The sequence below is a fragment of the Euphorbia lathyris genome, chromosome 3, assembly GCF_963576675.1.
Source record: "Euphorbia lathyris chromosome 3, ddEupLath1.1, whole genome shotgun sequence".
Taxonomy (NCBI): Eukaryota; Viridiplantae; Streptophyta; class Magnoliopsida; order Malpighiales; family Euphorbiaceae; genus Euphorbia; species Euphorbia lathyris.
The window spans coordinates 95,219,644-95,291,732 of record NC_088912.1 but is presented as its reverse complement, the minus strand read 5'-3'; the positions used below and the strand labels follow the sequence as shown (position 1 = coordinate 95,291,732).

The following is a 72,089-nucleotide window of genomic DNA, read 5'->3' as shown; positions in this document are numbered from 1 at the left end:
GCGACCTTTTCCTCATGCTTGTCCAAGTATTTCTCTCTCTGTTTACATTTTGAACTAGTGTAAAAATGAAAACTAATGTTAGGATAATTTGCATTAATTTAAATATTATTTATATGATTTAAAATCAGTAACTTACGTACAATATGTATGTACAATTACGTACCAATTATATGTAGACTTCACGTTGTGATCTTCATTTTAATTAAAAAAATAACTTTCATTTTAATTAATTTTGTTGTTGAAAGTTAATTATTTTACTATTATTAGTGTTTACGAAATACACTTTGCTTGTACAACCAAATTAATTAGCTACAAGTAGTAATTTATGTTTAATTATATAAATAAAATCCACGATATTTTAGATAATGAGGGAGTATTTGTTTCAACTTTTCGGATGATTGTTTAGCGTTGCATGCCAAACAATAGGAAATATAGCGTTTGGTTAGATTTATACAACAACAGCGTTTAACATTTTTTTATGAAAATTGCAGCGTTTTGGAGTTTTTTCACGAACATCTCTAAATATGATTTTTTTTTTTGTGTGTGGAAAATTGTTTGTATATATTTGTTCTCGTGAGTTAGCCATGTTGCGTCTAAGCTTCTCTAAAGCTTCTCATGTTGCAATGATTCACGGAGTCGCTTGAATAGGGTATTGATATGCATATATTATACCTATTTTTACCCCTTAATTGTCATGATTTAACTGAATAATTATAGCTATTAATGAGAAATTTAAGTAATTTTTCTATAGATTGGAGAAAAAAAACCTTGGTAGATCACTTGTGCTTAATTGGAGTGAAATTGGTATTTTGGATGAACAAAAAAACAAAAATGGAGATCAGGGATCAAAGAGGAATTTGGAGAAAACATATTATGCTCGTTCAAGGGTCATTGCATGCTCGGTGGAAGAGTTCACGCTATGCGCAAAAGGAAAGGAGCGCTTAAAGGAGAAGAACAACCAGGAATGAGTGAGAACAACTGATTGTTCTCAGCAAAGAATCAGATCGTTCTCCCTGGAAATCGGATTGTTCTCTGTAACAGCCTGCTCGTTCTCTGGCAGAAATATCCTAGGAAGAAAATGAATAAAGATGAAGGCTGGAAATTACAAGTGGTGCGAAAAGAATGGACCCAAGTTGCATTTATCCAATCTAAAAGGTTTGTATTTGCTGTTTTTAAAGAGGTTGTCACTTTGTATGACTAAGCATGCATGGGCTATTTTGTTTCTTCCTCGAGACTGTTCTGTCTCTTCTGCAATCTGCTCCCTGCACTGTCAGAACAATCAAGACAGACCGCAAATCTTATCTTTTCCACCTATCAAGAAAAACTGCACAACCACCATTCCACATTTCAAGACAATATTTTACATTATCTTTGTACTATTAATAGACCTATCACAGGGGTCGAAATGAGGCAGCTTTTAAAAGGTGAAAACCCAACTTTGTTTTCTTTCTGCTTGTTCTTATCAATGGCAGCAACCTGTTCTTCATTACTGTTTGTATTTTTCTTCTTGGAGATGAGTGAGTAGTTCACTTTTCATGCTAAAACTAGCCATGAGCTGGTAGTTGTAAGTCATATTCCTCTTTATTATGAATGAAAACATATTTGAAGGTTGTTTAATGGTTTATTAATGAATTATAGGAGTAGCTAACCTATATTTTAGTTGAATAATCATGAGGAGACTCTGATTAAGAGATGGAAACACCATTAGACACATGTAATTAGGATTGGAGACATGAGTAATTGCATACAAGGGGTTTTTAGCAACTTATGTTAAAATGCTTTTCAAATCTTAATGCTTGGAAATTAAGTGGACATGAGGAGACTTAGTTTACTTATTTCTAAAGAATGTTGGGAACATGGGACACCTGACTCAATTGATTATAATAAAAGATACCCTAGACCTATGATATTAATATCATTCATAAGGAGAAATATGCTTGCTTACTGCTTGTTCTGGTTGTGCTTTCTGCCGGTTCTCTATCATTTATAAGCAAAATCTATTAATTTTGTGTACCATTTGTTACCACAATTGCATATTCATTTATTTCAATTAAATTTATCGCCTTTCAGAATTAAACCACAAATCTCAACTATAATAGAAGGTTACTTATTAAGGAATCTGACTGTTCTGGAACATTTAATTACAATATCAGATTGTTCTATCCCTATGGAGACGATAGTATACTTATTATTTTATTACTTATACCTAGTTGCACTTGCTAGTATTCACTTTTTAGGACAACAAGTTTTTGACGCCGTTGTCAGGGATAGAAAAGAAAGATATTTGTTGCTTTTTGATAAAACAGTCGGTTCTAACTTGTTTGTTAAGTATGTACAAGGTTGTAAAAAAATGCTAGGCGCTAGTCGGGCGGACAGGGGCCCTCGATGATTAATCGGGGATTAATCGGTTTTGATTTTTATATTTTTTATTTATTAATCGACAAATTATTGTATAAATTCAATTAAACTATCTATTATACTACCTAAAAATAATAATATAAAAATATTTAATATAGAAAAACATGTAGATTTGTAACATATATCATTAAAATTGTGCAAACATCAATATTTCAACAACAATATCATTGAAATAACTTAAAAGTGAATTATAATAGAGCAAAAAAATAAATTCACAATTAAAAATGCTTTTTGTTCATTATCGTTTAGACGGTACCTAGGTGGTGTCGAGGAGGTCTAGGTGGAGCCCAAGTGGATGAAAATCTCATAGGAGTCAATAAAACGCCTAGAGGGACTAAATGTAGAAAATCGGGACAGATTCTCGATTTCGAGCGCCTAGCCTTTGTTTCGAACAGTGAGTATGTAGTGCTCTATTCGCTTGTTCTATCCACCTACTCATATAGAACAAGTGCCTTGAGTTGAAAGACAACTAGAGGAACAACCAGAGAACATAGAGGAACTATTCTTGTAAGCAGAAAATGGCCTCAAATTTCCAATTGTTGGTAGGATGCTTACATGGAAGCTACCAATCTTAATGATCTTGCAATGGAAGGTTTCTTAAATCCATCCCATTCCAATTCATGGAAGCCAAGCCTTGAGGAACAATGCAAAAGTTCTATCCCATTGAAAGAAGATAATTCTCATATGGAGCAATTGTTATTGGACTTTATGTCAACCACAAGGGATCAATTTCAATCATTGGAGAATAGAATAAAAGAGCTTGTCATTATTTTCATGAATCAAGAGCAAGATGAAGAGGAGAACGAGCTTCTTGAACAACCAAGTGAACAAGTGAAATCTTCTAGTGAAGAAGAAATTGAGCCTAAAATGGAGGAGTTGCCACTTGAACTTGTAGAATTTGAGCTTGATTCGACTCAATGGGGTTTAGTTGAAAGTCACATGTCATCATCATCAATTGAGGACCTCCTTACTTTTAGTTTTAAACCTCTTCTTTTTTCTTTTGATTTCCTAGTTTTTGCCCATCCACCATCCTTATGGACATTTATGCTTAAATCTTTGATAGGTTCGGGGGAGGAAGTCTCCATAATGTTAAGCTTCAATAAGAAATTGATGAAGCTGAGCAAAGTGTTTAAAAATCGCCGACACCTTCATCTCTACCTCATTTGGAGAATTTGTGCATCATTTGAATTAAACATTCATGGAGAGGTAATTAGTCCAATTATGGACTGCAAGTTGAGAACTTGTTAGGTAAAGTAGTTTAGGTTAATTTTTAGTTTGAGAATAAACGTTAATAATTAGTTTATAAAAGTAGTTTATTTATGTTGTGCTTTATTTTTAGATTACATTTCAGATGTTAGCAAACACAGTTGTTCAGGTTCTGTTGTGTTTTGTTATACTGATGTGTTTGCTAGCTTTGTTTTGTTTATTCTCCTTATTCTTCTATTGTTTCGCCAAACATTCGCGAGAAAGTGTAATTTATGGCGTGCCTCATTATTCAGGAAGTCTTTCTCACCCCTCTTCTTATGCTTTTACTGTTATATATTGGTCCATTGAGGACAATGTCATGCTTAAGTGTGGAGGAGAAGAAAAATTTAGAAAAATTATGATCTTTAAGAATTATTTGCTTAATTTTTGGGGAAAGTACAAAAATAAACCTTGTGGTTTTGGTCATTTTCAAACATAGACTATGTGGTTTAAAAGTTGGCAAATAGGTACCATGAGGTTCATTCTGTTAGTAAACACATGCCAAATTGACTAACGGTGTTAAAAAGGTCAAAGGGAAAAGAGTTAATTTTGTCCTTATATTTATTTATTTTATAAATTAACCCTATTATTATTTAATTATCACAAACAAACCCCAAAATAAAAAATAAAAATCAAATACACTATCTTCTCCATCTTTTTTTAATTTCTTATTTTCTTCTTCTTTCTCTCTATTCTCTCTCCTCTTTGTTAATTTTTCTTCCTCACTATTAGCTTCTACTGCCAATCCCTTCACAAATCATGCAAAAGGAGGTTCTAATAGATGGAAGACGGAGCTAAAGGGCTATGATACCAATGAAGGCTCTAATAGCCGTAATGGATTTCTCTAACCTCAAGAGGACGGATAATGAACTCAGAACTATCAATAAATAAATCAACAGATTTAGACTTACCTCTTGTAGTGCAGATCCGTTGAACAATAACAGAAGTAATCAATATTCGTTTTGTATCACCGATCTAGGATGTTACTACACTAGAGGAGCAATCTCTATTGTTCCACGATTTAAAACACTCGAGAAAATGATGAGATTAGTTGTAATCTCCAAATTGATTATAAACCAGAAATCCTTAACGCATTTGGATTATGGAGATTTAGTTAGACATTAGGTTAGGCAAGGAGGTATTTTGATCTTTAACAAAATACCTTAAATTTTACTGGATCCATATTTCGGTCTTAACCTAATTACTTTTAGTTTCTTATCTATTTCATTTTAGTTACATGGGATACCAATTCTAACCCGGGCATAAATTCCAACAATTGACAAAATATATTACAGCTGAACAAACAATACGTATATAGAGGCTCTGTAATAATCACTACCTGCTAATAATTCTATGTAGTTTAGAGAATTGAATAAAAAGAGTTTGATTTTTAATTAAACTAATAAAGCAAAAAATTAAATAATAATATTTAATAAATCAATAATAAAGGTACTATCAATTTGGGTTTGATGTCTAACTTCGTTTATACAATGAAACATATAACTGAAGGCTACCAGAAATCTAACTAACTATTTGTTAATGAACAGAGATAACATATTAACTAAATAACAATACTTTTTTATGATTGTCATTCATTAGCTATTCTATTACCGTCAGAACAAAGAAATTTGTTGCATATAAAACCTTATATATAAATACGTGAACCCATAAAACTAAAAATCACCATCATATTCATTAAGCTTTTAAGTCTGCAAATTAACCCTTAATATGGGGACAAGACTGAGCGTAATAATAATGGTAATAATATGCATGGTTCTGATTTTGGGATCATTTGGAGAAGCGTGGGATTGGCCATGGAAAACATATAAACCGACATTGGATCAAGATTGTTATAATGCTTGTTATAAATCTTGTATGGAAGTTCCAATTTTGCGGTCTGCTAATGATTGTTCAAGCAATTGCGATAATAATTGCATCAAATATTAAACTCAATCATGTGATTCATGGTGTATCATGACTTGACATGAAGGCTACTTGTGTTTTTTACAAGTTACATGATCGAGATATATGGTTCATACTTAATTATATATGTATTCGATAAGAAAAAAAAAAGAAAGTGTGAAATAAATAATATTTATAATTGAGTGGCTTGTATATTATTAAGATGAAATATTTTTTTGAATTCAAATATTAAAGTGGATATGAATTAGTATGTAAAATTTAGTTTGCATTGTTAGTCTTTGTGTCAGCGTCGTCGTTTACTTAGCCTCTCGAGCTGACAAACTCGATCAGCGGGGGTATTTGTCGTATTTTGAAGAACTAAGAAAATCCTTGCATGATACCTTGGTTAATAAGGAAGTTTTACGTTATATCTTGGCGCTTTGTAATAGTTGGATTATGGCCGATTTGATCTCAAAATTATTCGCTGTTATCGTAGGTTTAAGATAGTGAGCTAATGAATTGAAAACAACTAATCAAGTAAAGAAGGCAATAAGTTTACACTTCTTATGATGGAAATCACCAAAGCAATGCATCACCTAACCTAATATATAATCCACTGAACAATCATATTCATCAAGTTCTTCGGTTTTAGTCCAGAGACGATGATAATTTCCAAAGATAATTAACCTAGCTTTGAGTCTGTCAGGATTAATCTTATTCTGTATACAATTACCCTAGCTTTGGTCCAATTAAAAGTAAAGGTATAAGGAAAGGATTAGGTTTCTTGAAATAACCCCGAAGTCAAATCGTTAATCTTAACTTCAAAAAACCGCACCTCATACACACATGTCTAAACTACATAATTCTATAATTATATTAGTGTCGATCAACCAAAAAAACTAACTATAACTACCTAAATATTAATCACTTATTCAACTGGCAATTTAAGCTTCATCGTTTGGTTCTATAATTAATTACTATGAACTTGAAATTCAATGTAAGCAAATTGTATACTTCGATTAGGATCCGCCATAGCTCTAGCTATGAAGGAGTTAGTGTATGGTATATGGAAAGAAAACATGGAAGTAAGAAGAAATCATACTATCAAATATTATGACACTAAAATTAGTAAATAGATAATAGAGAGGAATAGAAAATAAACTTGAAATCAATAATGAAAATATAAAGTAAATAGAGCACTTTTACAAACGTATATTCGAGCTCTAATCCTTATCACATGAATAACTAGCTTGTTCTTGGGAATTACAAGTAAACGAACTAAAACTTCTAAACTAAACTAAACTTGTGGCTGGCCTTAGTATGCAGTCACTGACCCCAATAAGTTCCTCCTTGTTGCTCAATTCTTCAATTCTTAGTCCCAAAAAAACCATGTTAACTCAAAAAACAATAAAATCATGGGAAAATACAAATTACCTAAAAAAATGGAAAACTAATATGAAAAAGGCACCAAATGATTAAAGCTAAACTAAAAATGCATGATTAATCAACTAAAACATCCTAAAAATACTATAAAAGTACCTACTAACATTATGCTGCGGAAGAAATCGAACAGCGGTCATGTATTATTGGTCACACAACTCCCACACTAAAACGACTGTATGAAAAAGATGCAATAAATCCACGGACTAAATGCAATTGCATTGTTTCTTGATGAGTGTTATGATGAGATTAGGTGTAATCTCCTAAATGATTATACACCACAAATTTAGTTAAACATTGAGTTAGGTAAGAGGTATTTTTATCTTTAACAAAATAGCTTGAATTTTACTTAGATTTATATTTTGATTTTAATCTAATTACTTTCAGTTACTGGAGATACCAATTTTAACCCAATCATAAACTCCAACAATTGTCAATTATATTACCATTGAACCAAAAAAAAAAAATGTTTCCTATTAAACCTTATATATAAATAGTTGAACTCATAATAGTGGCATTTATAAAAAAAAAAAAAATCTCCAATATTTATCTGAATTTTAATGTTAAAGTAGAGCTAAACCTTTAATTTTAATTCTATATCCAAAGATGCTTTAATGCTATTTATTTATGTTAAATCCTTGCTAGTCAAAATAATGTCATCTATATAAACCATTTTATTTTTATTGTTGAGAAACGGAGAGTGATCAGATTCACATTTCGTATAATTATGCTTAAACAAAAACATTGATAATCGATAAAAAAAAATTGTTTACTTGTCTATTTTAGACCATATAAAGATTTAACCACCAAACAAAGAGAGAATGCACGCCCCCGAAGACATTCAATCAACCAAAAAAAGGAGAGAATGCTCGCTGCCGAAGTCATTCAATCAACCAAAAAGAGTGAATAATTCCCACTGTTGAAGAAATTCAATCAACCTAAAAAGTATTAAGAATGCTTGCTGCCAAACGTAGTCAAATCAACCCAGAAAGTGGAGAATGCATGCTACCAAAGACATTCAATCAATAAAAAAGAGGAGAATTAATGCACATTGCCGGAGACATTCAATCAACCTAAAAGAGTGAAAATGCCTGCTGCTAAAAATATCCAACCAATCGAGAAGAGCATGAAAGCCCACTGCCAAAAACATTCACTGAATAAAGATTCTAATGGGCTTATGGTCGCTTCCATCGAACTACTTCACTTGTAGCACGAACGCTAGAGTTTTTGTGGATCGGTTGTAAACCTACATTGGGCTATGCTCCGTGATTCTAATGATCACTTTGTTGCATGAATTATGGAGTTTCTGCAAGGGATGCCACTGGTCAAAGAATATGAGGCTCAAGCCATCCTTCATGTGATTCAGTGGGTAGTTAACCAAGGAATCGTTTGCGTGACTTTTGAATTTGATGCACAAGTTGTTGTGAGTGCTATTAATTTCACCTCAGTGGATTAGTCCGAGTTTGATGACTTAATTCAACGGTGTCGAGCTCTTCTTCATCAAAACTACTCTTACTCAGTCAAATATGTTAGGAGATAAGCTAATGTTTTTACTTATGCTTTTGCACAATCTTCTTATTTTTTTTTTATCTTGTATTATGATTACTACTCATTCAAGTTTTGTTACTCTTATAATGTTACATTATTGCCCGCTTGAGGTTTATTAATGGAATTTCCTTAAAAAAAAATGAAATGTATAATATCATGTCAAATGGATTATATTTATAGAGCTCTTATTATCATGTCTAACATAAATTTTTCTAATCATGAGCTCATCCTCGTTTGATAATGAGATTGGTTTATTGAAAGTAATAAAATGTAAATTATAAATAAAAAAAGGATTAATGCTTTAGGGAGGTTTGTAATTTTATGGATAGTTTGTAACATTTCATGTATGGATAGATCAAAATGATATGACTTTGATGTAAACTAAGAAAAACAATATTAATTTTTGTCAATTGCCCTATAATTAAATTGACTTGATATTTTTATTACTTTATGGATGAAATTGTACTAAATATACTAGGGTTGTTTCTAAACTTGGTTCAAAACATTGACTAGCTCCCTGAATTTACTTAAAGTGCCATATTGATCCATTAAACTTAATTAAAGTGATTTATTGGTCATCTCAACCTGCTTAAAATAACTTATTAACCCTCTCAACTATGTTTAAGTGATACACGCTTTAAGTTGCCAAAATTTCCTTTTACTCTTACAGGTTGTAGTAGGGGGTTATCATTCACATTAAGTTCGTTGTTATCCTTCATGAGAGCTTGTTAGCGTAAATTTACCGTATCAAACTTGGGATGTTTTGTTGCTATTCACGATCATCTTCGCTCTTAGTGAACACATTGACTCCAGCCAAATCCAAGGAGTTCTGTTGGCGCACACATGTTCAGTTTGAATCCTGGTGCAAGGTGTTGCACACATATGTTCATTTCCATTTAGTTTAGTTTAGTTTAGAAGTTTTAGTTTGTTTAGTTGCAATTCTCAAGAACAAACTAGTTATTCCTTTGTTAAAGATTAGAGCTCAAATCTACCTTTGTAGATGAAGTTTAATTACTTTATCTTTTCATTATTAATTTCAAGTTTATTATCTTTTTACTATTTTTAATTTCATCATATTTCATAGAATGCTTTCTTCTTACTTTGTTGTTTTCTTTCAATCTAGCATGAACTAACTCCTCCATAGCTAGAGTTATAGCGGATTCTAATCAAAGTATATAATTTTCTTGCATTCAATTTCAAGTTTATAGTAATTAATTAGAGAACTGGAGGATGAAGCATAAATTTCTAGTTGAATAAGTGATCAATATGTATGTAGTTATAGTTAGTTTTTTTGGTTTATCGATACTAAGATAATTAACTGAATTACATAGTTTAGACATGTGTCTATATATTGCGGTTTCGGGGTTAACTTTCACTACTTGATTTCGAGGTAATTTCGAGAAAACTAATCCTTTTCTTATACCTTTATTCTTTATTGGGCCGAAGCTAAGGTAATTATATATGAAATAAGATTAATCCTAACTGACCCAAAGCTAGACTAATTATATTTGGAAATAATCACCACTCTAGTCTAAAACTTCAAAACTTATATTTGATTATTGAGTGAATTATATATTAGGTTAGCTAAAGCCTTGCTCCAGAGGTTTCCATCATAAGAAATTTAAACTCATTGGCTTTTTTACTTTATTTGCTTGTTTTCAATTCATTAGTTTACTATCTCAACCCATTCAATTTTTTATTAGTTAGATAACATATATGAATAAAAATTACAATCCTAATGGGAATAATATCTACTTACACAATATTACTTATACATGATAGAGTACACTTGCCCTTAGTTGGCATTATACGCTTTTCGTGCATAAAGTTTTTGACATCGTTACTGGAATTTTTTTTTTTTTGTTCTTTTTATACTTTTAATTAAATTAAAGTTCTATTAATTTAAGCGTTATTTCATTTTATTATTTCTGCTTTATGCTTTCAAGGAGTAATAATTAGCCTCATATATTATTTTTTTATCCTAGAATTTAACGTTCTTATGATAGGAATCGAAATATAAAAAAGAGGAAGAAAAAAAAGGAAGAAGTCAGAATCAGTCAACCACAGACTATGCAAGTGGTTCTCATGCCTCATTGGACCAAAAATAACCCAAGCATCGTGGATCCTATGATAACAGCAAATAATTTCGAGATCAAAGTGACATTAATCCAAGTATTACAAAGCACTAAGGTATCATATAGAACTTCCTTAATGTATCACACCAGGATTTTCTTAGTTATTCAAGATCCGACAATGCTCCTGCTAATCAGGTTTGTCGGGAGGAACATAAGGTTGCAAACGGTCAGGTCTAGGGTAAGCAAACGATCCCAAGGCCATTCCCATGCTTCTCCAAATGATCCCAAAATCAGAAACATGCATATTACCATAATTATTATGCTCACTCTTTTCCCCATCTTAAGGATTAAAGTTTTAGACTTAAAAGCTTAATGATTATGATGATGATTTTTAATTTTATGGGTTGACCTATTTATATGTAATTTCCAATGAATGACAATCATAAAAAATGTTGTTACTTAGTTTATATGTTACCTTTTTTTTCATTAACAATTAGTTAGTTAGCTTTCTAGTAGCCTTCAGTTATGGTTTCAGTTTTATGTTTCATTGTATAAACAGAGTTAGAGATTCAACCCATATTCCTAATACCTTTATTATTGATTTATTAAAAATTATTATTTAATTTTTTGTTTTATTAGTTTAATTAAAAATCAAACTCATTTTATCCGATTGTCTAAATCACATAGAATTATTAGCAACTAGTAATTATTACAGAGCCTCTATGGGATCAATATCCTTACTTAGTACATTGTATTACTTGCATTAAATATAGAATCACATATAAATTTTATACGCATCACATCTACTAGGCGAGTGTGTTGTTCTAAAACGTGAACACTAGCAAGTGCATTAGGTACAAGTAATATAATGATAAGTAAGATATTGTCTCCACAAGGATAGAACAAGTTGAATATGATTACTTAACAAGTTGAACTGAGTCAAGTTTAAAGAGTAACTGATCACTTAAGTTGAGTTGGTGTTGATATGAGAAAATAAAAAGGTAAAGCAAGTTAAAAGAATGTTGTCTTTCAAATTTGGGAAGAACAGACATACAACATGAACATAAATGATAGTGAACAGACACTTCGCTCCTTGTTCATTAAGTAGAAATAGCTTTGACTTAATGTATCTTTCACGAAAATTGATTGAGTCAGGTGTCCCGTGTTCCCAATGTTCTTTAAAAATAATTAAAATAAGTCTCTTTGAGATTAATATATCTCCAAGCATTAAGAATATGAAATCATTTAATTTAAACAATTAAAACCCTTAACATATAATCAATTACATCTCCGTTTCATAATTATATGTGTTAAGTGAAAGTTCAATTTCACAAATAGTGTCTCCACGTAATTGTTCCACTAAGAAATAGGTTAGTTACTCCTATTTAACGCCAATTACTCACTGAACAACCAAGCTAATTGTACTTAACGAAATTAGAGCATTCGATTACTTTCAGTCCAGGCATTATCCAACCCAATCAATAAACCTAGAGCTCTACTATTATAGTCGTATAAATACCGATGTTAAATAGAAAAACCACCAACTCACTCACTTCCATCATTCTAAACCACTCACCCAGCATATGTGATGCGTATAAAATTTATGCATGATTCTAGAGCTAATGCACCCTACTGTATCAAGTAATACAATGTATATGGATATTGATCCCATAGAGGCTCTATAATAATCATTAGTTGCTAATATTCTATGTTATTTAGTCAATTGAATAAAAAAATGCTCGGTTTTTAATTAAACTAATAAAGCAAATAATTAAATAATAATGTTTAATAAATCAATAATAAAGGTACTAGGAATCTAGGTTGAATCTCTAACTCTGTTTATACAATAAAACACAAAACTGAAACCATAAATGAAGGCTACCAGAAAGCTAACTAACCAATTGTTAATGAAAAAAGTAACATATAAACTAAGTAACAATATTTTTTATGATTGTCATTCATTGGAAATTACATATAAATAGGTGAACCCATAAAATTAGAAATCATTATCGTAATCATTAAGCTTTTAAGTTTGAAAATTTAATTCTTAAGATGGGGAAAAAAGTGAGCATTGTAATTATGATAATATGCATGGTCCTGATTTTGGGATCATTTGGAGAAGCATGAGACTGGCCATGGAAAACATATAAACCGACATTGAATCAAGATTGTTATCGTGATTGCTATAATTCTTGTAAGGCAGCAAAAATTAAGCACTCTGCTAAATTCTGTTCAAGTAATTGTCGTGATGATTGCATGAATTTGTAATTAAACTTTATCATGTTATTCATGGTGTATCATGACTTGTATGATCTAGATATATAGTTCATACTTAATTATATATTTATTCGAGTATTTCGATTCCTACGACAAGAATGTTAAATTCTAAGATCAAAAAGCAATATATGAGGCCAAGTATTACTCCGAGTAAGCATAAAATAGAAATAATAAAATGAAATAATGGCTAAATGAATAGAACTTTAATTTAATTAAAAGTATAAAAAACAAAAACAATTCTCAGTAACGAGGCCAAAAACTTATGCACGAAAAGCGTATAATGCAAACTATGGGGAAGTGTACTCTATCATGTACAAATAATATTATGTAAACAAAGATTGTTGCCACGAGGATTGTGCCTATACTTATTGATTTTTATGAATTTATATTATCTAGATAATGAAAACTTGAATTGGTTGAGATAGTAAACTGCTGAATTGAAAACAAGTAAATAAAGTAAAGAAGCTAATGAGTTTAAGTTTCTTATAAATGAAATCATTAGAGCATGGCTTCACCTAACCTAATATATAATCCACTCAACAATCAAATCTAAGTTATGAAGTTATAGTCTAGTCGTGAAACTTAACCCCGAAAAACACACTGCATAGACATAGGTCTAAACTATGTAATTCTGTTAATTATCTTAGTGTCGATCAACCAAAAAAATGAACTATAACTACTTAAATGTTGTTCACTTATTCAACTGGAAATTTAAGCTTCGTCGTTTAGTTCTCTAATGCTAAGAACTTGAAATTGAATGTAAGCAAGTTATATACTTCAATTATGATTCGTTATAACTCTAGCTATGGAAGAGCTAGTCCATGGTATTAATAATGAAAAGATAAAGTAAATAAACCCGATTTACAAAGGTTGATTCGTGCTCCAATCTTTAGTAAATAAACGACTAGCTTGTTCTTGAGAATTACAAATAAAGAAAAGAATGTAAACTTAAAGAAAGCATAAAAGTCTAGAGAAAAGAGCTAAACGTAGGTAAATAAGTAGTCTAATTCGTGCTCCAGTTGGTCTCTATATATAGTGTTGAAATCCTTCCTTCAAGTCTTCCTTTTTAGGTGAAATTCTTGCATAATTATGATTCAAACTAAATAGAAAACGTAGTTTTCATCAAATGAAGTAACTCCTTTGTGCACTTCTAAATAGTTTTTTAGAGTCCTAATGAGATTGGAGAAGAATTTTGAAAAAATCTCGAATCAAACGTGGCTGAATAGTAAAAACCAAACTTCCAAAATTGCATAATTGAGCTTTAGGTCCCCGACCCAGTATAGAAATCGCTGACTCCAAGCCAAAAATCGTAGTCTAGTTTCTAATCTCGGTATGTAGTCATCGACCGGAAAGGAGAAATCATAGACATGTCATTGATTTTAGTATGCACTCGCTGACCCTAATAACTTTTGTCCCTATTGGTCAATTCCTCAGTCCTTGGTCCAAAAAAAAATCATTTAACTCGGAAAACGACTTTTAGAGGAGTTGCGATAAATCTATTAACTAAATGAAATTGCATTATTTCATAATGAATATTATAATATGGGTATGGAATTGCCTTTGAGGTATAGAAGACTCGAGAAAATGATGAGATTATGTGTAATCTTCTAAATGATTATAAACCAGAAATCCTTAATCCATTTGGATTGTGGAGATTTAGTTAGACATTAGGTTAGGTAAGAGGTATTTTGATCTATAACAAAATACCCTAATTTTAATCCTTTCATATTTCGGTCTTAACCCAATTATTTTTAGTTTCTTATGTGATTTGTTTCAGTTATGGGGAATACAAATTCTAACCCAGCTATAATGTCATCTAAACTTTACATTTGCATCATTCTATCGCTCATAAATAAAACAACAATATAAATAGATGTGAATTTTCAAAAAGAAAATTAAAAATTATATTGTATTTTGTACAGTATGAATAAAAAATACAAATATTTCATCAAATTTAAAAATATTAATCTCAATTTTTTTTTACTAAATCACCAAAAATATAGTTTTTTTAAACCAATTGGTATGCAACTGTTGCAGAATAAAGATCGAAATATCTGTATTTTATAATTATATCTTAAATTGACCTAACTTGCCAACATTAGGATAAATTTACTCTTTGTTGCAAGCGTTAGGAGTAAAATTGTGTCATTTTAGATGTTAGGGATAAATTGCTCCTGACTGTCAACATTAAAAGTATTTTTGCACCTTATCAAAAAAAAAAAAAAAAAACTACACCGCATGAATTGTGTTTAAAGTCCTTGTATACATCTAAGGGTATTGAGCATCAAACTTCATACCCATACACACAATAACAGAACAATGTTGTGGAGCGTAAGTATCAACATTTATTGAATGTTGCAAGGGCCTTACATATAGGCTAAGTTACCAATGCAATTTTGGAATGAATGTATTTTGCATGTAGTGTTTAAAATAGGTTACCAACTCACGTTCTTTCCGATAAGACGCGGTTTGAATTTTATGATAAGGATATTTGGGTGTCTAGCATATGCAACTGTTCGTGTTTTTATGGGTTATTAGATGGCTTTCGTTTGTTTGAGAGTCATATAATGTGTTGATTGATATTGTGGATTTCTGTGCAAGGTTAATATAACGAGTATTGGCTTGAGTATAATGAGATTTTGAGTTGAATTGTTTATATAATCCTCGGTAAAAAAAAAAATGTTTTGGGTTATTGTTATAGCCATATTTATACAATTGCTTCTGAGTCTTCTTTTAATACAAAAGGTATAACGATAACAAGTGCTCGAAGCTCATTAAAGGTTAAAACAATTCAAGAAATTGTGTGTTTAAAAGTTCGACTTAAACGTCAAATTAAATCTATAAGTTTTTTTTATGTTTTATATCAATATTAGCAGGGCCGTCTTAAACATTTTTGGAGCCATGTGCTAAATGAAAAAAAATTGGGTCATATTTATTAAAAAATTAATACTTTCATATAATAATAATGTTTCTACAAAATGAAACAGCAAAATACTTTTAACTTGATTTTTAGCATTATAAATATAATTAAATAATTAAATTAGATATTGTATAATAACAATAAAAAAATTGAGCCTTTTAAGACTCTTAGAGCGTTAATTTTCTGGATAAATTAATATTCACTTAATTTTTCACATAATAATTAATAACAATAATTTATATAGATTTGTATAATAAAAAAAATTGGGCCCCCTTAAATTTGGGGCCCTGTGCGGGAGAGCTCCTTGTACACCCTTCTCCTACTCCCCTGAATATTAGTATAGTCTTTATTTTATGATGAAGGAATTGGTGTTGATTCAAAAAATGATGGTATCCCTATGTATTTATTTTGTTTAGTATTTCGATTTTGTATTTACTTCTTATTTATTATTTTATCATTAAAATTGTTAAGTATTGTTATATTTACCAATTGAGAGATGAGATATAGTACTCAATAATAAAATGTTACTAAAAAGTAAAATGAGTAAACTATAAGTAGAGAGTTCTCAATAATAGAGATGATGAGGAAGCTCTTAGTGGTTTGTGGAGTCATTAAAAAGTTGTTCTGAGTTGGTTTTAACTCTCTCTTTAAATTTTAACTTAATTTAAGAGCGCTCTTATAATTAGATTTTTTTTCCAGCAACGTTGATTAGGTATTTTATTTTTGTAGTACACTATTTATTAGTTATTTTGTTTAGTTTTTATAGTAGATTGATGCTCTCAAGTTTATATAAGTGTATTGCCCACCACTTTATAAAATAAATGTTATGAAGTTGGTATGGATTGACCAAAACTTTTAGATAGTGGACTGATGTAAAGAATTTAGAGTATTGTTGATTTGGGAAAAAAAAAAAAAATAGAGTGAACTGATGTAAAGAGAAGGAATTGTAAACTGAAGATAAAGTTTTAGCAAATTATTTCAGATTATGCAATTATCTGTTTCGTATTTATTGTCTTTATGTTATTTACATCTATTTTTAACATTAAACTTAGTTTTTTTATTAAATAATATAATTTTATTTTTGGAGTTGGACTTGAAATTTAATTTTTAAAGGGAAATTTACATAGAAATTCAGATTTAAAAAATTATATAAAACTATGTCAAATACTAATTTAAATAATGTCTAACTAAGAAAATCATTATTTTTTATATATTTTAAGAACTATGTTGTATGAATTGGAGGTCTAAGATATATTTTTTACGGTTTAGGATTTATAAATTGAGATCTAAAATATATAAATTATTAGGGCATGAAATCGTACTTTATTTGTGATAAATAAAAAATAATGGCATATTATGAATTAAGTTTTATAATACGATTTTATTGTAATTTTATAATGAGATATGATTTTCATGTAAAAAACCCATTTTTAAATCCGAATTCATAGAGAATTGAATTAGGCTTGAATTGAGTTATTTCAAGTGTAAGCCTGCTAGCCCGATCCATCCTGTCTAAGAATAACAAAATCACACTTGTCCATAGTTTCCCTAAACATTTGACAAGCACTTCTGTTTAAACAAAACTCTACAGTGAATCGGGAAGTAATATCAATAATTGTTGGAAACTTGAACCATTTTCGTTTTATACTTTATGCCCAAAACGTTTCCGAAAAGTGCAAATATAATCGGTTTCCATTCATAAACATCTTACTAACGTTTGCAGTATAATACAATATACCCAAGTCAAGAAAAAGAATCGTATATGAAAATATTGCAAGCATAAGCCATGTGAAACTTTACAAAGTTATAGGTGAATGGCTTCTTTTTCAGCTTCCATTCAATAGGAACAAACCTTCCTTTTTCTTTTTCAAGAGATACCAAGTTTACTTGAATGAATTCAATCTACACCGCAATAAACAGACACATTCTTGCAGCAAACAACCAATCCAAGTGCTAATAGGTCCAAAAATGTACGTCACAAAGACATACCCCGTATGGAAAGCAATTTCTCTTAGTCAAAAAAATGTCCGAGTTCTAAATCCTGGATTTAGAGCTCCATCATACAGCTTCAACACTTAGCCTGGATTTTAAATCCTGAGATTCCAATGTGTCCATCCATGTTTGCATGGGGCGGTCTCAATTGCTGTTCTAATGTCTCCTCTGCATATAGCCAAAAGGACAAATCTCTCGTATAAACAGGCAAAAAACAAACAAAAAAAAAAACAGATCATGCATCTAGAACCTGAAATATCCATACTTTCTTCAGCACTAGGCACCTTATGTCAAAAAATGAAGGCTTAAGGTGATATTGAGCCCCTGGCCTATTCAAAATTTTGTCATTTGGCCCATGACCTATTATTCAGTCACATTTGGCCACTGAACTATCTCAATTGGTGAAATTTCACCCAATTTAGATGGAGCCTTGACAAAACCGTTATCTCCCCTCATATGTAATGATATATTTTGACACAATAGTGTTCACATGGATCCTGATGACCAAATGAATTGGGGTCATCCACCGTTAGATCTAGGCTGATCAAAAACATGGGATGGAGTATTTTGACATATGAGCTTGACATGTCACACGTCTTGAAGTTTATTTTCCACATAAACTCTCTTCTGTGAAAATAATTAATTAGATTAAAAAAGAAAAACGAATTTCTGAACTCAAATTTAAGTGTCAAAATATCGTCACATGCTAATATAATAACAATTATGTTAATTCTCTATTTAAATTGGGTCAAATTAAACCAATTGGGATAGGTCAGGGGTCAAATAACAAAATTTTGGATAGGTCAAGGGCCAAATAGTGGTTTAAGCCAAAAATGAAAAGCCAGCATAAGGTAAAATCGACACACTTATTCTTTCAGATGAAAGCAATAACAGTTCCGATTTTGCAGTTTTTAAATGTCCATGAAGAGAGTTTATGTAATTATTACCAATACAGCAGAAGAGTTACTTTAAAATGGGAACATAATTTTATTATTAAAAAAGATATACCTTCTGTCTTTTCAATTTTCCAACTGCTCTGTGTTCATTATTGAAGTTTGTTGTTAAGTCACTATTATCATCTTCCATGGGCAAGCCTCTGATCTCATCGTAGAAATCATCAGTCAAAGCACGCAACCTGGAAAAAACCAATGACAGATATATAAATGAATTTACAGACTTTTTTTAGGATATAAAAGTAAAACAGAGTTATTAATTCTGAAACATGCGTACCCGTTTCTCGACTTCAACAAGTGTTTCTCCTTCTTCTTCTCCATTTTTGTAATAGGAGCTCGTGTAAAAAGATCCTCTTCTTGTCGTGCACGTTCTTCCCATTGTTGCTTATATCTAGTGAATTCCCTAGTCTCATTTCCAACATTTTCTTTGACCTGTAGTTTATGAATGAGAGACAATCAACCAAACCAGCACATGAAATCCTCAAGCCTAAACAAGGACGAAAACATAGAGCTTGACTAACCTCTTCAGGTCTTTCCTCCATATCATCAATGAGGTATTTCATAAAACCCTCCTTAGCATTCCGTTGAGTATGTTTGTCCCTTCTCAAGGCATTTCTTTCCTGTTTTGACAGCTTATCCTCCTCCATAACTGTGGGGGCAATTTTTGGCGGTCGATAGACATCACCATCCTAAAGCACAACAGGCACATGCCAAATACAGTTTCAGGTTCTGTTTCCAATAACCATTGATTTGCATAATAATCAAGACTCACCTTGGGTACCAAATCAGATTTGTCAACCAACATTTCTGGGTTTGGTCGATAATTCAACAAATCCTCTGATTTTTCATGTGCCTTCGATTCATTTCCCTCCAGACTTGGTTGCTCCATTGCATGACCACTATCTTTGGTTAGTTTTTTTATTTGGTAATCCATTTTTTTGTCAATTGGCCTTATCTGTTAGGAAACGTTTAGTTAAACAACTTAATCAAGCAGACAGAACAGGCATTAGCAGACAGAAAGATTGCTCAAACCTTCTCCAAAAACAACCGAATCTCTACAAGGCTCCGAACTACAGGATGTTTTTCAATTGACAAGCCTTTTGCTTTTCGGAGCAAATAATATACAAGTGATTGACAATAGTTTAGAAGCAGCAAATGCTTAGCCTCAAGATAGCTTATCCCATCCGCTGTCGGGAAATTATTTGCTTTCACCTATGGTAAACAAAGGAGAACAAGATTCAAGAAATGATTTTTCTGATCCAATAACAATGAAGTCCATGGAAGACAAAAAAAAAAATAGATGTTATTTCTCATTTGGAACAGCCTTCCAAAGATTTGCAATAATCAACAGTATAGACTCTCTTTGTGAAATTCTAATATGTTTCTCATATACTTTAACAGTCAATTGAGAAAAGAGAGGGTAAGTTATTTTCCAACATCCAATTGAACCAAAAAAATACAATGAGCTTTAAAGTATTTTTCAACCTTTGAATTAAAAAAATATCATGTTTGGGACAAACAGAAGAATTATTTTCCCAGAAAATGTTTTTCAATTATGTTCTGTATGAGAAGCAACATATTCATCTCAATATAGAACAACTATGCTCAAAGATTCTATATTATTATTAAGCAATGCTTCTTTACCTTAGCTGTTAAACCTTCTACTTTACTCCTGACTATGTCCAGTCCATCTTTCATCTCTTTAAGCAACGCAACTAGTTGAAGAGAATCCCTGATGAAAACATGGACACAAGCAATTGAACTGGCTAAACTTGGATAACGAACAATGAACAAGAATTAAAATCCTAAAGAGGTAAAAAATTCAAACTTACTTCTTTAAGATTTGATCAAACTCTGAACTACTCTTATCCTCCATCATTTTCCTGATCAATGAACAACGAAAATACTTGTATCAAGCCAGGAAACCAACACCAAACAAATTTCAGATAACAATCAAATAAATTATGATATGCAGCTTAAGAAAATAGAAAATTTCTAGCAGCACTCAGCTCACCACAATCAGAAGTTAAGAATGAAGAGAGAAGAATCATAGTTGGAGTTTATGAGTTCATCCCCTTTTATACAACAGCAGTGTGTAGCTGGAGTCAACTGGAATGTGTATTATCCATATAGGGGATCCTCCAATTGAGAAGCGGCTGCCTGCGATTTGAGACTTGAGGGAGAAAGTTTGGGGTTTGTGAAGTAATTGGTCAACCGACTTCAATGGACTGGTGTATAGTTAATATTTTCTAAAAACCGAAAAAGTGGTTAGAAATTTATTTTAATGGACTGGTTAACCGGCCATGTCCACCCATAGGATTTGGGACGAGACAGGTACCTTACTTATTAAATAGGTTTGTGAATCGCCAGGGCACTTTCCATAGGCTGCTCTCTCTTCTCTTTATCATTACCCAAAGACAATCACTCTGAATTCTTAAACCCTAGCTCTTGCCCTCTCATAAACTCCAATTATGATTGTTCTCTGTTCATTCTCAAGTTATATAATTGAGGTGAGTTTAGTGCTGCTGGAAACTTTCTATAACTTGTATGTAAATAAATATCAATGACTCATATGAGTCATTGATATTAAGCAATGCAATAAGAATATGATTCTTTGAGAGAAAATTTGATTGAATATGCATGTAAATCCAGAAACCGTAGTATAATTTACCCAAAGTTTAGACTAAACTATGTAAAATCCAATCACAGCCCTTTTATTCAAACTTTTGGGCCTTTAACTATTTCCTCATCTTTTAATCCAATGGTATAATTTGTCACGAAAATACATTGCTCTTCAGATTAATTAAACTGTACCGATGACCACGAAGGTCAGTACATCCTCCGAAATAGATCCCATCATAGGAAAACCACACAATGTAAATTAAAGAAACAGGAACAAGTCTACATATGATTAATTAACTTATTTAGAAGTAGAACATACTAAAACATAAATATTGAAACCAATAGACACATAAAATTTGATCAATAAAAAAAATTAGAAGTGAAAGCGGTAGAACATGTACCTGCTGTTAACGGTGATGAACTTCGACTCGAGGTTCAAAACTGGAGCAGAGAAAGAATGGATGTAGAAGACGAAGTGAAATCGTAAGTGGGATTATGTGAGGGAGTCGTCAGCTGCTGCTGTTGTGCAAAGGGGATGAACTGATGCCTGCGATTTGGGGTTTGTGATTTAGATTTAGGGTTTTTTTTTTTTCTCAATTTAGGGTTTAGGGTTTAGTTGCTTTAAAAAAAAAATGGGCTTTAATTTTTTTTGAAGTTAAATGGGCTTTAGTTTTTTTTTTTTTTTTTATAAAAAAAATGGGCTTTAGTTTGAAGTCAACTATTTTATACTTTTTTACAAAGAGAAAATTACAAAACTAGGTCAAATGGGAAGCCCATTTACATATTAAACTCATTTACTCAACTTACTACATATCTAGACTGATTTTGTGTAACTTTCCCATAATACCTCCAATATTTACGCGCGATTATCTTCCTCCCGTCTGACTTCGCAGAGGTTAGCATATGCGAACCTTGCGAAGCCTGCGAACCCTGCGAAGCTAATGTTTGGTTTAGTTGATGATTTTAGTTAGCATATGCGAACCCTGCGAAGCTAAATATGCGAAGTCTGCGAAGCTAATGTTTGGTTTAGTTTATGATTTTAGTTAGCATATGCGAAGCCTGCGAAGCGATTGTTTGGTTTAGTTGATGATTTTAGTTAGCATATGCGAAGCCTGCGAAGCTAATGTTTGGTTTAGTTTATGATTTTAGTTAGCATATGCGAAGCCTGCGAAGCGATTGTTTGGTTTAGTTGATGATTTTAGTTAGCATATGCGAAGCCTGCGAAACGAATGTTTGGTTTAGTTGATGATTTTAGTTAGCATATGCGAAGTCTGGATGTGTTTTTAACAAAATTCGCTAAGTGGTATATAACAAAAAAATGGCAAATAACAACGGATTCTAACATTATTTAACAAAACAATCAGAACATAGATGAATACACCAACAATAATTCAGTGAGATTTATAGAATTAGGCATTTTATCTGCGTTTTCCAATCTTCTGCCTCACGGAACGAGGTTGTCGTTCGCTCTAAAATCGCCAATGTTCACCTTCTTCTACCGTCTGTTCGCATTCTTCCTCTTCTTTGCTCTCACTGTTCACCTTCTTCTACCGTCGTTCACCTTCTCTCACCGTCGTTCGCCCTAAAATCGCCCTCTCGTTTTTCCTCTACCGCCGTTCGCTTCCCTTTTCTCTCACCGGAGTAGAAGTTGTTGGAGAACGCCGTCAAACAACAACGGATTTTGCAGGTTAGATCTCTGTGGAAGGAGGATGAGCCATTTTGGGTGAAGAGGAAATCGTAAGGAAGAGGAAGAGGAAGATGAAAGATTGGAGGTATTATGGGAAAGTTACACAAAACAGTCTAGATATGTAGTAGATTGAGTAAATGAGTTTAATATGTAAATGGGCTTCCCATTTGACCTAGTTTTGTAATTTTCCCTTGTAAAAAACAAAGTAACTATAGCGGACACCTACTATACAGTACAATATATAAATATAAAAATTAAGTGTAACAGTTCGGTTGAACGAAAACCAATGGTTTTTTTTTAAACACTTCAAACCAAAATTCGAACTATTCTATTTCTTTAACCCTAAATAGCAACGCCCGGTTTAGTAACCGATTTTTTTTATTCAGACTACCGATTTTCAGTTAGGTTGCTGGTTTAATCGGATTTTTTTTATCGACCCCTAAAATTTATTTCTACCATTTTTGTAGAAGTGAAAATTTACTCCAAACTTAAAAAATAGTGCAATTTTATTCCTAATGTTGTGAAGCAAAAATGGATTACTAACTTAGCAATGCATTTCTACACCTAGCTATCGTGAAAAGATAAAAATACCCTTTCTCATATTTTTGAAAAACCATTTTTCTTTCAAATCTCTCTTAAATCTCAATTCATTCTTCAAAATTGATTATACGGTGTAATGGCGAGCAAATCATCATCCCGTGTAATGGCAAGCAATCTCTCTCAAATCTCAATTCATTCTTCAAAATTGATTAAATCGGACAAAACTGTGTATGTCTGGATTCAGGGCGTATGAACAATACGCCCCACCTTGTGGTGAGGCGTATTAGCGATACGTCTCACCAAATGGTGGGGCGTATTGTTCATACGCCTCACCATGTGATGAGGCGTAATAACCTCACGCCCTCGTATCGGAAGGGGGAAAAATGCTACCTTCCCCACCCCAATACCTGAAAGGGCATTTTTATCCTTTCTGGTTGCTAAGGGTGGGAAAGGGTGGCTAAGTATAACAACACCCCGAAGCAAAATCAATTTTACTTATAGTTAACATATCATTTGAATGAACTGACAATTATTCAATTGTCACAACTAGGAGTGAACATGGTCTAGTTGGGTCCGAAACCAAATCAAACCGAAATGGACCGAACCAAATTACCTGTATTTTTTAGGATCAAACCAAATTATAATTCGGTTAGGTCTGGAACGAACCGAATAATTTTGATCCGGTCCGATTTGGTTCATGTTTGGTCCAAACAAAGCATTAGACTCCTTTACTAACTACACAATAATCATATAATTAGTTTTTTCTTTTATATATATATAATTAGTTAAGAGAGAAGAAACATGTTTAATTTTTTTTTTTTTTTTGATGAAAGATTAATAAATATATTAAGCCTGTAGGCTAATTTGATCATTACAAACTAAGCTCCATACACTCATCGGGCAATCCTCCATCAAAACAATTTTGGAGTTGAAGTCCTTTGCCCAACTAGCAAGAGCGTGAGCTACTTTATTGCCTTCCCGATGAATAAATTGAAACTGACAAGATGAAAAAGCTGATCTAAGAGATAGAACATCAGCACATAAAAAAGCAAGAAGTGATTGTGGGATAACTCCACTTTGCAATCGATTGATAACACTTTCCGCATCCGACTCAATTATAACTGGATTTAGACATCAATCTTTTGCAAATTGAACACACTCTAAAATGCCGACCAACTCTGCTTCTTCCGCTGAATGACAGTCCACAATTGGAAGACCAGCAGATGCAAGAATATAACCCTACGCATCACGTGCAATAATACCCACACGAGTCCTTCCTGTTAGTGCGTCCCAGGAAGCATCACAATTGATTTTATAAATTCCAGCAGCTGGTGCAGCCCAACGAACACTCCCTCTATCAGTACCAGGCGGAACAGCTGATGTTTGATGGCAGAAAACCGGTAGACGATCAGGATAGGTAGTCCATTCAAGCTGCAAGTCATCAACACTCTTCAATACCACCGAATTTGGTATATCCTCACCTGCATATAACCATCGATTCCGCTTATACCAACACCACCACAAAGCCATAATTCCACGTATTTGTTCCTGCACAGAAAAATTCTGCAGCATAAAAATAAAAACTTCCCACATATCAGTAGCGTAAATCTTGTCCAAACGGGCTGGTAACGCTATAGTTTGCCATAATTCTTTAACACTTGGACATTTGAGAAGAGCATGATGAATATCCTCCGGCATTTGACCACATCGAGTACAAGTGATATCGACATTCAGACTCCGTTTCTGCAGATTTAATAAACTAGGGAGTTTATTTTTCAAGGTTTTCCATAGGAAGTGTTGAATCTTAGGTGGTACATTAAGTTTCCAAATAACCTTCCAATGATCCGAATATGTTATTGAAGATGAAGCTCGACTTTCCAACTTATATCTCACCTCTTCGGCCAAATAGTAACATGAACGCACAGTAAACATACCTGTTTTATCCAAACCCCAGTATGTATCGTCCGGAGGTTTTCTAAAACTAAGTTTGATTTTCAAAATCTCCCGAGCCTCCTCTTCCCCAAAAACTTCACAAACCCGGCTTCTTCTCCACGAACACCCATCAGAATCAATTAGATCACTAACCATATTTGGTCTCGGGGTTACCAACGAAACCAAAGGTTTTTTACAATTAAGTCCAGGGATCCAATTGTCATTCCATATATGAATTCGATTACCATTACCAACTCTCCACATCAAACCTTCAGTAAATACTTTCCTTGCCTCACATATCCCTCACCAGAAGAAGCTTGGGTTATTACCTAACATAGCCGTAAGAAAATTGCCGTTATTGTAATATTTGGCTTTAATCACCCGAGAGCATAGTGAATCAGGATCCTTATAGAGCTTCCAACATTGTTTAGCAAGTATAGCAATGTTGAAAGACCGAAGCCACCGAAATCCCAACCCTCCCCTGAATTTGGATTTACACAATGCCTCCCATGCTAACCAATAAATAGGGCGTTTTTCCTCAGTACCACCCCACCAGAACTTACTAATAATATTTTGAATATCCCTGCAGAAAGATTCTGGTAATAGAAAGCATGACATAATATAACCAGGGATTGACTGGAGAACCGCTTTTATAAGAACCTCACGACCCCCAACGGACAAAAATTTTGACTCCCAGGATTTAGCTTTTTTCATAATGCATTCTTTAATAGATGCAAAAACTATCTTTTTTGAGCGCCCAATTATTGTTGGCAACCCAAGATACTTAGGGAATTCACCAGTGACCTTAACATTCAGAAGTTGTGCAAGCATAACCTTATTTTCCATAGGAACAGCCGAACTGAAAAAAATTTCAGATTTCTCAAAATTAACAGTTTGACCTGAAACCTGTTCATATTTAGAAAGAAGTTTCTGAATGGTAGTAATATTCCCCGATGTAGTTTTCCCAAAAATCATAGAATCATCTGCAAAAAATAAATGTGAAATTATAGGCCCCTGACTACTAACCTTAAATCCATGTAACGATTGGTTGACAACAGCTTTTCTGATATTAGCAGAGAATGCTTCAGCACATAATAGGAATAAATAGGGGGATATCGGATCTCCTTGACGAATCCCTCTGTCAGGTTTAACAAAACCACTAGGTTGGCCACTTATCAGAAAGGACATAGTAACCGTCGATACACACATCATAATAAGCTGCACAAAATGGGAAGGGAATTGCATCTTAATTAAAACATTCCTAAGAAACTCCCATTCAATTCGATCATAAGCCTTACTCATATCCAACTTCAGAGCAAAGAACCCAGACCGACCCTTCATTCTAGTTTTCATACTATGGAAAGCTTCAAACGCGATAACAACATTATCAGTAATCTGGCGACCAGGAACAAAAGCCGCCTGAGTATCATAAATCAAACAATGTAAAACACGTTTTAATCGGTTAGCAATCACCTTCGAGATAATTTTATAGAGAACATTGCATAAAGCAATAGGCCGTAATTGTTGCACCATAGTTGGATTTTTTATTTTTGGAATGAGTGCAATGTAGGTGTGATTCAAATTTTTAGGCATAATTCCCGTTTTAAGACAATCCATCACAGTAGCTATAATATCATCACCTATAATGCTCCAGAAAGATTGGTAAAAGCATGCTGACATTCCATCAGGTCCAGGAGATTTTGATGGGTTCATCTGGTTTATTGCAGCCACAATCTCCTCCCTAGTGAAATCGGCTACCAATTCGGCCTGCTGATCAGAAGTTACAGAAGTGTCAATAGCAGACACAAACTCAGAGCAATCCTGCACCTCACCTGCCGTGAAGAGATTGGAATAATACGAAGTGATCAGATCAGATAATTCATTCGCACCCTCCTTCCAATTCCCTGATCCATCATGGAGTTTTTTCAGAAAATTATTATAACGTCTAGCAGAAGCTCTTCGGTGAAAATAAGTTGTATTTCTATCACCTTCTTTAAGCCATTCAGTACGAGATCTCTGCTTCCAAAGGACTTCATCCATCTGAGATAATTCAGATATATGCTTCTGACATTGAACTTCTTCAGATTTAAGAGCAGGGTCAGCCTTAGCCTGAATTAGTTCCAATTCTTTATATGCTTGTTTGATTCGATAACCAATATTACCAAAAGAATTCCTATTCCATTGCTGAAGACTATTGGCACAAGATGCAATTTTTTCGGTTACAGAACTTGGACCGATCGACCATGCTTGCTGAATAACACTTTTACAGTTCTGATTCCGTAACCAAACTTGTTCAAAACGGAATATTTTTACTCGTCGATTTGGGCCCATCAATCCCTCAGTTACAAGAAGAATAGGACAATGATCAGAAGACACCCGCGCCAAGTTCCTGACTGCAGCAAACGGGAACGCAGTACTCCACTCATCTGAGGCTAAAAATCTATCCAATCTCTCCCATATAGCTGCAGGACCAGAACGGCGATTGAACCAAGTATACTGTGGTCCAGAGCATCCCAAATCACTCAATTGACAATCCTTAATACAATCTTGAAATTTTTGCATCTCTGCATTATCCCTAAACCTCCCACCAATCTTCTCCGAACTCCATAATATTTCATTAAAATCACCAAAAATAATTATTGGGTAAGGGTCCATATGATAATATTCCTTTATGAGTTCCCATGTATATTTTTTGTTTTGAGATTCCGGCCATCCATAAATACCCAAACCCCTCCAAACAGTAGCCTCATCATTTCTTACAATAAAATATACACTATGAGCCGAATACCGTGTTATTTCAACTTTCAGATCCTTTCTCCAACCAAATATTAGTCCCCCACTCCTACCAATAGCATCAATTATAAAGAAATTGCACTCCGGAAAACAAAAATAAAATCGATCACATTCACTCTTCCTCATTCTAGTTTCCATAAGGAAAAGCAAATCAGGGCTAGACTCCCTCAGGTGCTTCCTAAGGGTACGGAATGTCCAAGGATTGCCCACCCCTTGGACATTCCAACTGAAGATTTTCATAATCCCGGGTGAGACCGCTGAACGGTCTCCACCCCTTCAATATCACATTTATTCTTCTTACAATCAGTCCCATCAATATCCATTTTATCAGTTAATTGCCTCTTCCGAGATTCAGATTGACTATCTTGTGTTGTGAAGGTACCCAATCTATCCCGACGTATTGTAACATGTCGTAGTTGCTTTTCCTTCTTGCCTATCCCAGTGCTAGATTCATCCTCAACACGTGTACCACCACATATTCCTCCATCATGGTTCCTGTTTGAAACAATTTTTTCCTCTGTATCAACAGCAATACAGATTTCCCTTACCACTTCTGCAGTCATTAATTCAGCAGACAAATTCCTGCTAACTGGTGTACGTGTGGGCTCAGAAGTTTGTGAAAATTGAGGAGCTAGTTTCCTCACATCAGCCCCCTCAACACGTGTACCACCACATATTCCTCCATCATGGTTCCTGTTTGAAACAATTTTTTCCCCTGTATCAACAGCAATACATACTTCCCCTACCACTTCTGCAGTCATTAATTCAGCAGACAAATTCCTCCTAACTGGTGTACGTGTGGACTCAGAAGTTTGTGAAAATTGAGGAGCTGGGTTTCCTCACATCAGCCGCCTTACCAGGGCTTACAGACCACATCCGAGTAGGCGAGGCCCGTAATGTAGTACCATATGGCCATTCATCCACAACAGAATCCTCAGGCTTGAGTTCACACTCATCATGATTATGTCCGATAATCCCACACCAATAGCAGTAATTAGAGAGTTTCTCATAGCGAAAGAAAACCCAACATAATTCCCCTTTACTGTTCCTTATACGAATTCTACGCACAATAGGCTTTGTAATGTTAATATTGACTCGTATTTTAACATATTTACCAACAGCAGAGACCTCCTCATCATTCACCTGCACCACCAATCTCAATTTTCCTCCAATAGCCTGTAACATATTTCTATTTCTCTGGTTTAGAGGAAGATCATACACCCTAACCCAGAAAGCAACCTGATTCAGCAATATATCAGAGGGTTTTTCATTCCCATGAATACCAGCCAACACCACTAAATTGTGTTCAAACAACCAAGGGCCTTCCCGAAGGATTCGATCTCGATCTCGTCTATGAGTAAACTCACAAACGAATTGACCCTCCTCTCCTTCCTGAATAGTGAACCGTTGCATCCTCCACTGACCGCTGAGAGCGCCAGATAAAGCTTTGATATGTAGAGGTTTTTGAGAAAGAATTCGACCCGTGACACACCAACGTTCAATCGGAACCTCTGGCTCAACATGATCGACAACGTCTTCCTCGCCATCATTCAATGAGAATTTATCAAGCACAGATTCAAGATCGTGCGGCATATTGGAATAATCCAATCCAGAAAACAGAAATTAAATTGACAGACAGATAGACTACGTTGAGCGAGAGAGAAGACCCAAAAGGCAAGGAAAGGATCTAGCCTATAATGGAGAACCAGAGAGGCAGCCGCAGTGGACCATAGGAAACCCTAGGCGATTTACTGTTTAATTATTTTTTTTTATATATATAATTAGTTAATTAATTTAGAACCCTAAAACTGGGTGTTGCTATTTACCGCCCTTGTTTTACTTATCACTGCCCCTGATTTGATAATTTTGCCCTTCTCGTTTTATTTTGATCAGGAATTGAAAAAAAGTTCTCTCCCGAGCAAACCCAAAATTCTAAAAAAATGGACCTGAGAACTCTGGAAATAGACGATTTCGAAGACGAGGTAAAAAATGGACTCAAGAACTCCGGAAATGGACGATTTAGGAAAAAAAAATATACTCGTATTTGGCCTCGGCGAGAGAAAATCCCGTCCGTCCAAAGGGCAGATGAGTAGGGGTCTTATTTGAAAATATTAGATGTAAAATTATATCATTTCGTACGTTATGGACAAACCCGTATTTTCCGAAAAACGATAGGAACAAATTTAAACTTTATTCTTATTTTAAAATTCTCGTTTTCTTTTATATATATATATATAATAAAAAGAGATTGAATCTCTTTTTTAAGAAATGTGAGATTCGTTACACCGGATAATATATCCTAAAAGGTAAAACAAGACCAAAATATATGTGATATCCTATTAAGTAAAATAGACTACATGTGGACCAATTTGAGGCATTCCCCCTCCCTTTCTCAAAAGGAATGAAACTGATAGGAACACTCTCACTTTCTCAAAAGGAAACTGATAGGAACACAGAACACGTGACCAAACACAAGAAAAGATTTCAAATATGTGCTCCTATTCCTCAAAATATGTTGGAACTTACAAAGTAATGGAGCAAACCCAAAAGTGTATGAATTCATGAGCCAACAAGACATTGACACGTGAAAAGTTACTCAAATATAGGGTAATAACTTTTGTTTTATTTTACACTTTGGTTTTGCACATAAAAAGTATACAACCTTTTGGTAGCCTTCAACTAAAGTGTACAGCCGGTAATTGTGATCGATCAACGTGAATTCAACGCGCCACGTCAGCAATTTGACTTCCATGAAAGTCAAACTTGCTGACGTGGAGGTCAAATTGCTGATGTGGTGCGTTGATTTCACGTTGACCGGTCACCATTACCGGTTGTATACTTTAGTGTAATGTCGCCAAAATGTTGTACACTTTTGTGTGCAAAATTGAAAGTTGTATACCAATATGTGAAATATGACAAATGTTGTACACCACGTATGTAATTTACTTCAAATTCTTAGTATCTTCACTCATTTAGTCATCGGAGTCCAGCCCCTCCTTTAACGGTTTGCTAATCTCATCTCAGGTTACAAAGGTCATTCAGTCAAGCTCATGTTGGAATTGAAGGACATCAAGTGGATCGAGCAAAGACGCATTATGACTAAGATGAACAGTTTTATAATTCAACCTGTTATCCGACCAACCTCAAATCTTCCTACTTCTTACGCTGCACCAGTGAGGAATTGAGGTCTTATTGATGCAAGCATAATTTGCTGGAGCCTTTACACATCACTCCAGTGTTGAATCAAAACATTAAGGGATGTTTAGGCTCTCTTGACCATAATTTGCTGGAGCCTTTACACATCACTCCAGTGTTGAATCAAAACATTAAGGGATGTTTAGGCTCTCTTGACCATGAACAACATCGATTCATGAATAAGATCACAAAGAAGCTTATATACAATATAGGATCAGTCCAGAAGTCCATAAATATTCTCCGAGCTGCAAGCCATAATCTATTTTCTGAATTTTATAGGGTATCGTACCTATGTTGGGTCTCGGGCTTCTGAATACATATAGACATCCATTCAATGAGCCATGGAAGAGAAATCTAAATTTCTTTTAGCGGAATTATTCTCTGATACCATCAGAAAGTAGAAAGTAGAAAGTAGAAAACAGTTTCAGTAAAGTTTAGGTGAAAGTAATGGAGAATATGAAATCAAATTGTATTCCATAATCTGAATTCAAATGCAAAGAGAATGTAGCTTTTTATAGGCTCAAGACTAACAGAAAAAGCACCTTTAACAGAAAAGAGAATTACATCTAAGAGAAAAAGAAAAAGTTATGATGACATCAAGGGTGTGACGATTAGCTACCGGTGAGGACCTGTCTTGGACCGATAAGCTGGCACAAGAATTTTGTACCGACGAATTTGCGTTAATTTGCTGTGAAGTTGTGCTACCTGTAGTGACTGTGTTTTGATTAGTTGCAGTTGGAGAAGTGAAATGTGGCTTGTTAGTCCCAATCCAAATACCTTCACTGGATCACTTAATTGGAAAAAAAAAATAAAATAAAAAACATCGACATAAAAATATGAGCAATTAGCCGCTCCATTCTTCATCTGCTAGAGGCAGCATATCCAGTTTCAAAATCTCCCAATACCATAAACAATGGCTGGAAAACAATATTCTCATCTTCCCGCACTTTCTTCTTCTAAGTTTATGCATCCACTGCATGCGGCTGTCAAAATACCATCGCAAAGTCGCAGTGCGTTGAAATTGCACCAGTCCAAATTTCACTGTCTATAAGCATACTTGTTCTGCTGGGTTTAGCCCATCCATAGCTTCAGTACCCTATCCTTACCACCGGAGGCTACCTTCTCGCCATCAGGGCTCCAATCAACAGCATATACCTAACCAAAACGTGACAGAGCTCAAAGTTTATTTATCCACAACTACTTTAGTATACGATATATGATCAAATGATTCTTAGCACTTGAGAGAGCAACTCACCTCATCAGCATGTCCTGGAAGGTCTTGTTTTAACTTCTGCGTTCGTATATCCCAAACCTTGAAAATGTAATATCAGCATCAGACTTAGAAACAAGGTGTAAATTAGACTATAAGATAGGGTATTAAATCAAAAACTCGATAAGGAAAAACCAACAACTGATACAGCTTACCTTCAGCGTGGAGTCTTTGCTCCCACTTAAAAGAAGCCTACTGTCAGCAGACCAGCTGTGTGACATTAGGCAAAATAATGATTAACATGTCATAAGGGTATACAGAAATCAAACCCACTAGAAGTTGGAACTAGTCGAACCTGATTTGATAAACAGGCCCAACATGTCCCCGAAAAGCAGCAACAAATTTGCCAGTAACACCATTCCACAGTTTGACTGAACGATCAAATGAAGCACTAGCCACCCATTGCCCATCAGGTGAGAAGTAAACATGATTTATAAGCTGCAGCAACAAACAAGGAATCAAACACTTTCTTCCTAATATTAATACTGTAATATACATCAAATGCCAAGATACCACTTATGTTTTAAGTTACAGTCTCATTTATTGTACATGAGCATAATATTGACACAATTTGCATTTTCACCAAATAAGCAAATTGAAAGAGTCTCCTCAGAGAGAAATTATGAATATTTCCACCACATAGAAGTATCATCAAATGTCATGTGACATAGTGCGAGTAGGAAAACCCACAACCAAAAAGCACCATGAGAAAATTGGCAAGTGAGGAGCAGGAAGATACAAGTCGCTGAGTGGACCATCAGACATGGCTCAATTTACATTGCACTCTAGTATATTAAAAAATAGTGTTTGCACCAAAAATAAAGTTTTTTTTATTACATACCCTGGTTTACTCTTTTCATGGGATAAACTTTTCTTTTTAGGAAACTTTTTCTTAAAAGAACATTTTAGGAAACTTTTTCTTAAAAGACCTGTTTAGGAAACTTTTCATTTCGGGAACTTTTCATATTTTCCTAGTACATCGTTCACTTAGGATTTCCTAGAGTGAACCTCAGTTTCCCTCAAGGGAAACATCTAAAATACTGTACCAACTTCCAATACAGTGTACCGTAAGGGAAACCAACTTCCTATGTAGTGTACCTTAGGGGAAACCATGGTCTACCGTAAGGGAAACCAACTTCCTATGTAGTGTACCTTAGGGGAAACCATGGTCTACCTTAGGGGAAACCATGTAGTGTACCTCATGGGAAATCATAGTGTACCTCGTGGGAAACCAACTTCCTATAGTGGACATCAGGGGGACTTAAAGTAAACATAGGGGAAATCATGTAGTGTACCTCATGGGAAATCATGTAGTGTACCTCATGGGAAATCATGTACCTCATGGGAAATCATGTAGTGTACCTCATGGGAAATCATAGTGTACCTCATGGGAAATCAACTTCCTATAGTGGACATCAGGGGAACTTAAAGTAAACATAGGGGAACCAAGTGCCAGCTAATATTTTAACGTATTTTCGTGAGCCAATTAAAAAGCAGGAATAATCAGAAAGTGTACGTATCAATCCATCATGGAAGTTAAAGTGGAGGTTACTCAATGTGGTGGAGAACGTGGATTAGTGGAAGCAAGCAGGAAGTTACCTCCAACATTTATAAATGGAAGGAATCACGATGAAATCAGCCCGAATCAACCAACTCAACAAACCCAAGCAAAAACTCTAGCAAATTATCTCCAGACTTCAGCATTTTTACAATTCTCGATTGTTTCCTTAGATTTAATTTTCAACTGCAAAGTTCATTCAAGCTTCCAGTACATTTTTATTTTATTTGTTGTTCAACCATTTTCTGTAAGGTCGGTATCGTTTTGATAATCGAATCTTAGGAATTTTACGGTCTCTTTATTCCTTACAATCGTTTTTTATAATTAGAAGTTAGCAAGCGCACTCAATTTCACTTCATAGTTTGATAATACTATAATTATCTGGCACGCCCGCAATTTCCCACGAAAGAGCCAAACAAATAGCAATCATCTACTTCATACCTGTTGATGACCTGTCATGCGAGTTTTGGGGTGTTTGCTGACTGCAGGCTCCCAGAGAAACATAGTAAAATCATCTGAACCTGAAACTAATCTCTCAGGGCCACTGCCTTTCATTTTGTTGTATCTTTCTAGAGCAACCTAAAAAAATTTGTTTTCCAATGTTATATGGTTAATAATTGGACACGATAAAGGACTTCTTAAAATGCCACACACGCTAAACATCTAGAAGCACTGAGCACTCATAAATAGATAGGAACAGACAAAGAAGAGAACCAAAAAAAAGGAAAAAACTAAAGAAGCCTCAGGGGGGCAGGGAGACAATAATTTATCGAAGTCTCAAGCAGGGTGAGGCTTGATATCTGTCCAGAGGCTCCAAAAAGCCATCCTTATCCTGTATCCCACTTACTCAGATACTTAACCAAGTTGTGAACTTCACAACGGTTCAACACAAAGGTAACAATTTATACTCTAATTCTTGCAACCAATGCCTTACATACATTACAGTAATAACACTTCCATTGACAACTTAATCAACAATCTAAAAGACTGAGGCTCAGTCTTGTTTAGCTAAATTAGGATATGAATGCTAATCCAAGTAGAAAATGATAATCGGGAGAATGTTAGTCAAGGGCTAGAAATGATAATATAGAGCAAAAATGTTTATTACCTTCTTTATTTCTTCTGCTGAAGAATATGTTTTGCCAGTGTGATCAAAAGCTCCAGTTCGAACAACATATTCAGTGCTTAAGGCAAGAGAATTAACCCAATGTCCATGACCCTAGAACAAATACCACAAATAAAGTAGCAGATAGAAAGAAAGAAAAAAAACCAAAACTATATGATAGTCCTTGGGCATGGAAAAAATGCAGGAGACATGATAATTTAACTAAAAACACCTGAAGTAGCAGTTCTGGGCACCAAACAGAAAACAAATCTGAGAAACACTAAAAACCTACACATACCTTCAGTTCACGGATTAACTTTCCTTGTGTTGTCTCCCAGACTTTTATAGTACAATCTTGTGAGCTGCAAATATTAAAAAAATACCATTAGGCAATAAGAATAACTAAAGGATAGATGAGATTTAATAGTTTAGAATTTAGTTTACAAGGAAAAGATAGTAATTTGGATCAATCCAAAATCATAAGAATGATCAGTATATAAGCAACTTCAAGAGAATAGAACAGAAAATTCCAAATGGTTGATGGAGGAAAAAATTTATGTCCTTTTCTGGTAGTCTTCCACGTTTCTTATAAATTAAAATGGGATACAAGAATTAGTTTGATGACTGGATTTAATTCAGCTAGTCAGATCACAATATTCATTTAGTTTTATGAAAAAATAATTTGTAATTCAACAGATTCTAGCCCTCAATCTCTATATACATATTTCAAGGTCAGATTATCAATATCAACCTCAATCTACCTAGGCCCACTCACTTAAGAGTATATTAAAATTACAGTAATAGCTACTAAGATGATAAACACACTCTTCTAGGCTTAGTAACTCAAGGTATTATGTTACAGCCAAAAGCAGACTAATATTAGCTCTAGGCTAAATCAATAGATACCAATTTGGAATCATGTTGGGACTGAAACTTTGATTTGAGCAAATAATTTGTAAACGAACATTTGGAGACCAGGACATTAACATTCAGAAGGTAAGCAACGGTTTGGCCCAAAAAGAAGTCAACAAATTTGAAATTTCCAACGAAGGAATGGTTGTTATAAAAATCCAATTTCATATAAAAGTAGGAGCAAAGAAAAATGTGTACCCTGTATAGATTACTCCATCTCCACCCCATTTTACACAAGTTATTGCAAGGGTGTGGCCGGTGAGACTAATAACACATTTTTTTAAAGAGACATCCCATATGCGTGCATCACCATCTTTGCTAGCACTCACAAATCGACGGCATGGAGCACTCAAGTGGACTGGTTCCCAAGAGATACCAGTAATCCACTTCTTGTGGCCCTAGCACAATGAAAACTCCAATAATTAATGCCAAAACCTCATTTATGACAGCACATCAAGTAAAAGACTTAATAAAAGACACTATGATAATTTGAAATATGCTCATTGGACAGAGTGATTTCAATTTGAGAGGAGATAAACAAACTTTATGCAAGTCTAGCATCAAACTAGTTCTTGCAAAGAATATCAATTATAGGATCATGGTTTGAGAGCACAACTATAGCAAACATAAATAGCTACTGTATATGTTAGAGATGAATGGTCAGTGATTCGGGTAGAAACTTTACCATAAGTGCATTCCCTAATGGTTTTCCTGTCTGAGGATCCCAACATTGAAGCTCTCCAGCCTTGCTCCCACTTACCAGATACTTACCATCTGGTGACCATGCAATGCAAAGAACCCAATTCCTGTGTCCTGAAACAAACAGCTCTTTACACTTCTTATAATAAGTAGCAAGGTAATGAATGCAACAGGTGCTCATCTATATAAAATTAAACTTAGCTGCTAATCCCAACCCATAAAACACAATTGACGAATCAATAAGCTCTAGCACACACGCACAAACAGATGAAAGCCCATTCTCTTTGCAAAAAATGCAACACCAACCAATCAGCAAGTCAAATCATTACACATAGGGAAGCACCTCATTTGTAAATATAATAAATCTTAGATTCAGAACAAACAATCGGTCCAAATGATAAAAATGGTTTGTAAAACATGCTATCGGAATCAGAAAAGCCGTGACATCAACATTTTTTTTCTTAAAACACGTGTTACATGCTGTTTGGTTCAGAGGAAGAAAGGAGAAAGGGCATGTAATTCGACTTAGCATTACTGTAGGCAAATTTCCTTTTCCTTTGTGTGTGTGTGTACATGGGCCAAGTCAACATGGATGTTTCCAACCAACAATATGTCCTAGACAATGAGAGAATGCATCCTAGAACCCAAACCTGTACATGTAAACATTGGTGTTTGGGTATTAAGATCCCATATACGAACACTGGTATCTCCTGAGCCACTAGCCAACTGCCGTCCATCAGGACTAAAAGCAACAGAAAGAACAGCTTCTGCATGGCCTGCAGTTAAAACAGCACCAAAGTTAAGAAAATGACAGAAAAAAAAAGTCAAATGCTGATGACTTAACCTACACTAAGAAAGAACAATGAATGATGCCCTACAAAAATTATCTTTATTGGAACAAAACATTCTTTCAATATCAAATATACCATCGCCACAGAGGCAAGATTAATCCTAAAGGAAAATTGAAATTGATCTGATGGTTTCTGCACAAGTAATACATTTGATTGTTCAATAAAATTCTCAACTTAGGACTTTTAATGAAGTTTCAGATAATATAAGTTTTTCAAAAATTCCTTCTGAATGAAGTAAATTCACAGCCTTATATGTATTTATTTATCATGTGCAATATTTCCATCAGCATTGTATCTTGGGCTTTATAAAGATGCCTAGTTTCTTTCTACTCAAGAAATAAATGATGAACTGCTGGGATTCTAATTTTCACAAGTGTATGATTATCTGATTTAAGACTTCAACGATAATTTTTGCAGGCCTCTTTGCTTTAATTATATGACTGCACTGCTATGTCACTTCAGCTTTATGCAGTACAACCATCACCATCCATCTCACTCCCTAAAACCCTCTCATTTAGCATTAAACAGATAAGTCCAGCTTTTTTTTAACATTTATTGCAGTTGCTTACAAAGATTAAATATGCAGCAATAACATATTCAGAAACTCAAACAAACAAACAGGCATTAAGGGAGTAATATTTCAAAATCCAGAAGTTTGCCATGTTAATAGAATAGTCAGGTTCCACCAAGAATTAGTAAGGCATATGGAGTTAATGCTATGAGTTAATGAAGTTGCTAATTAAGAAGCAAAAAACAATAGCATACCAGCGATAGTTGCTGTACAACGATTCACTGGACGGATCCGAAAAACAGCCTGAGGTTGATAAACAATGGAAAGTACCTTCTCCACAGAAACTGAAAATTATTTGAGCACATATATTAAGATACTTATAAACTTATCTAAAACCCCCAAAAAAATAAAAAAATGAACAATTGAATCTCACTAACCTTTGTTTTTCTGTAAGTAAGTTTCCAGAGGAACAAGAAGCTCCTGATCTGATATGTAAAAGGAATACGGAAATTTCTCTTCCTGGACTCAAACAGTATAAAGATTTCATTAATCTTCTGGATTTCTTCTGGTTGTCATTATAACAGTAATACATAATTTAATTTTGCAACATAGAAGTAACCCCAAAAAGCATTTCAAACATACATGAAGACACTAATTATACTTTTCATAAACAAAAGCTATTAATTATCGACTCAATAGCTGACCAGAGATTAAGGAGTTGGAACGTACATTATTAAGAAGCTTATTAACGATTTGTTGAAGCTGCTGGGGACCAGCGTTCTGCGGAAGATACAAGGGAGCTCCCAAAACTGCCCCTTCCCGGTCTGCAAATTGACACATAACGTTATTCACTGGTTCCACCTCCATTTTCAGTTTTCTTAATGTGTATGTACAAATTTGGGAGCTTGCAAGCTTTTGGTAACAGAGGAGGTTTTGGCCTTCTGAGTTCTGGTGAGCGACGGACACTGGTGAAAAGAGAACTAGGGTTTTCCAAGGGTTTAAAAAGTTGGAGATTTTAATAAGGTAAATTACACTGGCGACCCTTCAACCTAAGTCTTACATTTTTTTCTTGGCCTAATACGCAAATAATCCCTGAACTTGTCCAAATATTGCAACTGTCCCCCTTAACTTTCAATTGTGACAACTTACTCCTTAAACTTATCCATTTGTAAAACATAACCCCAAATTGAAATTTTTTTTATCCCGTATTTGAAGCAACCGTAAAAACGTTTCCCCAGATTCATATCACGCCAAAGATTTGATTATCACACTCCACGAGCGTTGTAATTTTTGTATTTCACATGTTTCTTCAATTGCCGTCCATATCAACAACTTGGGGTTATATTTTACAATTGGACAAGTTTGAGGGCTTACGTTTTATAATTGGACAAGTTTGAGGGAAAAGTTGTTACAATTAAAAGTTGGAGGAGACAGTTATAATATTTAGACAAGTTTAAGGGATAAGTTATTACAATTAAAAGTTAGAGAAGACAGTTGCAATATTTAAACAAGTTCACAATGTTATTTGTATACTAGACATTTTTCTTTATTATTGTCTCTAAACTTTAAATATTAAGTTTAGCAATCAAAGCAAAATTTATAAATCATTTAATATATTGTCTTAGTCTTTTTCTTTTTTTTCGTCCTTTTTTATGTTTACCAAAAAAACAAATCATTTAATATATATATATATACATAAATATATAAAAGTTGTGAGAAGATTTCGCAATCTACCTTTTTACATATATAAATCATGCTCCGTATTTGAAAATAAATCGTGCTTTTGGTTACATGAAAATAATAAAAATATCAGTTTTATCTTTGTCTGTATAAAAACGATTTTCCAAGTCTGGTTTAAGTGGAAAAAGACATGGAATTCAGGAATATATTGTGATTTGCGATTTAGGATTTTTCGATTCTATTTTCTCCAAGTTTCACTCTCAATAAAGGGTTTACATTACACAAATCCAACCTTTTGTTCGTCGTATGGTCAAACAGGTTAGACCAACATGAGCAAATATCACACTAACTTTAGACTGAAACAATGTTCACTATCAAAAAGTGTTAGAAAAGCGATTGTAGGACCCGAACGTCCTGCCACATATCACACCAGACGGTACATAGTATAAAAACTCTATGATACAGTTTCCCCAAATACCAAAGATGCTAAAAATCAACTAAATATGAGAAAATCAAAACCAACATTCCTACAAAATACCGTTTTTCCAACATTTTTAAAATATCTAAAGTTTATCCCACTCTTCTGGTTTCTTACTCTTCCTCTTTTACCATTTCTTCTTCTTCTTCTAATTTTCCTTCCACATTCTTCTTCCAATCAGTGTATCATCTTATTCTTACTTTCGGTGATCTCACAATTGTCAATCTTAAAATATGGCGACTTATCGGTTTTTCCGTTGTTGCTCTTTTATATCTCCTTTTTTTTGTGATTGAGTAAGGCAATGAGCCCATGAAAAAGAAAGAAAAACAGTTGTACGGGGAAAATAAAAAAAACAGGTTTTAGAAAAAGCACCAGACACTTCTCGAGCCCATATGACCCGTGCGGTCAGCAAAAAGTATATCCTAAAAGCCGACCACACTTGTTGTTCTCTTCTATCTCTTTCTCTTAATAATTCATCATTCAAATTTCTTTACTCATAAAATGATGCAGATTGAGATTGAGTTGAGAGAAAGAAAGCGTGAATGTTTTAACTTTAAATCCACAAAACAAAAGGTAAATCTTAAGTTTAACTTAAAAGAATTTGTACGTATACATAACAGAAAAACCGTGTTTGTTATCAAAAAAAAAAAAAAAACCGTGTTCTTCAAGGTATTGAACCTCAAAGGTTTACAACTATATTGATAATAGGGAAAAGTACAAAAATAAACATTGTGATTACACTCATTTTCGAACAACAACCATGTGGTTTAAAAGTTTGCAAAGTGGTACCATGTACTTCATTCCGTTAGCAAACACATATAAAATTGATTAACGGTGTTAATAGTCAAAGGGAAAAGAGTTAAGTTGGTCCTTATATTTATTTATTTTTATAAATTAACCCCCTTATTATCTAATTATCACAAAAAAACCCCAAAATAAAAATAAAAATCAAATATACTACCTTCTTCATTTCTCTTTAATTTATAACTAGCAAAAGGCTCGTGCTTTGCACGGTGTAATTAGAGTTTTTGTGCATCATTTATCAAATATTAAAATATTTTCGATATATAAATATCTTTTTGAAGAATATGTAAATATTTTGAATACATAAACTGAAACATATATCCAAATACTATTTACAAATTATATTGAAAAAGAATAAGTAACTTTAGTGAAATAATCAATTAATAGTTTTAATATTTAAAATGATTTACAAAAATTAAGCTAAAATTTTTATGGTTAAAAAAAAGATAATTTTTTTTATGATTAATTGATTATTTTATGAAATTTAATTAATTTCAATATAATTTGGAAATAATACAGGGATATATGTGTCAATTTATATTTCAAAATATTATAGGTTCAGTACATAAATCTTGACTTGTAATGCTTAGAGGTCCTATGATTTTTTTCCATTCTCAAACACTTGAATTCTCTTAGATTCATATATTTCCCTTCTTTTGATACATCAAACATTTTGAGACAATTTTTATACAATTGAGCTTCAATGGTTGAATTCTATTTTTAATATAAAAAGAAAATTTTAGCACAAGTACAATATACTGTTTAAAATTATGGATATGTGAGAATTAAAAAAAAATACATTTTCATTTAAAATTAATACCAATATTTACCATCATCATACTTATGTAGAATTTATCATCTCATAATACTTTTATTTCCTCGAGCATTATTGATTTTATTGTCTTACATTTCGAGAGTTTTTTTATAATTGGATTGCATAAATTATAATTAATTATACCTTGTAGATAAAGATGTAGATAAAGATGGTTACTTTGTAATATGATTTTGATAAAATTTAATTCTTATCTGTATTTTTTAAATTCGTTAGATATTCTAATCAATAACAGTAGTTGTTGTGATATGCTTTGGAAGTTATCATTGATCAAATCCAATTATATCTATGCTTTTTTAAATTTTTTAAAAATCATTTTTTATTCGAATTCTTATCTAATTTATTTAAATGATAAGAGCATCTCCAATAGAGGGTGCCCAAAAGAGTGCCAAAACTTGACACATAATTTCAAAATATAATATTTTATTGTCTCTTTCATCCACATCACTTTTGGCAACCTTTATTTAAAAAATGCTCCAATAGAGGTTACTTGAAAAGTTGCCATTATAATCCTAGAAATTATTATTTTCTTAAAAATATTAAAATAAAAAACTACAGATTTTATTATTTCTAGGAGAGAGACCACCTATTTCATATTAAAAAATAATAAACAAGGTTGCCAAGAGGTTGTCAAAAATTGACAACTTTCCTTGGCATCCACAATCACTCCAATAGTGGGCACCCTTTAAAAGTTGCCAAAGCTGATGCCACATCAGCTGGCACTCTTTTGGGCATCCTCTATTGGAGATGCTCTAATGATACTTTGCAATTCACTTTGAAATATCAGTCCAATTCTGGTTAAATTGATTTTCTAATATAACCTTTGTATATGTTTTCTTGCGGTATGAGAAATCCATGAGAAAAAAAGGACAAAAACCAAAGGCTATGATTTTCTATAAATAATTTGTGCACAATTCAATTTTTATAGATTGATATCTCTGAGTTCAATCTTCAATTTGGGATTTTGTTATTTATTTTTCTAATTCATAAGAAACTCAATATTTATTTATTTCTCCTCATAAGAAACTAATTTTTCATTTTTCTTTTGAGACAATAATAATAATAATAATTTCTACCATTATTTAGTTTTAAATTAATACCAAACTCAATATTTTTTTTATTATTCTTCTTATAAATAATAACAAATTGTATTTAAAATCAAGATTCTTCCATTTAGGAATCTATAATCCATAACAATAAAAATAAAATTGTTATATTTTGATATCATTCTACCATTTAGGTACTCGATTAGTTAGGAGAGGGTTTGTTTACTATTGCCATTTTATTTTAATATTAAAAGGTAAACCTAATGAGCCCTTAGTCTTAAATTAAATCAAAATTAATATTTTTTTCTCAAACGTGTTATAAATAATAACAGATTGTATTTAATTAGTTAAAATCGATAACTTTAAATATAACATCAGAACACTTTCTTGAAAGTATTGCTTGATGCCCTAGACCATGTACCTCTGTTATTGAATAAATATGGTATTTACAAATGTCTCATATTCTTAAACAAAATTATTTAAATGTCAAATCTGATTACTTTTTTAAAAACTCATCCGAAAATATTCTGGAATCATTTTTTACTGTTTTCAATAATTAATTTTTGATTTCAGCGTTGAAAAGAGCTAAAATAAAATAAAACGCAAGGACAGTCAGAGAGATAAGAAGGGGAAGAGAGATGAAACAGAAAAGGATAGAGTATATAAAGAGAGACGGCAGTTTCAAAAAAAAAAAAAAAAAAAAAGAGAGAGACGGAAACACAACACTTAATTTTAGGCCTTGTTTGATAAAGCACTTAATTGCTTAAATTAAAATGTTAAGCACTTATTCAATTTAAGTGCGTTTGATAACGGTTGCTTTTCCACCACTTAAATTAGTTAATGAAGTTAAAAACCACTTATTTTGATAAGTCAAATTTTTTAACTTATCATTTTAAGTTAAACATTATCAACTCATACTTTTCTTAAAAATAAATCATTCAATATTTTCAGCACTTAAAATATTCAGAACTTAAAAATCAGTATTTATTTTTTCAGCACTTAATTTTCAGTTTTATCAAACAGCATCTTAGATTTAAAAAAACATAGTTTACAGGGAGGGAGAATAGGAATGACCAAGGTAGTTTTAATGAGTGGGTAACATCCTTTAAAAACTAAAATATTGGTTAGGCTAAAAATCCATACCTTTATAAATTAAAAATAATTTGAAAATGGGAGGTAATTACACATCAGCCAAACTTCTATTAGCTTGACATGTGGCAAGTTTGGTTCCAGCTTTTATAATATTAATAGATTTTTCTTCTCTTCCTCTTTCCCAGCCATTCTCTCTTCTTTTTATTTTCTCGGAATCCAAACAGAAAGTCTGATAAAATTAAGAAGATGAAGCAAAGGTTCTTGTTAATTGCTATGTTTTGCTGTACTCGTTTTTACACTGTTTTTGGAAACACTTCCTCTCCTATATATTTATTTTCCTGGTGCTGCCATAGCTCAAACCCTTGTATGGAGGAATGTCGTCATTTTTGTACCAAAACCAGTTTTCTTGTGGAATTTCAGTCCGACGAGGGTTGCTTGCTTCTGACCCAACATTTTCTCAAAATCCTGCAATCTAGATCTATAACCCATGAAAAGACACTATATGAGATAAGAAAACTAAAATAAAAATCTCAAAACCGCAGCCCCAAGAAAACGAAAGTCGATACATAGATATTTAAGAGTTTCCCCAACCCCTTTTTCAGATCCAAGAGAAAGAAATAACTAACCTCACTTGTGAAATGTCCCAAATGAATATGAATTGGTTTGTTTTGAGGGGAATTTGAAGATTTAGCAGATCAGAAAGTCATAAATGTAATTTTTGAACTTTAATGCGGCATCAATAAATCTCCAAAGACAAAAATGGCGCAGTGCCGAAATTGAAAGACGGCGAGACCTCAAAAAGAGAAACAAAAGTTGCATGGTTGGCACCTATAAATATTACAGCATTCTATACCAACATCAGGCAAAGTATGGAATTTTGATTTAGAATTGAATTCTTCTTGGTTTGGTTTGATCATTACTAATAATGAAATGTTTTTAGTGTTGATGATTTGGAAGTTGTCTGCGCCTGCAACTTTTGTAGTTCATCTTGTTCATCTTCAAAATGGTGAGGTTAGAGAGAGAAGAAGAGAGTATAAGTATCATTAAATTGAAAATATGGAATTTCAATTGATTTTAGAGAGAGAAATTAACAAAAAGAAAAGAGAGAGAAGAGAGAAATAAAAAATTAAAAAGAGAGGGAGAAGATGGTATATTTGATTTTTATTTTTTATTTTGGGATTTATTTGTGATAATTAGATAATAAGGGGGTTAATTTATAAAAATAAATAAATATAAGGACCAAATTAACTCTTTTCCCTTTGACTTTTAACACCGTTAGTCAATTTTGTATGTGTTTGTTAACGGAATGAAGTACATGGTACCACTTTACAAACTTTTAAACCACATAGATGTTGTTCGAAAATGGATATAACTACAAGATTTATTTTTGTACTTTTCCCTTGATAATATTCAAAAGATGATACACGTTGACCCTTTTACAATCGGATTGCTGCATGTGTAGACTAAAATAAAAAACTTAAAAGATGCTCTTAGGAATAAATTTTTTATTTTCAACAATAACTACTATGGTCTTCTTACCCACACAAAAAAAAAAAAAAAAAAAAAAAAGTAACGAGGATAAGAGAGCAAATCCCGATATTTTGATCGCCTACAAAAATAAGCTGTTGAACAGATCTTCAAAGTACTAGACTCAGCGAGATAAGATCCGCTCGCACATCAACCGGATCCCCCGAATAAGCCATAGAGGATTCGGTTGGCATTCCTCAAGGGACCCGGTCCGCATCATGAAATTCCTAATAGTTTAATCTTGTGAATAGCTGCAGCTTTGCTTGATTAATAGCATTTATCGCTCAGTAGTAGGGCTGTAACCGAACCGAGCCGAGCTTTTACATGCTCAAGCTCAGTTTGCTATAAAATTAACGAGCTCGAGCTCGAACCCGAATCGAGCTTTGGTTTGCTCAAACTCGGCTCAGCTCATTAGAAAATAAACGAGCTCGAGCCGAGCTTCAAGCTTGTTTCGAGTCTAAATTCCTCTTTGAACTTTGTTCATTAAGAAAATTATCTAACCATGAATTGTTTGTGAGTAAACCGCTAATTATATTTATGAAGTTTGCTATGTTTGTAAACAAACTCATCTAATAGCAAATGAAATAATATTAAGTTTGAATATTTGTGAACTAACAAAAACTATATATTTTTCTACAAAACTAAAATTTATTCATAAATAAATATTCTAATCGAGCCTGTTAGCGAGTTTTCGAGCCGAGCTTTGGCCAGCTCAAGCTCGGCTCGTTTACGAATCGAGCTAGTAAATCTTGCTCACAAGCGGCTCGTTTACAAATCAAACCACGTCAAACCAAATCGAACCGAGTTTTTATCGAACAGACCACCGAGCTGCTCATGAGCGGCTCGACTCATTTACAGTCCTACTCGGTAGTACTAACTAAGACTTTCAGATTAACAGAAAAAACAAAGAGAACTAATTAAGACTCGCATATATAAGAACTCAGTCCGTTAACAATTTCTAATGCCTGATTTATAATCCTGTGATTTTGGGATCGGGGTCCTGAAAGTTCTGCTAAAGAATGCTTCAATTCGCCGAGACCACGCCCAATCTTGCACAATCGATCATGAACATAACAATTGCTTGCAGGCTTCTTCGTCTGAGCCTTAACTCTAGCTTGGAACATACTGTTTCTACCGAGTTCATCACATAATATTCGAGCAAGATCCTCATATCCCCGCTCTGCTCATGAGCAGCTCGACTCATTTACAGTCCTACTCGGTAGTACTAACTAAGACTTTCAGATTAACAGAAAAAACAAAGAGAACTAATTAAGACTCGCATATATAAGAACTCAGTCCGTTAACAATTTCTAATGCCTGATTTATAATCCTGTGATTTTGGGATCGGGGTCTTGAAAGTTCTGCTAAAGAATGCTTCAATTCGCCGAGACCACGCCCAATCTTGCACAATCGATCATGAACATAACAATTGCTTGCAGGCTTCTTCGTCTGAGCCTTAACTCTAGCTTGGAACATACTGTTTCTACCGAGTTCATCACATAATATTCGAGCAAGATCCTCATATCCCCGCTCTACACATCAACATAATATTATATTAAGTCATCATATGAATATATTTATATATACATGGAAAAAAGCATTTTAAGGTCTCTGATTAAAAAAAAAACGTATTTCTAACGTATCAAAAGAAATTTTTTAATGTCTGATGTGGCTATAAAAAACCTGTTTTGATTCGATAAAAATACAATTTTAAAGGCATATAGATTGAGAGTGGCCTTCTTTAAAAAGATTTAGATGTCCATATCTAACCAATTTGACAAGCAATGGACGTGTCAAATTGAAAATTCACGCCTGTAAAAATTGAATAGAAAAGCGTATATAGACATCCAAAAAGCAACCCTTTTAACCTTTCCACAAGCCAAAATGAAGTTATTTTGGCTCTAAAAAACCAAAAATATTAAAACCCGGTCCTATTAGGGCCGCCTTTTTTTCCCCTCTGGGACATATAGTGTTATTTGCACCCCTAACAGAAAGTTTGGTACGAGAGATAAATGAAGTGAGATAAAGATAACTAATGCAATGCTACTATACTTGTACCAGATATGGAATAATAATTAACAATCTTATCCTTGTCAATATCTCCCGTCAAATAACAAACCACCCCTCGGGCCAATCCGAAGGCCTAGCTAATGTTCCGTGTGGCACCGAGGTTTTTCCGAGGCTCGGCCAGCGAACACCATCCGAAGGGGTCTATCCCTTTTTAATCCAGGGCATCCCGTTAATTCATATATCCGTAGTTTGTTCCGAAGGGGTTTATCGTTGTTAAACCTCAATGTTGTTAAACCTCGATATATATATAACCCGCACTATGGATGCCTGACTCTCCTAGTGTGGACTAGGGTGGATCACTTAAACCAGTCCCGACAACCTAGGAATTGGTGGCGGGGATCCGACGCGGAGATCCGACGCGTGAAACCCTATCCCCCTATAGTGTTTCTTAGGCCGAGCACCCCGCTAAGGCCCGCTAAGGGTGGTTTCCAAGGGCTGGGTGTGCTTCCAGCACCCCCTGACCACCCACTCTTCATTGAATTCTACTGTTTCTCGTAAGTTGATAACAGGATAGGATCCTGAAAATCTACACTTAAGAACATATATAGGTATTAACAAGTAGTAATTAAGTGAAATTCATGTTAATTGGTTTTACCTGGCACGTAATTCTCCAGGATTTGAATCGCATTCTGCCATTCTTCGAGTGTTGTGTTGAATTTCATGATACAGGCAACCTGAATCAAAGCTTGTGGTAAACCTTGGCATAGTAGAGCAAGTTGAGCAGCTAAACTAGAAATCTGAGGATCTAATTCATCCCTAATCTCCTGTTTAAACAAACACCACGCATCTTCCCATGCCAAAGGCAAGATCTGGATATGAGTATCAGCAAAAGTATGATCGCAATAAGCGACTACTACTTTGCACTTGTTTATGCTATTTGGACAAGGTAATCCAATTTCACCAAAAACACTAGTTGTGCCCCAAAAATCATCAATTAAAAGTGCATACCTCTTTCTCGACAAACAATCAAAAATGGCTGCACATTTCTGATCAAATCCTTTCTGATTCCATCCTGGAGTAGCCGATAAGCCAATTCGTGTAGCGATTTCGCCTTGCAATGCCGACGGTGTTAAAAATCTTAGAAAGATGATGAAATCGTAAGATGATCGTTGAAGAAATCGATTGTTGATGTAGTGGAGCACTGTCGTTTTTCCCACCCCAATCCTTCCGTGTATACTGATCAAATGACTGTTATTCTCCATCACAGTTGCCCAGACGTTCTTGCACTGTTTACCGAGGATTGTCGTCGGCAATAATCTTTCACACCCTTTCTTAGATTTCTTAGGCTTTGAGAAACACCTAAATAAACTCCGTTTATCGTTTCGCTCATCCATTCTGCCGGGAAGAAAGAGACAAAATGAAGTCTACACATATAAATACTAGTTTTTAGCCCAGAGAAATCCTCTTAACATATAAATATTAATATAAATATTTTATATACTTTAATAATTAAAATTAATGACATTTCAAAAAAATAATAATTAAAATCAATGATACAAATGTATTATTTAAATTGAATAATATAAATATATTATCTAAATTAAATTTTATTATAATAATATAATCAATATATTATTTTTTGGGTCGTGTAATTTTAGTTTCTACCCCTAATATTTTGGGTCGTATAATTTTACCCCTAACGTTTGTAGCCAAGAGTAATTTTACCCCTAACGTTGATAATTTGGGTCAAATTCACACATTATTATAAAACACACATATTTTTGTTCTTTATTTTGCACCAATTGTATATCAATTCGTTCTTAAAAAAAATAATTTCATGTTTTTTATAATTTAATAAGTGGATTACTAAACCCAGCCATGAATTCCCACCTCTAGCCCCGTGAAAAGACCAAACTACCCTTTACCCAAAATTTGAAAAAACACAAAACCTCTCAAATACTCTACACACTCTTTGATCAAATCCGGACTAATTTGTGAACCAAAACATGGAGTGTTACAACAACCGTAAAGGGAAAGCAAAAATAATAAGATTTACCGTTTTTGTTTTTTGATTTAAGCTTAAAAATTGAATCTGTGGGTGATTTTTTAAAAACGCCGGAATCGCAGTCGGGCGTATGAACATCACGCCCGACCTACGGTTCCGGCGTATGAATATCACGCCCGACCTGTGGTTCGGGCGTGATGTTCATATGCCCGACCTATGGTTCGGGCGTGATGTTCATACGCCCGAGGGGTTTTTGAAATTTTTTTAAAAAAAAAAAATTATATTTACGTTTTAATTAAATTGTTAAATGTTTACATTAATTTGGGGTTCAATTTATATGTGAAATTTTGATATTAATTTGATTATAATTTATATGTTAAATTTTTAGATTAATTTAGTGTAATTTTGTAGGCGGAGCGGCCTACTATCGGGGAAATCTGCCCCGTCACCTGCTCGTCGTCTAGATATGGACGATGAGGAGGATACACCACAGCATACGAGAATGCGTGATATTGATATATCGGGTCGTATGCGGAGAAGGGCTGCGGCGGAACAGGTGCGGAGGGGTCCGATTGTGGATCAGCCCGATATACTTTTTTTAATTTAGTTAAATTTAATTAATTTTTAGTTTGTTTAATTTAGTTTAACTAAATTTTTATGTTATAAATTTTAGTTATTGTAAATTTTATTTTGTTTAATTTAGTTTAACTAAATCTTTATTTTGTTAATTTTAGTTAAATTTTTATTTTGTTAATTCAGGTATTTATGGGATAAATTCAATAGCGGACTAATTTTTTCACAGGTTTAATTCAACAGCGGACTAATTTTTTTTACGTAACAGGTATTTACGGATTTAATTCAATAGCGGATTAGCTATTTTTTTTGCTCTTCCGACACGCGGGCGTGTGGCGATCACGCCCAACCACACAGTGAGGCATGGGGCTATCACGCCCGACCACACAGTGAGGCGTGATAGCCACACGCCCGCGTGTCGAGAGAGCAAAAAAAATAGCTTTTTCCTTCCCAAAACCCATGAAAGGGTATTTTCGTCTTTTCACGGGACTAGGGGTGGGAATTTGGGGCTGGGATTAACAGCACCCTTTAATAATAGAATTGGAGATTATATTTGTAAATTCGGTGAATTTTTTGAATTTTTTTTGTCTCATTCGTACAAACACAGTATATTTTCTTCTTTTATTTTTATTTTTTTCACATCCCAACATGATAAAATGACGCACGTGTGAAGTGTAGATGACAAGATTCATGACCGAAAATGCACTTTTATCGACGTTAGGGGTAAAATTGCTCTTGGCTTCCAACGTTATGGGTAAAATTGCACCATTTTAGACATTAGGGCTAAAATTGCTCCTGAGGGATATTTTTGCACCTTAACCCTTATTTTTTTTATCACTCAAGATAATGTCTAAATCCTTCAAAATACATTGTTATTTTTAGAGGAAGAGTAGCTTAAGAATGCATACCTTATTACCAGAAAACAACACAACCTTTTAATTCCAAATCTGGAAAACTAATCTGCAAAACAATAAACCAACTATAAGAAAAGAGAGTGCTCTGAGGAATGATAGTTGAAACAATCATGTGTATGTCCCTGCAAAAACGAAGAAAAATTGTCCACTAATCCAAGTTTATCACCTTGTAATCACTGTGGATCTGTCGAAAATTGAGAGAGTGATATGGAAGGAAGCAGTTAGTAACATATATAAATTAGATGGCTATTTTTATGGAAGATGCAGTTATAACAAAAAAAAAATACTAAATAAAATAAAAGTAAATAAATAAAAAATTAAATTGAGAAATTACCTCCAACTGACACATCAGCAGTTGATCTCTAGCTTTTAGTATATGTATAGACAGGAATTTTCACATGCACCTTAATGAGCAAGTGAATTTGCTTATTCACCGTTAGATATAGACTTATTAAATCTAAGCCTCAGAATGCTTTGAATTTCCACCAACCTAGATCTAACGGTGAATGAGCAAATTCTACATGCTCATTAAGGTGCATGTGATCAAGACTGTATGTATAGATAGATAGATAGATTAGCCTAAAACACAAATAACCCATGAACTTGTCCAAATGTTGCGACTGTCTCTCCGAACTTTCAATTGTAACAACTTACCCATTAAACTTGTTCAATTATAAAACATAACCCATCAAACTTGTCTAGGGATGGCAACGAGTATTATACCCGGGGTACCCGACACTACCCGACCCTAATGGGTCTACCCGTATCCTATATAAAAGGGTATGGGATTAAAACCATTACCCGTTAGGGTAATGGGATGGGTATAGAAATACCCCCTAGGTTACCCGATACCTGTTACCCGCCATAATTTTTTTATATATTGATAAATGTCATTGTTTTTTAGATGTAAGACGTGAGATTTGAACTGCAATCTTTTGTTTTTCAACCATTGAGTGATACCACTAAGCTACTTTATTCTTATTAATTAAGGTTCAGTTTGTTCAATTTTTAGACAAATGATTTATTAAATTTATACTCTGTTAAATTTGTAATATTTTTGTTTTATTTATTGATTCTTAATGGGTAAGGGTACCCGCGGGTACCCGCGAATTAAATGGGACGAGTATGGGATGCAAAAACTATACCCGTTAGGGTAATGGGACGGGTAATTAAAAAATAAAAGGGTAAGGGTTTAGGATTGGCATTACCCGCGGGTACCCTACCCGTTGCCATCCCTAAACTTGTCCAATTATAAAACATAAGGGTAAATTACACCAAAGGTACCTGAATTATACTCCAATTCACACTTTGATACCTGGATTACATTTTGTCACAAAAATATACCTCAAGTATGGGTGACCGGACATTTAAGTGCGTTTCTCCGGTAAGTGATTGGTCAACAACGGAAAAAAAAATCCTCTGTCCCAACCTTCCTGTCCCTTTGCCTGTATCCCTGTAACTTTTTGACATGTGTAAGTTTAATCCTAGTAGACAATTAACTCCTTAAACATTATTAACGTTTCTTAACTATTTGAATTAAAATCCCAGTTAATTTATTAGCTTCTCTTTTTCTGGTTAAACTATCACTTGCTGTCAACAAAGATTTTTCCACTTTCTTATTGATTTTTAGATCTTTTTTACTGATCAAGCAGCAACAGCAGAAATTTCTTTTATCATCAAATTCTCTCCCTTTTTCTTCTTTCCGGTTCTCTTCGGATCATTGTCGTTCTATTTATTTGACATCTATGAATCAAGTCTCAACCCCCATTTTCCTCCTCTGTTTCATATTCTGCTTTCTCTCTCATTTGTCTTCTTTTTTTTTACTTAACTTGCCATTTTTTACTTTACCTGTTGATTTTGATGGCTGTTTCCCCCTCTAGCTCTTCTAGCTTGGACTTGCCCATGTCCATGCCTGGCTCTTTTCTTTCTTTTGGTGAGACCTCTCTTTTCTCCTTTTTCTCTCTCCATATTTGTAATAGAGATTTCATGGTCGATCTTTCTAATTCCCCTTTTCGTGTGTGATGAGATTCATATATGTTGATTAATTTGATGTTAATTAACACTCAAAGATACATGTTTATTCTATATTGGTGGAGGAGGGGGTTTAGTGGTTATTGATTTGGATATAAATCAATTACCATCAGAAAAAGATGAATTTGAAGATGAAGAAGATATCACAAATGAAGGTCCGAGCTTTTCATTATAGGAGATGAGAACGAGAATAACCGGACCCATTACTTCAACGATGAAGAAGACGGTAAAGAAGCTCCGGTCATCTGAGATTTCTGTAAAAAAAGCAGCGCCACACATCTGAGGTTTCTGTGATGAGATTTCTTCCACCAAAATCTTCACCGTCACACTGCTCCACCTTCTCCGCCCATAATTTATCACTCCAATAAAGCAGAAATTGAGTTGGAAAAAAGGGGAAAATTCATAAAATCGAAAACAAGCAACTGGAAGCAGAGATATAGAGAAGGGAAGGTACAAAATGGTGTGTTTTACAAAAATTGGAAGTATACAAGGAGATCCATAGAATTGAGGAGTGAGAAGCAGATTTAAGGAGAGAGAAGGTGAGAGAATTCGTAGGAGAGAAAGAGGGAAAAAAATCTTCTCTTCCCTTTAACCTATCCCCTTCCCTGTACTTCATTGGTATTTTGACATGTGGCTACAGAGTCCTAATCAGCTTTTAACAGACTTAACGCTGTTAACTATCAATTAGCACATGAAACTGAATCCTGGTTAACTTCCCATTATCTTCTTCTTCTTCACAATCTGAATGTCTTTCATTGGGACCTGCGTTTTTCCCCAAACCGAATCTCGTTCTCATCTTCTATAATGAAAAGCTCGGACCTTCATTTGTGATATCTTCTTCATCTTCAAATTCATCTTTTTCTGGTGGTACTTGATTTATATCCAAATCAATAACCACTAAACCCCCTCCTCCACCAATATAGAATAAACATGTATCTTTGAGTGTTAATTAACATCAAATTAATCAACATATATGAATCTCATCACACACGAAAAGGGGAATTAGAAAGATCGACCATGAAATCTCTATTACAAATATGGAGAGAGAAAAAAGAGAAAAGAGAGGTCTCACCAAAAGAAAGAAAAGAGCCAGGCATGGACATGGGCAAGTCCAAGCTAGAAGAGCTAGAGGGGGAAATAGCCATCAAAATCAACAGGTAAAGTAAAAAAAAAAGAAGACAAATGAGAGAGAAAGCAGAATATGAAACGGAGGAGGAAAAGGGGGGTTGAGACTTGATTCATAGATGTCAAATAAATAGAACGACAATGATCCGAAGAGAACCGGAAAGAAGAAAAAGGGAGAGAATTTGATGATAAAAGAAATTTCTGCTGTTGCTGCTTGATCAGTAAAAAAGATCTAAAAATCAATAAGAAAGTGGAAAAATCTTTGTTGACAGCAAGTGATAGTTTAACCAGAAAAAGAGAAGCTAATAAATTAACTGGGATTTTAATTCAAGTAGTTAAGAAACGTTAATAATGTTTAAGGAGTTAATTGTCTACTAGGATTAAACTTACACATGTCAAAAAGTTACGGGGATACAGGCAAAGGGACAGGAAGGTTGGGACAGAGGATTTTTTTTCCGAGAAGGAGGAGAGAGTGGGTCAAACTTTTAATCAAATAAATTGTCAAATTCAAATTGACCGGTTGGTGCCTGTTGAAATTATTAAATTGTCCGGTCACCTATATTTAAGGTATATTTTTGTGACAAAATGTAATTTAGGTGTCAAAGTGTGAATTGGAGTATAATCCAGGTATCTTTGATGTAATTTACTCTAAAACATAACCCCAAATTATCGATATGGACTGCAATTGAAGAAACACGTAAAATACAAAAGTTGCAACGCTCGTGGAGTGTGATAATCAAATGTTTGGTGTGATACAAAACGTTTTTATGGTTGCTTCAAGTACGGGGTAGAAAAATTCCCAATTTGAGGTTATATTTTACAATTGGACAAGTTTAAATGGTAAGTTGTTACAATTGAAAGTTGGAGGGAGCAGTTACAACATTTGAACAAATTTAGGGGTCATTTGTGTATTAGGCCTATAAATATTAGAGATATATTTGATATAAGTTTGTAACATCTACGATTTTACTCCTTAATGTTAGAGGTGAAGAATAATTTTAACTCTAATATTGATAAATTGGTCAAATTTAAGAACTAATTAAAAAATTCTTATTGGTTATGAATCTTGTCATCTATATTTTATATTTATATCATTCTATCGTTAATTAGTAATATATTACAAATATATGATTAGACGTGGAAAAGATTAACAAAAAAAAAAAGATATATATTTTATACGAGTTGAAGAAAAGAAATTCAATATTTCACGGATTTAAAAATATTAATTTTCAATTTTATTATTAAATCGCAAAAATATAAAATCATTTTCTAGAACTAATTGATATGCAATAAATTAATAAACAAAATATTTGCATGTTATAATGATGATTAAAATTGACAATAAAAATTACAAATTAGGGGTAAAATTGCTCTTGGCGGTTAATATTAAGGATAAAATTACTAATGGTCCTTAATGTTAGGACTATTTTTTGCACATTATCTCTATATATTACTACCATTTTTGTAACCCAATTAATTTTACCCAAGTTGGAAAAAGGTTAAATGCATAATTGGTTACTGAACTTACATAATTGTCTCAAAATAGTCACTAAACTTTAATTTATTTTAATAAAATCCTTCAATTTTGAATTTTGTCTCAATTATACCACTCAGTATCAGGGGGAGTTTGGTTTAAATTTTGGAAACAGAATTGAAATCGGAATCAGAATGATAGAGAATCAGAATTGAAATCACAATTTAACAATTCTGTTTAGTTTAATCCATAAGCGGAATATAAGATTTATTTATTTATTAAAATAATTAGAATAATAATAATTTTGATAAATATAATTTACTAAAATATAATATAATATATTATTTACTATGTCTTTTATTATATACATATGAACTGATCGTGGGTTTGTCAAAATATTGTTAGTGGGTGGGATTGTTTTTTAGTTTGTGGGGGTGGGTGGGTTTTACGGTTTTAGCTATTATCATTTTTTTTTATTAATTTTAATAAACAAGGGGGAATGAAAGTTGATTAATGGGGTTAGATATTAGAAGTGATTTATTATACCTAGCCACAAATTCCTATCTCTAGTCTCGGAAATTGACCGAACTACCCTTTGCCCAAAAATTGAAAAAAACCAAAACCTCTCAAATACCCTATACACTCTTCGATCAAATCCGGACTCGTTTGTGAACCAAATCATGGATCGTGAAAGTGCCCGTAAAGGGAAAGACAAAATGGTAAGATTTACGGTTTTATTTCGTTGATTTTCGCTCTGTTTTGTGATCTGTGGGGTGTTTAAAAAATTTGCCGGAATCGCAGTCGGGCGTATGAACATCACGCCCGACCAGTGGTGAGGGCGTGATAGCCACATGCCCGCACCACTGGTCGGGCGTGATGCTAGAACGTCCGAACCACTGGTCGGGCGTGATGCGCTTACGCCCGCACCACTGGTCGGGCGTAATGTTCATACGCCCGACCAGTGGTCTCGGCGTGATTCTCTTACGCCCAAGGTTTTTTTTAATAAAAATTTACATTATTTACAATTTTATTAATTTTAGTATAATTTTAGTATAATTTTTACAATTTTATTAATTTAGTGTAATTTTATAATTTTAGTATAATTTTAGCATAATTTTATAACTTTAGTATAATTTATTAATTTTAGTATAATTACAATTATTTACAATTTTATTAATTTAGTAGTATTTTAGCATAATTTTACAACTTTAGTATAATTTACATTATTTACAATTTTATTAATTTAGTGTAATTTATAATTTATATGTTACCATTTTTTATTAACTATATGTAATTTTTTTGTAGACGGAGCGACCTACTAGGGGTGGGAAATCCATCTCGTTATCTGCTCGTCGTCTAGATATGGACGGCGAGGATGATACACCACGCCATACGAGATTGCGTGGTATTGATATATCCGGTCGTAGGCGTAGAGGGGCTGCGACGGACCAGTTGAGGAGGGGACCAGCTGACCATGCCCGTGCACTGAGATGGGAGGTCGGGATACCAGGCAAGACGACCACCCGACTAGATACAATACGCGGGCAGCTGGACCGTATGACGGCAGCAGAGGTATTTTTATAAAATTTTAGAATTAATTTAAGTATTATTTATAGTATATTATTATTTTTTATTGAGTATTATTTTTTTCCAGGTGACGTGGTTGCCTTATGGTCCTGTCCCCGATGATGATCAGCTTCGAGTGTCCTACGCCGGTTGGATACGGTGTAGAGACATCGTCGAGCCATATATGCCCGATCGAGCGTTGCGACAGGTCGGATATACTCAACATATCCCAGCTGAGCGTATTAGACCTGATAAAGCAGTACGACCATGGAGATCTATAGCGTATAAGCTCACGCATTCCTTAGTCACAGTTCAGGATACCTGGCGGAGATTTCCATCGGCTCGGGGCATTGATCGGAGGAGATGCCGACCAGTTGGATACGATCCCACTGCCTATGATCCTGCTTATATGGACTGGTATATGCGATATTCGCATCCTCATCTTCTTCATGCACCACAGGCTGAACCGGTACAGCATGCTCGCGCCAACAGCGAATTTGTAAGTTTATTATTATTTAATATTATTATTTAGTATTAGTTTATATGTGTTTATTTTTTAATATTTATTTATTAATTTTTTTTTGCAGTGGTGTGTCACCCAACTATCGGCTACCCACCGATCTAACGAGGATGCTCCACGCATTAAGAGGGAGATGGATGAGTTTATGGATGCGTGGCGTCGGGCGAGCTAAATTATTTTTGTAAAACTTCATACATTTTAACACTTTTGATATTATATTTACTCTTTTATGTTTATAAATTTTATGTTTATTAATTTTTATGTTTATTAATTTTTATTTTAATGTTTATGTTTTTAAATTTTATTTGTTAAAGGGTAATACGAGTTAAAATGCCGTAATTTTATTTCTAAACGGATAATTCGAGTTACCACAATTATGAACTCTTTTTTTTGTGATTTATTCATGCGGGCGTGAGGTAATCACGCCTCACCATGTGGTGAGGCGTGATTACCTCATGCCTCACCACATGGTGAGGCGTGATTACCTCACGCCCGCGTGCCGGGAGAGGTTTTTCCCCCCAATTTCCCACCTCAAAGCCTGAAAGGATACTTTCGTCCTTTCACGGGGCTAGAGGTGGGAAATTGGGGCTGGGTTTAACAACACCCTATTAGAATCATGATTCCCATAATTTGGGGGAATTAGATTCCTATTCCTCCATTAATTCTAGTGAATTAAAACATTATAAAAGGAAATCAATTATTTTCATACTAGAGATGAAAAGAAAAATGACGGACATCATTATTAGTAACAAGTAATGATCAGAGAGCATTAACTGTTCCCGCCACACCCCCCTCAAACAATGTGAAACAGAACATATGGCTAGCAGAGACTAGTAGGGAAACCAAACATATTCCCCATAGCCTCATAATCTATGGTATAAGTTACACCATTATTCCTAAAGGAAATTGATGTCTTCTTCTTATTCATGGTCAAAGTGACCAAAAACTCTACTACATATTCCGTAATACGGGAAAAACGCATAGAAACAAATTCTTGCCAACCCAAAGTGTCAATGAAAGCATAAATTCTAGTAGAGAAATCCAATGCTCTTACCGAATTGAAGTCAAGAAAGTGCATATCCACAAACTCCCTCTTGGAATTGGAAAAGTGAATGAATCGAGCGGCTTCCTCCTCCGTTTCAATGTCAAAATAGGCTCTGCAACGTATACGAAGGCGATTAGCTTCCGTAACTGCTGGCTTGTGACCAACACGCTTTGTTCTAGGCATGTTAATGGTGTTTAGGGTTTGTAGAGAAGAAAAAGAAGAAAGGAAAAGAGAGAAAACCAAAGGTTGAAGATGAAGTGAGAGTTGTAAATGAGGAATTGAATTGATAAGTGATTAGAGGGGGTAAAGAATAAATTGGGAAGAGTAAAAGTAATTTATGGGGAAGAGTTTAGAGTAGGCGATTGGGTAAAAATTGAGGTGATGTGAGGTTTGTGTAAGGAGTAGGTTTATATAGGGTGATATAGGGAGATGTAGATGTAGAGTAGGAATAGGAATAGGCCAAAAATATGTCAAAAATCCGGAATGAAACGTCCTACAGGTCGCGTGTCGCGACCGAGAATGCCGATCCGCGGTCGCGACACGCGAATTTCAGAGAATTTTTTGCTCTGAATTCGGACTGTTTTTGCTGGACTTACCGAGAATATATAATTCTCGGCCGAGAATCGGTCAATTGTGGCTGATTATGTGTATTTTGACTTGGTTTGTGCAATATTTTTGATTAATTGTGTCCTGAATTAAATTAAAACTGTACCTGCACTTAAAAACTTAAATGAAAAACATTAAATATAAGGAAAACCAAAGGTTTATCCTTATTAATTTGAAAAATAAAGAGAAATAAATGGCATAATAAGATTTAATGAAACATTAATGCACATTTATGTATATGAGTTAAATGAATCATGTTAAGTGCAAATAAATACAAGTTCATGCATTAATTAATTGAGTTAGATCTGAATGTATTGAACACAATAAAAATAAATGAAGTTTATGAATTTAGATTAAGTGTGAATATATGTGTTGATTAAGAAAAACCATACTAGTTCATTGTAAGTATTTGTTATGTCCATTTGAGCAAGAATAATTAGAATTGGTCAACATAAAATGGACTTAGTATAGATTTATCCATGATCACATAGGAAATGGAACAAATATATATTAACTATGGTCAAATCAAGAATGAACTAAAATAAATAGAAATTTTTATTGAATCAACATATATGTACAAAAATTGAAACAAATCATAAAAAACAAAGAATGAAATTAAATAACACAAAATACATAAATATTTACAAAATAAAACTTATAAACCTAAACTATTCTATATACTCATCCCTATCAATCGGGATTTCTCTAGCCCTATAGCGGCCAATTTTCAACTGCACGAAAGCTTGACGTTCTGGTGCAGAAAGAAAATGCGGGCCTGCTCGAAAGACACGTTTCACTAGACCTTCATATTCCAAAAACTCATAGTCTAGTATCGGAAAAGATTCATCCTCACTCCAAGGAACAGTAATAGTACCCTTGGTACCGAGAATTATTCCGCAAATTATATTCCCGAATCCAATCTTTTTATCCTTGGATCGAGAAGCGGCAACAAGACCCTCCATCAGAATTTTTGAAGAATCAACTGTATTTCCTTGGAATATATCCCCAAGGACATATAAGTCGGTGTCGCGGACCACACTGCTAAATGTGCGACCGAACAGACTGTGACACAGAAACTTGTGTAGATACAGCATTGAATTGGAGTGAAAAGATTGATTGTAGGCGAGTCTAGGATTGAAACGCCAGAATCCAGTGAGCATTCTCCATATGTCTGTGGATGTCATATCTTTGCCAGGATGACGTTTGATTGTGTCCCTCGGGGGAAAACCAAACCAGGCATTCAACTCGGGATATCCGAAAGTAAATATTTCGCCATCGCGATGAAAACTAAGACGCACCCGTCGTTTGTTAATGAAACGAACGGTACAGAAAAACTCGAGAATCCAATCGCCAATTATAGGAAATCGCATGTTGGCGAATTTTGTCCATCCTAAGCGTTCCAAATAACGACTCATGTCATCGCTTATTCCGAGTTGTTTATTCAAAAACTCATCCATATATAACATTCCAACGAAGAACTTGTAACGAAGCCTCCAATAGCGCCTACCTTCATCATGATTGAAGATAGGAAATGGCGCACCATATCTCTTGGATAAGTCGGGACGTTTATTGCTTGAAACAACAATTTTCTTAGGGGATTTGTGTTTAGTAGTCATGATTTTGAGAAAAGGAAGAAGGGTTCTGTAACTTAGTTAACAATGGTGTTTTGAGAAAATCAGAATTTTGTTCTGACAGAGATGAAAAGAATGTAACAGAACTTTGATCCTCTAGGATTTATTTATACGATTTTAGGACGAAATGAGGTGTTGTTTTGATGCGAAAAGGCATAAAACCATACCTCTAAAGGTTGAAGAAACTCAATTTTTCGATTTTAAAAAGCTGTGTCTGCAGGTAGAAGAAGATACAGGTCTGATGGTGTAAAAAACTCCCGTGTCGCGACCGAGAATCTCAATTCTCGGTCGCGACACGCTGATTTCCTCGCGAAAATCAAGCGTCGAAACCCTATGTGTCTGATTCTCGGCCAAGAATATAAATTCTCGGTAAGTTCAGAAAAAACCTTACCTGTTTGGACAATTCTGAAAATGTGAATTCTCAACTGAGAATTCCAAATTCTCGACTGAGAATCACCAAATTTCTCCTAATTCGTACTAAAGACCTAAAAATAAAATAAAAGCATGACTTAAACATATTTTTATATATCTAAACCTTAATATAAAGTCTATTATTAATTAAAAACCATAAAATTGGCATGTGTAAAAATTTAAACTAAATCAAAAATCATTAAAACATATTAAAACTAACAAAACGAAACAAAATAAAATAAAATAAAAATAAAAATAAAGTACATTAAATCTAAATGAATTAATCGTCAGAAAAATGCGTCACGAACGCAATTTCTTCGTTTGAAACATTTTCGTAATAGATCTTACATCTATTACCATTAACTTTGAAACGAACGACGTCAGGTCCTTCAAGTTCTAAAGAGCCATAATCAAATACTTTAATGACTAGATATGGTCCCGTCCATCTGGACTTAAGTTTACCTGGAAATAACCGGAGCCGTGAATTAAATAACAGCACCTTGTCCCAATGTTAAAGCTTTTGACTTTAATCTTGGCGTCGTGCCATTTCTTCACTTTTTCTTTATATATTTTCGCATTTTCGTAAGATAGATGACGTAACTCGTCTAACTCATTTAAGTTGAGCAAACGTTTCTTACCTGCTTGTTGCAAATTAAAGTTAAGTTCCCTAATAGCCCAATAGGCTTTGTGTTCTAATTCGACTGGCAAATGACATGCCTTCCCATACACTAATCGGTATGGACTCATTCCTATTGGTGTTTTAAATGCATTACGGTATGCCCATAACGCATTGTTGAGTTTACGAGACCAGTCTTTTCTTGAAGACGAAACTGTTTTCTCTAGAATCCATTTGAGTTCTCTATTTGATATCTCTGCCTGACCATTCGATTGAGGATGGTATGGCGTTGACACGTGGTGGCGTACTCCATATTTTTTCATAAGTATATCAAAACTTTGGTTTATAAAATGGGTACCTCCATCACTTATAATGACTCTAGGACAACCAAATCTACAAAATATATCTTCAAGAAAACCAACAACAACCTTAGAATCGTTCGTCGGGGTTGCAATTGCTTCAACCCACTTCGAAACATAATCTACGGCGACTAATATGTAAGTTTTACTATTAGAAGGGGGAAAAGGTCCCATGAAATCTATTCCCCACATGTCGAAGACTTCAACTTCTAACATGTTTGTGAGGGGCATCTCATCTTTTCTGCCTAAATTTCCTGTTCTTTGGCACTTGTCACAACGAATAATAAATGAACGGACATCTTTAAACAATGTAGGCCAAAAGAATCCACATTCAAATATCTTGGCTACTGTCTTACTAACGCCGTTATGTCCCCCATACGAGCTAGAATGGCATTCCGACATTATAGACTCATATTCATTTTCACTAACGCTTCTCCTAATTATCCCGTCACCACAAGTTCTGAACAAGAAAGGATCTTCCCAAAAATACTGTTTAATGTCGAAGAAGAATTTCTTCTTTTGTTGGAAAGTTAATCCTTCCGGAACAATGTTGGCTGCAAGATAATTTGCAATATCTGCATACCATGCCGACATGACACTTTTTATTTGATAGAGATATTCATCAGGGAAATCATCTCGTATATCGATAGTCTCACCTATAGGACCGTTTTCATCTTCGAGTCTTGATAGATGATCGGCGACAAGGTTTTCTACTCCCTTTTTGTCTTTAATTTCTATATCAAATTCTTGTAACAATAAAACTCATCTAATTAGACGTGGTTTTGCATCTTTCTTAGCAAATAAATATCTTAAAGCTGCGTGATCAGTATAAATAATAACTTTTGAACCTAACAAGTATGACCTGAACTTATCACATGCAAAAACTACAGCTAACATTTCCTTCTCGGTTGTGGTGTAGTTTAATTGTGCACCGGACAGTGTGTGACTTGCATAATAAATGACATGAAGTTTCTTATCCTTTCTTTGACCTAAACACATCCGACGGCTAAGTCACTTGCATCACACATGATTTCAAAAGGTAAATCCCAATCGGGTTTAGCAATAATAGGTGCACTGACTAAAGCTGTTTTCAATGTTTCGAAAGCTTTAACGCAATCTTCATTAAAATCAAAGGTCGAATCGTTCATGAGTAAATTAGTAAGTGGTTTGGAAATTACAGAGAAATTTTTAATAAATCTCCTGTAAAAACCTGCATGTCCTAAAAATGACCTTACTCCCTTAACAGTAGTTGGAGGGGGTAATTTTTCTATTACTGAAGTTTTTGCTCTATCCACTTCTAATCCTTTTTCAAAAAATTTATGTCCTAAAACAATTCCCTCGTCAACCATGAAATGACATTTTTCCCAGTTTAATACTAAATTTGTTTCTTCACACCTAGAAAAAACTTTATCCAAGTTCTGTAGGCATGAATCGAAAGAATCTCCATAAACGGAAAAATCATCCATAAAAACTTCCATGATATCTTCAATGAAATCATTAAAGATCGCAGTCATACAACGTTGAAATGTTGCGGTTGCGTTACATAGACCAAAGGGCATTCTCCTATATGCAAATGTTCCATAAGGACATGTGAATGTTGTTTTGTCTTGGTCATCCGGGTAAATATATATTTGAAAGAATCCCGAGTAACCGTCTAGAAAACAATAAAAAGGATGACCAGCTATCCTTTCGATCATTTGATCAATGAAAGGAAGAGGAAAATGATCTTTCCTAGTTGCTTTATTAAGGTTCCTATAATCTATACAAACCCTCCAACCGGTGGTGGTTCGTGTAGGTATTAATTCACCTTCGTCATTCCTTACAACAGTTATGCCTCCCTTTTTAGGTACACAGTGGATTGGAGTAACCCATTCACTATCCGAAATAGGATAAATGATTCCATTGTCTAAAAGTTTAGTAATCTCATTTTTGACTACTTCTTTCATATTCAGATTTAAGCGTCTCTGCCTATCCGCTTTAGGTGGCTTATCTTCTTCTAAGTGAATTCTGTGCATTACAATACTAGGATTAATTCCTTTTAAGTCTGAAATCTGCCAACCCATACTTCCTATTCTATTTCTAACAACTTCTTTTAATTTTTCTTCTTGAACCTGTGTTAGTTTGTTAGAGATAATTATAGGTAGAGAATCGCCTTCGCCTAAGAAAGCGTACCTCAAATGGTTTGGTAATTCTTTAAGTTCTAATTTATGTGGAATTATAATTGAAGGCGGAACTGGTCCATCTTCTCGAATCAAAGGCTCTGGGTCCTTATCTTCTAGTTCTTCACTCATTATAGGTTCTATTATTTCTTCTTTTTGAACAATGTCATTTACACATTCTTCAACTAAATCAAGTTTCATACAAGCGAAATCCTCCATAGGATATTTCATTGCTTGGTTCATATCAAACTCGATCTTATCGTCTCCTATTCTTAAAACTACTTTCCCTTCCGACACATCAACTAGAGCACGTCTCGTGTTCATGAACGGTCTACCAAAGATTAGCGGACAATTAACGTCATAAGCAAAATCTAATATAACGAAATCGGTGGGAAAAATAAATTTGTCAACTTTAACTAAAACATCCTCGATAATACCATATGGTCTTTTAGTGGTTTGGTCCGCTAATTGCAAAACCATATTGGTACGTTTGATATCTTCCTCTAAGCCTAACTTATTAAAAATTGATAATGGCATCAAGTTTATGCTAGCTCCTAAATCACAAAGACAACTTAGGAATTCAATATCTCCCAACTTACACGGAATGGTAAAACATCCGGGATCCTTGAGTTTAGTGGGCAAATTACTTGACACGATTGAACTACAATCTTCAGTTAGTGAAATGGATGAAATTCCTTCCCAACTGATTTTCTTTGAAATTAAATCTTTTAGGAATTTACCATAATTGGGAATTTGCGTAATTGCATCCATAAACGTCAAATTAATATGAAAATTTTTAAGTTTGTCTAAAAATGTTAAAAGTTGTTTGTCATAGTCCTTATTTCGGACTTTGTGTGGAAAAGGTGGTTTGGGTACAAAAGTTTTTGTACTCGAGTCAATTGGTGTATCCTTTTGGTTTAATGTATCTTCTTTGGATTTTGGTAAATCAGTTCCTGGTAATGTTGAATTTCCGGCCATTTCCGGACCTAAGTAATTTTTCCCTGAGCGAAGAGTGATAGCCTTTACATGCTCTTTCGGATTTTCTTCCGTATGGCTGGGAAGACTTCCCTCTTTGCGGGATGGAATTGATTTAGCGAGTTGTCCAATTTGAACCTCCAAATTATGGATGCTAGATGATTGGTTTTTAATAAGCTGATCGAATTTATTCTCGATCCGTTTAAAACCATCGTCGTGATTACTTATTTTTCCGCTCATAGCATCAATAAATTTGTCGATTTTAGAAGATAAAGTGCTAATCGTATCTCTTGATTGATTTTGATAATTAGTGGTACGATTTTGATTAGCATTGGCATTATTATTATTATCTCTCCAGTTAAAGTTAGGATGATTTCTCCATCCAGGATTATATGTATTGGAATAAGGGTTATTAGTTTGGTTTTGCCCTTGGACAAAATTTGCCTGTTCAATTTCGCTCATACCTTCATAATCTACATCCGTTTGGATTGGCTTACCATTAGGATCACACGGTGCCATAAACCTATCAATTTTGTGCGATAAGGCAGAAAATTGGGCTTGCAACATCGCAACTGGATCAAGATTCACTATACCTTTAACTGATGATGTAGTTGAGGATGATGGTTTCACCACTGGTACGTGTCCACGTTCCGCGGGCCACATACTACTGTTGATTGTCATTTCCTCCAAAAGTTCTCTTGCTTGGGCCAGCGTTTTCTTCATGAATAATCCTCCAGACATAGCATCTAATGAACCTCTAGTTGTAGGATTCAATCCATTATAAAATGTTTGCATTAAAAGTTCAGCGGGCAATTGGTGGTGTGGGCATAAACGTTGAAGTTCTTTAAAACGTTCCCAAGCCTCATAAAGAGTTTTATTATCATTTTGAGAAAAAGATGTTAACTCTTTTATGACTCTTGCGGTTTTTGCTAAAGGAAAATTTTTTGATAAAAATGCTTGGGCTAATTGCTCCCAAGTTTCAAATGTTGCGGCTGGCATAGAAGTTAACCATTCTTTGGCTCGATCCTTCAAAGTAAAAGGAAAAAGGCGAAGGTTGATTGCTTCCGCAGTCACATTTGGTATTTTAAAAGTGTCACAAATTTCTAAGAAATTTGTCAAATAGGTGTTAGGATTTTCGTTAGGTAACCCGTAAAATGTTACATTATTTTGCAACATATTAAGCAATGATGGCTTAATTTCAAATTGGTTTGCATTTATTTGGGGTCTAACTATGCTGTTTGTTACACCTGCCACTCCTGGCCTAGCGTAATCCATAAGTGTGGCCATAATTTCTGGCTCAGTAACTCTAGTTTTTATTGGAGTCTTGTTTTTGTTTTTCTTGTCTTTCTTGTTCTTTTTAACCGTTTTTTCAATTTCTGGGTCTAGCGGTTTTGGTGGAATGCCTGAACTTCGAGAACTGCGCATGAACTTGAAATTTCGCATGAACCGAAACTACCTTCAAAACAGAATTTGAAAAATAAATATGTTAGTAATTTGAAATAAGTAAAATATAAAATTTTGAATAAGTATAAATAAACCTAAATTCGAAATAAAATATGAAAAATCTAAATTTTTGTCAAAAATTTTGGCGTTCCCCGGCAACGGCGCCAAAAACTTGTTGAGCGATTTCCGCAAGTGCACGGTATACGCTTGTAGTAATAAAAGATATCGATCCCACAGGGAACGTTTTTTAACAAAAACTTATTTTGAATTGGTTAAATTTACTTTTAAGGTTTATAATATGGAAAATCGTTAAATCGGATTTGGTTTTGAAATTGCTAGAATAAGAATTAGAATAGAGTATAACAAATGTTAGAAAATACTTCTGATTTAGGGATAAATTTATAAAACAGAAACGTTTAGTTCTTTATAAAAGTGAATAAATATATTCGTTTGCATTAAGCAAAGAAAACAACTTTAAACTTTGCATAAATTAAAACAATGAAATAAACGTCGATTCCTCTAATTTTAGGGTTTTGAACTGCAGTCAATCCTCCTACGGTCGGGTTAGATCGCTACCTTAACCAAATTGATACTCTAATGATGATATCAATTTGCCTAAGTGTTCAACAAAGTTTCCTTGTAAAGATTTTGAATTTAACTACGTTTTAATGAAAACACCAGCATCCACTTCGGATCCTTTACCAAAGTGCTGCATAAAAATCTATCGAATAGAATGAACTTTATTAGATGAAATATAAATTTGATACAAGTTTACAGAGAACAAGAAGCATGAAAACATTTGACGGCTTGCAAGTGAACGGGTTGTCAATCCTTTCCTTGGGTTTCGTTAGAGTTTGTCAGACTCAGGGCGGATCCTCTACTCAATCTTCTCGTTGTAACTTCGTAATAGAGATACGGTCGGCTACTACCAAAATGTAAACTAATATGAACAAATCTAAATGCTACTGTGTTTGTAATTATTGAATAAACAATGTGTGTACATCACATTGCTTTTTACAGAAATAAACTCTAAATTCTGAATCACTCGACTCAGAATTTCTGCATTAAGTCTATACTAATCTTCTCTTTTTTCTATATATTTTTCCAACTCTCCATCAACTCTTTATTTATAGATGTTGAAGAGTCGTGATTGAAGTGTCGTGTCCGTTGTGAAGGGTCGTATCCTCTGCGAAGAGATGTTTTTATCCACCCGAACGAACGCATTTCGTCGAAAATGAATGTGTGCGAATGGCTCTCCAGGAATTTCTGAACTTGCCGAGAATGCAAATTCTCAGCCGAGAATGGGGGAGCAGATATTTGGTCTTCGGACGAAAGGGAGGGAGATCTGGACGACGCGTGTCGCGATCGAGAATTTGAGATTCTCGATCGTGGCTTCACAAATTCTCTACCGAGAATTTGGTTTCCTCAACCGAGAATTTGGCATTTTTCTCTGTTTCTGACTTCGTCTTTGTCCTCGTTTTGGTGTAATTGATCTTCGTCGTCTTTGACTCCTTTTGTAGGGTTTTTATTCTGTTTTTAACCTCTTTTCGTTCCTATTTGGATTTTACTAAACATTTAGGTACCTTGCATGAAAGAAATATATTCGGACGTAAAAGTACTCTAAATAGATATAAATAGCACAAATTCGTAGCAAAACTGATGTAAATATTAATGATATTTTAGGTATATTTTGGGCTTAACAGTTTTGTAGCTCACAAGTGGATTATTTGACAAGAATGATCAACTTTTGGGACAGGTCGTTGAAGACACCTACAACCCAGGATCATTGAAGACATCCGCAACTACAGGTCGTTGAAGACACCTACAACCCAGGATCGTTGAAGACATCCGCAACTACAGGTCATTGAAGACACCTACAACCCAGGATCGTTGAAGACATCCGCAACTACAGGTCGTTAAAGACACCAACAACCCAGGATCGTTGAAGACATCCGCAACTACAGGTCGTTGAAGACACCTGAAACCCAAGATCGTTGAAGACATCTGCAACTACAGGTCGTTGAAGACACCTATAACCTAGGATCGTTGAAGACATCCGCAACTACAGGTCGTTGAAGACACCTACAACCCAGGATCATTGAAGACATCTGCAACTATAGGTCGTCGAAGACACCTACAACCCAGGATCGTTGAAGACATCCACAACTACATGTCATTGAAGACACCTAAAACCTAAGATCGTTGAAGACATACGTAACTACAGGTCGTTGAAAAGACCTACAACCTAAGATCGCTGAAGAGATCAACCATAACAGGTCGTTGAAGAGACCTACAAATCAGAGATCGTTCAAGAGATCCACAACAACAGGTCGTTGAAGAGACCTACAATCTGAGATCACTGAAGAGATCAATAATTAGATGTCCATTTGTTTCCAGTCGTTTAAGATACTGGATCGATGAATCAATCACAACATCCTCCAACTCCAGATGAGTATTTACTTTATCATACTTTGTTCCATTACACACATTTTCTTTCCACCTTTTCAAAGTAGGGGCAAAAACCGTTTTTCAAAACATCTACTTTGAACTCAGTTTTCTGAAAATGCACACAACTCACAATGCATGATAAAGTAGGGGAAACTGTAGACACTGGAGTCGAAACCCTATGATGATATCCAACAAAGAGGGGATCAATGGAAGTGTTTTGGAATACATTTGAATGAAAGTCAAAAAAACGTCATAGAAAAGGTCAAATTGTCCAAGGTAAAAGTCAACATTATTATTGGAGTCAAGTTAGGTCCCAAATATCAAATAATATCATTGTACTCTTTATGAGATTTCCAACGCCATGTGGCACGTCTAAATCAGAGGTCCAATGGAAAAGTTATGACTTATGGAAATTTCGGTCAAACTTGAGGTTTAGCCTAAAAGGTTGACTTTTTATACGGTTAAAATTAGCTCTAGAGGTCTTATAGAGTAGTGTTCTCCTGGTCTTAAGGGTTTCAACGCAATTAACCGTGCATGATTCCGACATTAGACGAGAAAGTTATGACCTAACAAAGATCTCTAGTGGTTCGGGCCCTATCGGGACTGCACCCTGCCGTAGAAGGTATGTCCTAGAGGACACCCTGCCGCGGCAGGGTACACACAAGGTTGATAAAAATTCGAATTCTAAATTCCTCACTCATCTCAAACTTATCTAATTAGCTTACTGATCAGAAAATCAAGGAAAACCAATCTATATTCGGTTATGGATTGATTTTAGGAGTTTTAATAGGATTTAACTTCATTTAATTAGATTTAAATATCTTTTATTCTACTATAAATAGATAAGAACGAATTAGGGTTAACGTTAGCTACAATTAAACACCTCTTAGACTTCTTCTTTCTAGGGCTAAACTTCTTTAAGTCAGAAACACAAAAGTCGAGAGAGAATTAGGGTTCTAGGGTGAGAAATCTTAGGTTGAGCGGCCAAAATCTAGTCTTTAGGTTGATTTAATATTTCAATTGTATCCGCACACTTCCATTGAGAATCCTTGGTTCCAGAAAGGTAAATTCTGAGGGTAATTCACGACTTTAGAATCGATTTTGTATGTTTTTAACATATCAGAGGCATACCTTGCCACGACAGAGTGCGCCCTGCCACGGCAGAGAGCGCTGCCTTACACGGCAGAGTGCACCCTGCCACGGCAGAGTGCACCTTGCCATGGCAAGGTGCTGCGCAGATTGGGCCAAATCCTCTATTTTTTCCCGTTCTGTAGTTTTCACCGTGCGTTATTCATTATACTGACTTTTTAATGTTCCTGAAGCATTTTAGAACCTTCATAACATATTAAATACCATGTTTGTCAATTTTAGCTAATAAAATCACTCTTAAATAATGTTTCTCGGTGTTCCAATGATCTTTGAGTATTAATCTAAATGTGTTTTCTCCATTTGATTCATTATCATTGCTTGTACACTGGAAGTTTACTAACGTGTTTATTTTGGATGAGTTAAGGACGAATCAGAGATTGGGGTATGAAGTCTTGCTTACAGACCAGACCCTGCCATGGCAGGGTACGCCCCCAAAAGCACCTTGCCACGGCAGGGTATGACCAGAATGTAGAATTTTGGTTTATTCTTCCGAGTTTATTATTGTTAATGGGTTTCATATGCAGCCAAGTATATTTCAACAACGTCGAAAGGGAAAGAAGGCTCGGGAATGCCCGAGTTTGTTTGTAAATGTCAATTTAATCTTATTTTGGTACTTGTTTGTATGAAAATCCTTTTTGCCTACTTTAAATCTCCAATTAAAACGAATTTCCAAACTTTGCGAAAACTCACACGTATCACACATACCTAACGAATTTAAAAAGCTTAAAAGAGTTATTAATAGCCTGATTGTATTTAGAAATGCTAAGTAGGAGGCCGGTGGGTTCACCAGGCGATTTTGGGGGTGCTTAATGTTTCCTTTCGAGGAGATATTAACCTTCCCCAAGCGTACCTAACTTTCCGAACCTACTTGCTTCCCGCAAGAAATCTCAATAACATTCTCGGACCTAAAATCCGGGTGGCGACTCTTTCTCCGACACCGGCCCTGCCGAGCTAGTCGTTTTCTCTAGTGGACCTCGAGTCCAAACAGCACCGTAGTAGTCATGACGGACCTCCCGCGGGTGAAAGCCCATCGAGGTAGGCTTCGTCTACAGTTGGCGACAGAGATGCAGGCTTTGTGGAAGTAGTGGCTATCTGAAATAACATCCTTTGGGTTGAAAGCCTTAA

General features: G+C 34.3%; 3 protein-coding genes and 1 non-coding gene across 5 annotated transcripts; 1 reads left to right on the top strand and 3 right to left on the bottom strand.

Moving 5' to 3' along the window:
- Window positions 1-17,494: 17,494 nt before the first annotated feature.
- LOC136224773 (uncharacterized) lies at window positions 17,495-21,980 on the bottom strand. Its single transcript, XM_066013193.1, has 9 exons — window positions 21,794-21,980; window positions 20,603-20,653; window positions 20,415-20,502; window positions 19,803-19,982; window positions 19,543-19,725; window positions 19,292-19,459; window positions 19,048-19,202; window positions 18,826-18,952; window positions 17,495-17,985 (listed from the first exon to the last, which is right to left on the bottom strand). The coding sequence occupies exons 2-9, from the start codon at window positions 20,647-20,649 to the stop codon at window positions 17,974-17,976; spliced, it is 960 nt and encodes a 319-aa protein (XP_065869265.1). The 5' UTR covers window positions 20,650-20,653; window positions 21,794-21,980; the 3' UTR covers window positions 17,495-17,973.
- Window positions 21,981-31,989: 10,009 nt separating this feature from the next.
- On the bottom strand, window positions 31,990-39,435 carry LOC136224092 (notchless protein homolog). 2 transcript variants are annotated; one of them, XM_066012344.1, is made up of 13 exons: window positions 39,175-39,434; window positions 38,883-38,964; window positions 38,700-38,789; window positions 37,734-37,859; window positions 37,070-37,197; window positions 36,583-36,782; window positions 35,771-35,834; window positions 35,476-35,586; window positions 34,809-34,946; window positions 33,105-33,247; window positions 32,965-33,019; window positions 32,795-32,851; window positions 31,990-32,694 (listed from the first exon to the last, which is right to left on the bottom strand). In XM_066012344.1, exons 1-13 carry the CDS (start codon window positions 39,310-39,312, stop codon window positions 32,611-32,613), a joined length of 1,416 nt encoding a protein of 471 aa, XP_065868416.1. In that variant the 5' UTR covers window positions 39,313-39,434; the 3' UTR covers window positions 31,990-32,610. The 2 variants fall into 2 exon arrangements, with proteins under 2 accessions (XP_065868416.1, XP_065868417.1); XM_066012345.1 differs by lacking the exon at window positions 34,809-34,946 and having other exon boundaries at window positions 39,175-39,435.
- A 6,558-nt stretch (window positions 39,436-45,993) lies between these two features.
- LOC136221718 (probable disease resistance protein At1g52660) lies at window positions 45,994-49,346 on the bottom strand. The gene is made up of 2 exons (XM_066009148.1): window positions 48,570-49,346; window positions 45,994-47,436 (listed from the first exon to the last, which is right to left on the bottom strand). The coding sequence occupies exons 1-2, from the start codon at window positions 49,306-49,308 to the stop codon at window positions 47,174-47,176; spliced, it is 1,002 nt and encodes a 333-aa protein (XP_065865220.1). The 5' UTR covers window positions 49,309-49,346; the 3' UTR covers window positions 45,994-47,173.
- A 17,389-nt stretch (window positions 49,347-66,735) lies between these two features.
- On the top strand, window positions 66,736-66,842 carry LOC136225117 (small nucleolar RNA R71). Its single transcript, XR_010686851.1, has one exon. It is a non-coding gene; the product is annotated as a small nucleolar RNA R71 (small nucleolar RNA).
- The last annotated feature ends 5,247 nt before the right edge of the window (window positions 66,843-72,089 follow it).

What these genes read in the sequence shown, in the direction of transcription:
- LOC136224773 (XM_066013193.1), bottom strand. Translation starts at nt 20,649, where the DNA reads ATGATGGAGGATAAGAGTAGTTCAGAGTTTGATCAAATCTTAAAGAA. An exon ending in AATCTGATTTGGTACCCAAG is followed by an intron (nt 19,460 to 19,542) that starts GTGAGTCTTGAT and finishes GTTGTGCTTTAG; the next exon opens with GATGGTGATGTCTATCGACC. An exon ending in TTGTTGAAGTCGAGAAACGG is followed by an intron (nt 18,953 to 19,047) that starts GTACGCATGTTT and finishes GGTTTTTTCCAG; the next exon opens with GTTGCGTGCTTTGACTGATG.
- LOC136224092 (XM_066012344.1), bottom strand. Translation starts at nt 39,312, where the DNA reads ATGGAGGTGGAACCAGTGAATAACGTTATGTGTCAATTTGCAGACCGG. An exon ending in GATGGAGTAATCTATACAGG is followed by an intron (nt 35,835 to 36,582) that starts GTACACATTTTT and finishes TAATATTTGCAG; the next exon opens with CTCACAAGATTGTACTATAA. An exon ending in GCAAAGACTCCACGCTGAAG is followed by an intron (nt 32,852 to 32,964) that starts GTAAGCTGTATC and finishes TACATTTTCAAG; the next exon opens with GTTTGGGATATACGAACGCA.
- LOC136221718 (XM_066009148.1), bottom strand. Translation starts at nt 49,308, where the DNA reads ATGGATGAGCGAAACGATAAACGGAGTTTATTTAGGTGTTTCTCAAAG. An exon ending in CCTGGAGAATTACGTGCCAG is followed by an intron (nt 47,437 to 48,569) that starts GTAAAACCAATT and finishes GTTGATGTGTAG; the next exon opens with AGCGGGGATATGAGGATCTT.